At 43.5% G+C, this 70,224-nt stretch overlaps 4 protein-coding genes across 6 annotated transcripts; 3 read left to right on the top strand and 1 right to left on the bottom strand.

Moving 5' to 3' along the window:
* Positions 1–10,406: 10,406 nt before the first annotated feature.
* On the top strand, positions 10,407–17,758 carry TMEM72 (transmembrane protein 72). Its single transcript, XM_066190608.1, has 5 exons — positions 10,407–10,574; positions 14,466–14,532; positions 14,939–15,010; positions 15,689–15,828; positions 16,011–17,758. The coding sequence occupies exons 1-5, from the start codon at positions 10,505–10,507 to the stop codon at positions 16,469–16,471; spliced, it is 810 nt and encodes a 269-aa protein (XP_066046705.1). The 5' UTR covers positions 10,407–10,504; the 3' UTR covers positions 16,472–17,758.
* A 14,905-nt stretch (positions 17,759–32,663) lies between these two features.
* Positions 32,664–43,150, top strand: LOC136293994 (lipase member M-like). Of its 2 annotated transcripts, XM_066191253.1 has the most exons (10): positions 32,664–32,900; positions 34,316–34,427; positions 35,536–35,653; positions 36,323–36,521; positions 37,000–37,109; positions 37,830–37,966; positions 38,470–38,616; positions 39,625–39,696; positions 41,231–41,302; positions 42,454–43,150. In XM_066191253.1, the coding sequence occupies exons 1-10, from the start codon at positions 32,884–32,886 to the stop codon at positions 42,685–42,687; spliced, it is 1,218 nt and encodes a 405-aa protein (XP_066047350.1). In that variant the 5' UTR covers positions 32,664–32,883; the 3' UTR covers positions 42,688–43,150. The 2 variants fall into 2 exon arrangements, with proteins under 2 accessions (XP_066047350.1, XP_066047351.1); XM_066191254.1 differs by lacking the exons at positions 32,664–32,900; positions 35,536–35,653 and having other exon boundaries at positions 34,339–34,427.
* A 2,466-nt stretch (positions 43,151–45,616) lies between these two features.
* Positions 45,617–58,364, top strand: LOC136293673 (lysosomal acid lipase/cholesteryl ester hydrolase-like). The gene is made up of 10 exons (XM_066190607.1): positions 45,617–45,689; positions 49,111–49,249; positions 50,465–50,579; positions 51,614–51,812; positions 52,412–52,521; positions 54,022–54,158; positions 54,740–54,880; positions 55,999–56,070; positions 57,012–57,080; positions 58,067–58,364. The coding sequence occupies exons 2-10, from the start codon at positions 49,118–49,120 to the stop codon at positions 58,298–58,300; spliced, it is 1,209 nt and encodes a 402-aa protein (XP_066046704.1). The 5' UTR covers positions 45,617–45,689; positions 49,111–49,117; the 3' UTR covers positions 58,301–58,364.
* Positions 58,365–60,275: 1,911 nt separating this feature from the next.
* Positions 60,276–69,868, bottom strand: ANKRD22 (ankyrin repeat domain 22). Of its 2 annotated transcripts, XM_066190605.1 has the most exons (6): positions 69,677–69,868; positions 63,701–63,892; positions 62,809–62,916; positions 62,427–62,504; positions 61,478–61,576; positions 60,276–60,737 (listed from the first exon to the last, which is right to left on the bottom strand). In XM_066190605.1, the coding sequence occupies exons 1-6, from the start codon at positions 69,695–69,697 to the stop codon at positions 60,660–60,662; spliced, it is 576 nt and encodes a 191-aa protein (XP_066046702.1). In that variant the 5' UTR covers positions 69,698–69,868; the 3' UTR covers positions 60,276–60,659. The 2 variants fall into 2 exon arrangements, with proteins under 2 accessions (XP_066046702.1, XP_066046701.1); XM_066190604.1 differs by lacking the exon at positions 69,677–69,868 and having other exon boundaries at positions 63,701–63,958.
* Positions 69,869–70,224: the final 356 nt, after the last annotated feature.

The following is a 70,224-nucleotide window of genomic DNA, read 5'->3' as shown; positions in this document are numbered from 1 at the left end:
TTCCAAATCAAGATAAATATAGACAGATATATAGATGTCTTATAGTCCATAAGACTGGGTTGGTTTTGAAATTTCAAGTTGTATTCAAGTAAGAATGTTTGAAGAAGGGCCTGAATATGATCCGGGTTCATATCCAAACGTGACCTCGACTTCTGGTCCTTTTTCTCACAGCAGGAGGCTCCAGCATTCATGGTCCCACAGCCAAGCAAGCCCTGGAGTTACCTCCAGCCTCCTCAGTTTTCACTCATATCCCCCACCCTTAACTTCCATACATTATATTCCATCCTCATTTTTAGCTTTCTAATTCCATGGTGGCCTCTCAAACATACTAAATATAAATGTGTGGACCCAGCTATGTAAATAAAGTGGCGCATGTAGTGAGCACACATGGGGGCAGGGGGCCTTTCCCATCGATGGGAGGGCTGATTGCCAAGCAAATCCCAAGCTCTGCACTCCTGCACAGGGAAAGAGAGCCTAAGATTTAGGAGCAATCACAACTTTTCTTGAAACAGCTGATAGTTTTTTCTGCCTAGGGTGGAAAGTGACAGGCACTGGCACACCAAGATCTGCCTCCATCACCGGGAGACAGAGCCATGGAGGAGAGACAGTCAGGGACAGGGAGATATGTAGGGAGGATTTTTATGGTTAAGTGGCATGCAACCAAAAGGGATTACCAGTCTTACTCTTGTGTTGCTGATGTACGTGCACATCAGTGTTCATTGGGGTGCACACCTTATAGGGACACTTGGGTATAATTTCAGTGACTCCTTTGATCCTTCCTGAAACAGAAACAACTCAGACTTGAAAAATACATGGTGAGGCAATTCAGGCTGCCAGACAGCTGTGCCTCCATTTCCTGTGCAATATCCCATGGTGGTGAGGATCTGCCCCTCTGTCAGGTGAAGGGATATGTCAGGGTGTGGGACTGGTTGTGAGGACTGCGAGTTCTCCCTGGTGCACACCCTCCGACAGATCATGGGTGATATTGCTGTCTGGCCCAGAGTGGGTCTCTTCTGACTCAAGAGGTTTTTGTCAAGCTGCCCACTCTGACAGTCCTCTGTGCCACCCCATGAGGGCAAAGGAGCAGGAAGGAGGTGGTTCAGGGCACACAACTTCCTCAGATTGTGAGTTCTCAGGGTGGGACAGCAGTGAAACACACACAGGCTCTGGCTCACTGTCACACTAACACAGCACTGAGCCTGCTCCTAACCTCCAGCAGGCAAAAATGAGCCCATGCCAGGTTCAGGGACTGGATCTCAGTGCAAAGGGAATGCTACATATCCAGTGGGACACAGGATTCCAGCGGATGTCCAAGCCAGGCAAATATAATACACAGCAGAAACTAATTTCTATTACCACAGACTCACCTGATGTGATGGACAAATTCAAATTTACATCCCAGATTTCCAGCTAAGGCCAGGACTGTCTCCTCTTCTCCCTTCAAATCACACTAGCCATGGCAGGATTGTGAGGTTTTCAGAGGTAAGCACCCATTTTTCAGAGGTAAGCACCCAGTGCCTGGTGCCTAGGCTGGGAGACCAAATTGGCATCTGGGGTCTCTCCAGGGACTTTTTTGACCTCACCCAACCTCCATCTCCAGGAGGTCTGCCTCCTTTGCTCCTGCTTCTCCTTGCTCTCAGCCTTTTCCTCTTTTCAGCCCCAACTAGGGTTGATGTGACCAAACTTCTGGTTTTAAAGCTATATGCTTAAAACTCATTCAGACAACATAGTAAAAGAGGTGATGGATCCTGCTATGCTTGTTTGCTCTGCAGCCTCTTGGAAGCAATGCCAAGTAAAATGAAGCCCCAGAATAAATCCTACTAACAGGAACACTTTTATAAATAATCTCAGCTACACAGCTTCTAAGTCCTTGAGCATTTCTACATCACTGCAGCCAAAAACATATGTTTTGTATTGTTCCACATAAATCTTCCTGGTTATTTATCTACATATACCCTTCTATAAATTTCTCACTGGGACTCAAAATGCAGCAAGCAGGCTCTTTGATGTGTCTCAACTCCCAGATGCATCAATCACTGCTGTGCACACCTTGTTTGCTCCCATGCACGGAGAAGTTACTGGTCCCCTTTGCCAGAAAAGAGGGCAAAGAGTCAAATGGTTTTGATGGATGGATGAATGTCTGTGGGATAAAGCTCATGCACAGAGCTTCAGTTTATACTGACTTACTAGCACTCCCTACTCCCACTTACTAATAAAACATGGCTCCACCAGCCTTCCTTAGGAAATATCCTCCACATCAAGAGCCTGCACATGAATATTTGATCTCTTTGTGAGCTCCTTTTACACTACTGCATTTCCTCCCGTGGTGGCAATGTCTCTGTCTCCAGGAATAAGTAAAACAACAGCCTTATTTTGTGGTGTTAAGGTGGTATTTTAGTCTTGTTACAGACCTGTTCCACACAGAGGTGGATCTCACCCTTCATCATTATAGCACAACTTTTAGTTCAGGGAATGAGTAATGGGGTTAGGTTGGAGTTTAACTAAGTTCCTCCATTGAGAGTTAGCATTGTATGTCACAAGGGAAGTGTAGACTTACAGACAGGCAGGCAAGATTCATCATCCTTGAGTAAGCTGTGCTGCTGACAATGCAGTGTGATACTATCTGGATGGAGGCATCACCCCGCCTCAGTTTCCCCACTCAAAATTAAAATGAAGTGGTGCAATAGCAAAACTGAGAATATTTACTTTATATTGACACAGCACTCCTGCTGGCCTCATTGTTGGGTCTCAGTGATGAGAGTCAGCCTGCAGATACAGAACACTGTAACATGTCACACTGCTCCAGGGAAAGCAGCCCCTTGTGAACACCCTCTCACACCTGCATGTGGCTCCTGCACTGCTGCTGCAAGTTGCTGTCTCCCAGGGTGATGGCAGTTTATAGAGTATTTTTTTGTGGAGTGCAAGCTGAAAGGACGGAGAAGTCAGAAGGGGGGAGATGGAACCTTAGAGCAGCTTGGCCAGCAGTACAAACACGTACTGTGATTGACCAAACCTCATATCCACTGACAGCTACTGAGGAAGGAATTGGCTGGCTTTGGGAGCTAGATACAGTCTTTATTCAGGGGTCCCAGCAGCAGCTGAATGGCAAATTCAGACAGAAGATGTGTGATTGATTTAATCTCTTCTTCAGCTCCATAAAAATAGACTGAGGCTACTCTGGACTATCTCATGGGTAATTTTTTTGCCTCTAAACTGCTGTTGTGCCCCCTGGACTCTGCTTTTTTGTAACCTGTGACGTGGGGCTGGACTTCTTTTACCATGGCCCGCTGCCGCAAACAACACACTGTTATTATTAAAGGTGGGGATGGTCTTTCAATCATCAATTACCTCCCTATTTGATTACTCCAGTCCCATGGGACTTCTTGTGGGGTGAGGAATTTTTCAGTGTCAGTGGGAAAAGTGGACATATGCTTACTGGATCCATGTGAGGTGACATCCACGGCCTTCACATCCAGATCCCAAGCCATGCCCATATTGCAGTAGGTGATCCTAAGCATAGCCTTTTCCATCTGCTCTGCCTGCCTATGTGTGCCTTACTGATCACTTCCAGTTGCTTCTTAGACAAGGCTAACCAACATACCCACCTGCTAAAGGACTTCCATCAAACTCAGACTCTGGGTATGATTAAACTTCAGCCCAGACATGGAAAAAGGAGATGGATCTATTTTTAGTGTGATAGTCCATTGAGAGGCACTGATGCCAATTTCAGCATGATGAGTCTCTCCCAAGTTCTGCAGCTGACTGATTCATGGTAGGGGGTTCCTGTATGTGTGAGCAACATGGTCTTTGTGACATGTCAACTTTGAACACGTCTGGAGTTCCCACGGTTTGCATGGGAGCAGTTCACAGCAAGCGAGTCTGACAAAGCCTGTAAGGAAGAACTGGGCGGCAGCAGGCATAGAGGACATGCAGGGAATAGTGCAGGGTGTAGCCATGCTGTAAGATCACATAAGTGATCCCTTCATCTTTCCCTTCCCTCTTTACATGCAAGTTGAGATCTCCATTCATCCACCTGAGAGCCAAGATCAGTTTCACAAAGACCAGAGATTTCTAAGGAAGTCCTGACTGCCAAGGCCAGCACAGAGCTGTGCTCCCTTTGCCCTGGGCATACCACAGCAACCTCATCAGGCTGAGGGTCCCCCCTTGCCCACTCCCTGTCAGAGGAGCTGACAACCAGCTCTGAGGCTGTGTTGCCTCACAGTGGAGTGGAGACAGTCCCATGGAGAGTGCTCGGACCTGCATCATGGAGCAGCCCCTCTGTGTACCAGGCACATCCCTAATGAGCTCCCCAACAGCTCCCCAGACAGAAGGCTCATCATCTCACTGGCTGGCATCCCCTGCCCCTGGTTAATTTGGGAGAGCACCCCTATCCCTGTCAGGCTTCTGCTGCCTTCATGGTATTTTGCAGCTCCCAGCCCCACTCCTGTCTCAGTCCTCATAACCACTCACACTGCTGTCAGCAAAGAAACTTCACAGGCAGCTGAGAAGTGCTGAGATCTAAGGTATTTCTTGCCTTTGGGTTTAGATTTGAAATTACTGCCTTGACCTTAATCTCAGCTCTCCTGGTGTCCCCTCTCCCTAGTTCCACTGTGACATTCCTTGTTTAGCTTTAGTGTAATCCCCCAAAGACCATGCATTTCAATCAAACAATTAGAAATAATACTATTAGTAATAGGAAACAAAGATTTAACTTGAGAGCTTTCTTTCCTCTGGATTCTGAGTCTGTTTCTGCAGTTTTTCTCTGCAGTTTTCTGAGCTAGAAATGTGTTTTCATGGAAAGTCTTGCATAATCATGTGGCTCTGGGAGTTGGACACCAATCTCTGGGAGTCCTGCTGTGGAACTGGAGATCAAATGCATAATAAATAAATGTAATTTTGGTAGTTCTTGTTATTACAGCTTAGTTTAAGAAAAGCACATGGGTTTTCAACACAGATATACATACACTTGCCTCTGTATGCATATATCCTGATCACATATCTCTCTGCCAAATTCTATGTAAAATGTCACAAGTTCAGCACACATTGCTCCGCCTATGCCCTTGGAGAGCAGAGCAGCACTGGGATGGGGATTGATCCCAGCTGTGCCCCACTCCTGGGAGATGGCCTGCCAGGAGCCCCTCACACATGCTGCCACAGGGAACTGGTATTATTCCACATTTGGAAAGCTTCTAAGGTTGGTATCAAACAGGTGATCAAATAATAAGGGAAGTTCATGTTGACATGCTGGGAGGTCACTTTCCTGAGGCCCAGGTGAGGAGGCTTGCAGGTTTCACAGGGAAAGCAGAAATCACCAGAAAGTCAGAGTGGGAGAGAGGCTGCAGAGGTCTGTGAGATCCCCACAAGTACATCAGGTGTGTTTCTGCATCCATTTTCTGCTTAAGATTGCCTTTGCCACAGAGGTATCTACCTCAGCCCCCTTCCCCGGTGTCATCCCCATGTCATCCCACACCACCCACACCACCGTGTGTGTGAGTTTTATTAACCCTGGATGCCTGGATGAGAGCTCAGCCCCAGCCAGTGCCAGGCACAAGGCACACCCTGGGCAAACGCCAGGCTGGGCCCCAGGATAAATTGTTTCTCTCCAATTGTGCCGGCAGTGAGAGGGTCCGCAGGAGGGGCTGTGAGCACAAAGCTCTTCACCAGCCCCTGCAGCTCACCCTGTCTGCTGGTTCAGCCTGCAGCACTGGAGCTGTGCACCAAAGCCTTCTGGGGCTGGCTGCTCTGATGTGGGACAGTCGGGGCAGCGTGCTGCTGAGCCTTGGCATTTCTGCTGGGGTGGGAAATTCCCGGAGGAGCAGACGAGTGCTCAGCAGCGTGTTGATCCCTTTGATCGCAGAGCATAAAGCAAAACAGGCCAGCTGTTGATTTGTGTTCACTGCAGCTCTGGGCTCTCCCCGGTCCCCTTCAGATCCATGTTGTAGCTATCACGCTTTTCTTGTTCAAACAGTAAAAGTTAATGATGCCCTTTCATCCCCACCTTGCAGGGGGCTGGCTGCAGCCTGCCTTGCGCAGGGAGCACTTGTCTGTGCAGTGGTGGGCTCCTGCTGTCCCCTGCCGGGCATCCCCAGCACGGCTTGCACCGCTGCCCCGGGTTTGGAGACTGCAGAGGGCATGATTTCCTGGTACAGAAAAGGAAGAGGCGGCACAATCAAGATTTTCTCTTTAGCTCTGCTGGCTATGTGATTTTAGGCAGCCCTCTGCCATGTTTTTCCCTGACTCAGGAGCGGAGGGAGGTCTGCCAAGCTTGCCTCAAGATGGTGTCAGTACATCCAGACTGGTTTGGAAAGCAGTGGACCTCTGGGGATACAAGGCAGAGTGAAACTCTTGCTGACTGCAGAGAGATATCCATACCCAGTGAACCCACAGCTGCAGTTCATTGGTGTTTCCAATCGACAGGGTCCATGTGCCATCAGCCTGCTCTTGTGACAGTCCATTCTCCCTCCATGGCAGGTGACCTGGTGGAAGGAGGGCGCAGGGAGGTGGCACCTGGCACCACTGCAAAGGCTCTGGCAGCTGCTTGCTGGCTCCCTGTCCTCTGGTGGACAAGGGAGAGCATTGGTGTCTGTCTTTGCTGGACACTCTGATGGGAGCACCTCAGTGGCTGCAGCTCAGAGAGGGGACCGAGGCTGCTGAGCAAAGCTACCTGAAATGGTGGTTATAGCTGAGGCCTGAGGAGAGAAGAGGAGGTGAAATATCAGAAATAGGTGTCAAGAACATTGTCCAAGGCAGTTTGGGAACAGTTTTTATACTTTGGGCAAGCTAAGTTAAGCATGTTCCCATAGGTTTCTTCCAGAGCATGGTTTGTGGTACCCTATAGGTACCCAGGATAGGATCTCCACTATCTGCAGCACTCTTGCAGCATCACCATTTTGCAGAGACAAACATGAGGCAAGTGTGCTGCTCCCCTACATCCTCACTGGGGCAGACAATCCAGATGCTGCCCTGTGTCCTTGGTTACAGAAGAATGGCCACGATGGTCGTGCCACTGCAAAACTGACTTGAGCAAAGTGTGAGTAGGGAGAGATGAAGACAGAGACAAACACGACCATGAAGCCATAAACCTGAGATAAAATCCTCTCAAATCAACCCATACATCATGGGAAGCAGACTCTAAATGTGAATCCTGGCTGGCAGCCAAAACGCAAATGGTAAGCCTCTGTGCAAGAGAAGTGGTTTAATGTGCTGTGGGGACCACTGCTGTTACGTGTCCCAGAACAGCCTGTGCGGGTGCATAGGTTTTGCAATGTTGGTTACAGGCTATTAAACCCCTCTAAGCTCTGAAGTTGTCAGTCCTCTTCTGGCTGCATAAACTCATTCCTAAAAACCTCACTAAAACACACCTTCATTAAGGGTATCATCTCCCCACTTGAACAGAGGCAGAAGGAGAAAGGACCCTTCTACAAAGAAAAATCAAGCTCATGTGAGGTTGCTTTGTAGGAACACTAGCCAAAAAAAAAAAAAAAACCAACCTAAATGGAAGGAAGGAGCTGGTAAATGGGTGTCGATACAAATGAAGTCTGAGGATACCAGCTCACTCCACGCTACCCTGCTGGGCACTGGAGTGAGAGAAACACCTGGTGCACTCAGGAAGAGCAAGTGAAGGCCTTGTGCTGCCCCAGGCTAAGGATCTCCCCACATGGGGGACAAAGACCCTCAGGAAAGCTAACATAGGCCCACTCAGAGGTTGGAGGCTGGGCAGTAGCCGAAGGAACATGGGGAGGAGGTGGAAGGTTTAAATTGTTAATGTATTAATCTGCTTTTTCCAAATAGATTCTGTTCCTCCATGACCACCACCACTGGCACCCATACATTTACATTTATTTCAAACCCTGGGGCATGTTGCTTTCCAGAAAGGAAACATTGGTGTCAAGGGCACTTAGACAAAGTTATTTACTTTCTGGGTGAGAGCTCAGTGAAGTTTCTTAAGAGTGCCCAGCATGCTGCACTGCCTATGTTGGCAAAGGGGACCTCCACCTTAGGAGGAGGCAGCAGCTTACTGCCTTGAGCAGTGCTGGGTGCTGCTGAAGGGTGGTCATAGCTAAGGGCTGCTTTGTTTACTGCATCTCTTCAAGCCTAGGCTTATGGCCCTAAGTGATTCTGAAAAACTCTTATGTCTTCCTTTCCTCTATTTTCTTTTAAACTACTTTTCTACCTTTCCCATTTGTAACGAGACACCTTCAATTCAATACATCAATGTTAAAAAAAGAACATGACAGCAAGGAAAGAACAATCCAGACTGTTTGCACAGCCTGAAAGAACCTGCACAACCTGTACAGCCTGGGAATCCCTGAGATTTGCTCAATTGGTTAGAGCATGGTGCTAGTAACACTAAGATTGTGGGCTCAATCCACATGTGGGCCATTTACCTAAGAGTTGGACTCAATGACCCTTGTGGATCCCTTCCAATTCAGAATATTCTGTGAATCTGTATTTTGTAAACTCCAGGGCCTTTAAGCTGTTTTGGTGATTACTGGAGGCAGAGGGTTCTTCTGGAGCCTGCAGCAAAGCACCTTTAGAGGGCATGGGCATCACCCAGGCAATGCCCAGCCATAGCAGGCAGGGCAGCAGGTACCCCAGTTGGGCTTTTCCTCAGCCTTCGTGTGACCTTCCCTGTTGGCTGCCTCTGATTTCCACTCTCTTGAAAAGGAAGGCTCACCAGTTGTGGAAAAACAGGTAGCTCCATCAAACACCCGAGGCAGTGCAGGAGGGCAAGAGGAAATGGGAGCACTCAAAGTGTGACAGTGCTACAAAGCAAAGACATGAGTTGGGATTGCACCATTCAGCATTGCCCCTCAAGATGCTCTGGAAACCCTTCTCCTCTGGGCCTTCCCATTTTTCACGTGGAAAACGTGCACTGTGCCAAAACCTTGTCAGGATTGCCTGCTGCAAAATCTCTGCCACTCACAACCTTGTGAATGTTCAAAGAACTAGTATCAGCAGTTATTTACAAGAATCATGACCCCATTTCATAAGCTCAGGCATTTGGCTGCCCTGGGAAAATACCAGTTTGAAATACAGACCAAGAACCCATGGAAGAGAAGCCGTCACTGTCCTTGGGACTGTCACTGTCTACCCCTAGCACAAGTCAGTACAACTCATACTGGCCAGTCTCAACTTTGTGGTGTCAGGCAGGTGAGAAGGGTTCACAGGGGAACAGGTTCAGCTGGTTGCTCCCTCCCTCTGGGGCTGTCTGTGTGTGAGTTGAGCGGGATTCACCCAGTCCCTTGCCCACAGCAGCTTCCCAGGCAGTGCAGCAAGGGGCAGAGGCTGCAGTGACTCTCCAGATGCTGGCTGCAGCACAAGGTGAGCTCAATGACCTGTGAACGCAGAGCCCTGCAGGCACCACACATCCGTGCTGCCCACTGGGACTGTGCTGTGCTCACATGACCCTGCTGCTGGGACTGCCATGCCAGGGCTGCCCTGCTGCTGCCCACACCACCTCTTCCCTGAGTGGCAGCAGGTGGGGATCGATGGTGACCTCCAGTGAGGTGTACCCTGTTCAAGCACAAAGGAGTGTGGGGCTGGGGTCCAGGACAGCGTTTTCTTGTCTTGCCCTTCAGACATAAACAGGGCTGTCCCTCTCCTGAGGCATTGTGTCCTGCAGGGACAAGCCAAGGACCCTCAGGCTGTCTACCAAATCCAAGGAAAAGAGGTCAGAGTACCTGTGCAGCTCATTCCATATGTTATGACACTTGTGAGACCCTGGTTCTGTTCAAATGGCTCTGGTAGCTACAAAACAAGAATGCATTTCACTAGGGTTCCCAGAAGAAGAAAATCAGATCTCCCTTGCTATGGCTGTCCCAAGTCTGTGGGACCCCTCTGAAAACATGTGATCTTGTTCCTGTGATTGTGCATCAGCACAGACACTTCCCAAGCCATACTGCTTGGAACCTGGATGTGAGCAGCAGCCATGGCTGGGGGCTCAGCTGCAGGAGGCAGTGGGCCTGGGGTGCCCCTCGTGACTTGCCAGAAACGTGCTGCTCTCTTGTCAAGAGCAAACATCGTCATCCTCACAAATGGTTAACCTGCCGGGAGCTGCACAGCACTAATGACTTCACATCCATTTAATCAGCTTGGGCTTCCAGAGCCTCCACCTCAGGAGCAGGGAAGGCCGTGTACCCATGCACTTGGGGTACAAATGCTCCCAAAGCTGCACCCCTACCTTAGCAATCATTAATCACCCCGGGCCGAGAAGCAGCAAGCGGCAAGCAGGAAAAGGCCGGGTGTCCACAGCCCCTTGGGAGCAGCAGGAAGCAGCGCTGACCGGTTCCCTGGGGTGGCAGCTCATTCTCCGACCACCCTCCCCTGGGAGGCCCTGTGGAGGTGGCCAGTCCTGCAGGCGCTGCCCTTTCCTTCAGGAAGGTCACTCAGTCCAGGGAGCGAGAGGCTCTGCCTGTTTCTGGGAGCTGCTGGGCTACGCGTGAGGTGGGGGCTCTGAAGAGGAGTTTCTGCTCGGCTGTACCGCAGCCTTCACCTCTCCACCATGCAGCACAAGGCACTCTGGAGTGCCCTGGAGTACACCTGCCGATTTCTGGGCATCTCCACCGCAGCAGGTAAGAGCCAGTTCTCTTTGTCTGTGGCACTAAAAGACACCGAGTAGGTGCTGGGGGCTCCAGGCTGCCTGCCTGCCTTGGGCCAGCTGCAGCCACGGCCCCATCCTATGAGAGGGGACAAGGAAACTTACCTTTGCTTTGGGACCCAGGGTGGGAGAGTGCTGGGTGCCTGGCCAGGCACTTTCCAAATGCTGTGGGAGGCACAGTGAGACATCAGAAAGAGCCAACATTCAGAGGGCAAGCTAAAGCACACACACACACACACACACACACAAAAGAAAAAAAAAAAAAAGAAGAAAACTACACTATATTCTTCTAAAATAGACATAGGCATAGGCAAGATGCGAATGAGACTGAAAAGCAAAATACTCATGCCTGTGCAAAATTGCCAGGCTGCACTGTGGGATGTGAAGATGAAGGAAGAGCTCCTTGTATTGTGCACAGTGAGATGTCCTGTGCCAGGCAGAATGGAGAGGTTCCGTCCCAGTCATCATGGCATAGTTACTATAAAAACACTCCTCTGCCTCTCCAGCAGCCTGTTGGGGAGCAGCTCAGAACAGTTCAGGTTATAGCTACAATACAAACACCATAAATTCACCCACCTCGTACCTGGTGAGTTGCATCCTCTCACCTGCTGCCCGAATCGGCTTTGGGCCAGGGTGTTCTGGGTTGGGTGACACACCCAAGTGCTTGGTTTCAGTTGGAATGCAGGTGTTTTGAGCCAGGTGTCAGATACAGTCTCACTCAGGAGGATGCAACACTGTCTCTCATGAAGCATCTCCAGATGGGAATCAGCTAAAGCAGAAGGCTCAGGGGTTGACTCCGGCACTGCTGCTGACTAGCTGTTATGGGACAGGACAGGCAGCACTCTCTGCCTCAGTTTCCCCAACAGTAAAGCAGAGATCAAAGGGTCTGATTTGTCTAAAGGCTGGAGGGGTGAACCAGAGGTTACTGGTGAGAGGTGACTTGAGGTGGTGCCTGTGGTTCCTGTTTCAGAACCCCAGAGATTTCAGAGTCAGACACTGCAGAGTAAGTCACTGCAGGCCCTCCTACCACTGCAGGTCTTGATTTCCTTTATCAGCTGCAGACAGTCATGAAGAGACACTTTGCTCAAACCAGGGACAAAGTAGAAAGCACACAGGTCAGCTGAAGCATGCACAGGTTCCCAAGGACACAGCTGGGGTGATGGAGGCTCTGGAATGTGCTTTAAAGGACTGATACTGATAACAGGCAGAGATCTGAGTCTCTGAGTTTATGCAAACTCCCAGTAGATAAGTGCATGTCAAGATGATAGTACAACAGTGGGAGATGGGACACAGCTTTAACCAGAAAATGCAGATCTCTTCATCTCTTCATCCCCATCCCCTTGGACCCCCATGACCCTCACACTGGTCATACTCTCACTTAAAACTCCAAGGAAACTCATAGAGACCTTCCTGGGAGAAAATGTGAGCTTGTTGTCATGAGAAAACTAAAGCCAAAACAACAAAATTGAAAGTAGTTTACAATGTAGAAATGTGTTAGTGGAATATCATCTTTCTCTCCTGCGTGTTTTCTTTTCATCATTTTGCAGCATCTGCACATCTTTAATTTTTCTTGAAATGAGTGCTGCAGTTATCTGCCTGCTTAGCATCACAGAGCATAGAGAGCTGCACTACAACTTGCTGTGCTTTTTCATAACTCTGGTGCATTCCCAGTATCACCTGATTTTCCCAAAAGGCCCGTGAAGAATGGGATGTACCTGTGTTTTATTCCTCTGTGTGTTTCAATGGGGTAAGAAATCAGCTTGATGCATTGTTTAGTGCCTGATGAGGTGTGTGAAGCTTTTGAATGAAATGGAAACCATGCAGAAGAAATCCCCATGGATTTTGTTTGAAAAAACCCCATGAAATGGAGAGTGCATCAGCCTCACTAATTGATGCAGAGAAGGCCTGGCCAGCTCCTTTTGCTGCTAGTAAATACAAGTTACCCACATTGTGTAAACCTCCCCTTCCCCCAGGATCTTGGAGTGTAATGGCTCTCTGCAATGGTGAGGCTACAGGGCTTCCTTTGTATCACAAAATGGCTAACTTGTCTTATCGCAAGTTAGCAAAGAGTCGTCAAACAGCCCTGTGATTTGCTGCAATGTTTGCAGCATCTCTAGTTCAGTGATTCTAGCCTTGTGATTTTTGCATCTAGGAAAGAGTTCTTACTTATTTCTTAATTCTCATGCTTTCAACCATTTAATTCCTAATCATGTGCCTCTAGCCACATGGTTTGGACAAGATCCAAATCAAGGCAGTGACTAGTCCAAACAAACACCTCGAAACAGCTCTTTTCTTCCTGCAGATTCTTCATCCAAACAGCTTTGTGGATAAAACAGAAGCTGTGTAAAAGAAGGAAATCTCCCCATCCAGAGCAGAGGCTTATCAGCCAAGCTGTAGAATTCTGCATTCATCCACAGGGAATGAATGAATGAATGAGTGAATGAATGAGAATGAATGAGAATGAATGAACTCCACTTTTGTAGGGAAGATTATAAAGAATGGTCCTCAGTCACAAGATAGTAAAAGACAGTACTTTGCATGTAGGATTACATAGCTCTTGTAGCTTCACAGCCCTTTGGTGAGACTGATTTCCCTGTGCTCTGCTCAGGGCTGGAAAGGCAGTGTAGAAGGGTGGTGCATGGGCCCCGTGTGTTCCCTTGGCTGACAGGGGCCAGCAGCTGCAGGAGACACAGAGAAAACACAGAGGGATTTCTTTCAGCCCAGATGGGAAAGCCGACCCTTGGCACTGACCTACACTGCAGTCTCGATGGACGCTGATCTGTGTCCTTGTTTGGGAGCCTGGTGACCTCCTCCAGGTGGGACAAACCACAGCTCAGAAAAATGGATCCAGCCTGCACCTCAAACCTTGGCCAGTGTGCATGGGACAGGACCAATGGTGAACTTCCTGAGCACCAGTGGATGGGTGGAGACATCAGGTGCAGACAGTATCCTGCCCAAGGCAGTGCTGTGGCTATGAAACCTGGGCTTCATTCAGCTCCACACTGCTGACACTTGAACCCTGGGAACTGGCATGTACTGACCAACTTGCTGCAGCTGGTGTGAGACATTACATTTCTGCTCCGTTTTAGAAATAATCTTGAAGGGAACTAAAAGATGTTGAGGGAAATTTTCCATCCCCTGAAGCTATTGGCCAATCCATCAAAGATTTCAGCCTTGCTAATACTCTTAATCCCCCTAAAACTGACTCCCTGGTGTTCTGTACTGGCTGAGGCACTGAGAGAAAGTTCATTCCCTGTTTTTAATCTGCCTGCTCCCATTATATGTTTTTCTGTTTGGCTAGCAAGGGATCCTGATGCTATGGCTACAGCCCTTCATGAAGGCAGCTGGCACAGTTCCCCTGCTCTGCCACCACGTGTTGGGCACAGCAGGCCTGGGCAAGCAGGGAGGGCCAGGGAGTGGGGCTGACAGGCACTGGGGGGACCTGGGCAGAGAAGGGTGGGGCAGTGGGCAGTGGGGCCTGTGGCAGCTGAGATGTGGCAGTATGGCAGAAGGTGGAAGGGTCACAGGACACTGCTGCTCACCTCCTTCAGTTGTCCAAGGCCAGCTGGTATTCCCAGAGCACCTTTCCCCAGCCCACGCAGTGACAAGGTTGCCGTAATAGGAGTGCAGATGGGTTGAATTTCAGGGCTGTGTGTCAAGGGCAGCACTCAGCTCTGACTCTTCGGGACTGGTATGTCAGCATCAATCACTGGTGCTGGCAGTACTAACATGCTGCCCTACATGGGAGAAGCTGCCTTGCTAGCCCCTAGGGAAATGGGGACACCTATCCTGGGAACTGGGAACTAACCCAAGGGAACTGGGAATGAACCCTACAGTCAGCATCTTTCCTACCTTGTCTTTCTAGTGCTGATCGGTGTGGGCATAGAAACTCTGCAGCGAGGACAGTTCAAAAGTCTGGCTTTCTATCTGCTGTGAGTATTTTTACGCTTGAAATCAGAGCTGGCAGGGGTGACAAGGTCAACCCCTCCACAATATGTAGCACCAAACTAGACTGCAACAGCAGCAGGGGATGGTGTCCACGGCTTTGGGTATTTCAGACCACCATACTGAAGTTTCAGAAAAGTAAGCTATTTCTGTTAGAAAAAGAGATGCTACTGCAGACTCAGGCAGGCCAGAGGTGAGACTGGCTGCAAGATGGCTCCCCAAGGACAGAAGGGCCATGAATTTTCCTTCACAAATGAGCAGAGGACGTTCAGACCCCAGCGCAGAGACTGTGTTGAGAACTGGATAGTAAATTCTGGTCCCCTGTGCCCTTTTTGCTCATCTGGAGAACGTACTCAAACACAGCCCTTCTCCCCTGACAGCTCCACCTTTCAGTTTTTCAGGGGTTGCAGTTACTGTCTGTGAAGGCTTCTTCTTTATCAGTTTGTTCCTGGAGGTGTGCTTCACGTGAGTAGACCCTGCCCACTACTCTGCAGCCACAGTGGGACCTCCCAAAGGCACTTTGTCCCTTAGAGGCAACACCAGATCTGGGGGAGCCGCAAGTGCCAGACCAAAGGTCCTGCCCCTAATGCCAAGGCAAGGGCACTCAGACAGGGGGGTGGTAAATGGGTCCATGTGCACAACCATTCAAACCTGTGTTTTAACCCAGGCTTGTGCCCCAATTTTCCGAGCATCAGCACAACAACCCTGGTCTTCAGCATCTGCTTAATGCAGTGTGTAGGCACAAGGTACCAGGGTTGAAGGAAGAGCCAGATTCCCAGGTGAGCTTCTGCTCCCTCCAGAGACAGCACAGAAGTTAAAATGTAGACAATCCTTATGTCCTTTTCAGAGGCTGAGCACTGCTGCTGTCTTCTAGCATGAAGTCAAAAGTTCTCACAGCTTAAAGGCGACACCTTACTCCAAATAATAGGCAATTGATTAGTGAGACACTGAGATGCTGGCCTCTGGCAAATGCTCTTCTCCCAACAGATGTTCAGGCTTTGCTTACCTTCCCTGAAAAATACACCTATCTCCTGCCAAACCAGAGTGAGGATCTGCACACCTAGATGGGTCATGGTTGGGACCAAATCTTCTAGGCATATGGTTGGTGCCTCATCCCACAAGGACCTCTCCTTCTCTCCCCAGTCACAAGCCTGAATCCCAGGCACAGGCCTGCTGGAAGCGAGCTAGATGCCCAGGGAGCTTCCAGAAATTCCTGGGGTACACGCTGCTCTCAGTGGCTTGCTTCCTACATCCCGTCCTCGTCTGGCATGTCACCATCCCTGGTGAGAAGCTTGGGTGGGGAGTAATGCAGATGGAAGAGGAGCATAGTCTGTCAAGGGGTGGAGGTGGGGATGTGCAGGGAGCTGGCCTGGTGGCCAATGGCACTGGGCTAGCCAGACCAAGCACTGCTTGGCAAGGTCTTACCACTTGCCAGAGCCCTCAGCTAAAAAAATCTTGTCCCCAGGGTCCATGCTGGTGCTCACTGCCCTGGCCTACTTCCTGCTGAGCAAGAGGAGGAAGAGCCCAGGGCATAAAGAGACACATCCCCAAGCAGGTCAGTACGTGGATCCTTCAGCCACCGAGGCAACTCCGACCATCATTGGTGACACTGAGCAGACCTACACCTTCCACGGGGCCCAGAGGGAGCAGCACCGCTCGCTTCTGGGCCATATGAAGAGCATCCTGAAGGGCAGCAAGGACAGGAGCTCAGCCCCAGAAACCCCTGTCCAACCAGCAGCCGTGCCAGTCCCTCGCAAGCAGGTGCACTTTCAGGAGAAGGTGGTGCAGATCATCCCCTCTGTCAGTGAGAGCTTGGAGGACGTGGAGAGTGAGGCTGAGGAGACCACATCAGACACAACACCTATCCTCACCCCGCCTGATGCCCCCATCATCATCGCCCCTCTCAGCCCTGCCGGCCTCTTCTGAGCCCTCAGCAGGAATGGGGACAGGACAGACCTGCTACCCTGGAACAGACGCTCCAGCAGCCAAAGGGCCCCAGGAGATGACCCTTTTTACCTTCCGTATTTTTGGGATGACAGCTGTGTCACCCCCTTTTCCAGGGGCTGCCTGCACTCCCTGGTCCCAGGCACTGTGGGGGCCCAGGGGACAGGCCGTGGTTCAGCCAGGGTAGTGCTGACACAATGAAGTTTCTGCTGCCATGACCTCACTCGTGTCACCCCCTGCTCAGCAGGACACACCACTGCAGTGCTCCCGCCTGACATCCCAGCCGTGCTGTGTGCCTCCCTGCTGGCAGCAACAGGCAGCAGGACAGGAGACCTCCGTGCCCTGGGGCAGCCTCTGCGGGGGCACTCGTGTCCCTCTGACCCTCAGTGCACATTGCAGAGCTCAGGGCTGGGCTGCATTCAGCATGGGACTGCGGTCTGCAGGTTCCCTCACAGCACCTGCACCCTCTGCAGCAGCTAGAGACATGGAAAACTACTTCAGAGATGGGCAGAGACCAAGCACACCTCTACCATTAGCACCTGCTTAGTGCCTCCCCAGACACTCTCTGAACCCAGCAGGGAAATCATCTCTGGCCTTGGGGACACCTAAGCAGGAGCAGAGGCCTTCCAGATGTCCCCTGCTTGGACAGCCCCCTTGAATTAGGAGAACTTTGGGATGATATGGCAACCCAGGTCCTGAGGTTCAGCCCCATGCTGGCACAGCAGACTGTGTTTAACTCCAGTGTGTGTAATTATGGCCCTCAGATGGCAAAGGCAATAATAAAATTTCCATACCGTCCCACCAGTTTCTTCCATGCCAGCTCTTCCCTGAACCCCTTAAGCCTGGCTTAATCCTGGCATAATTTCTGCCTTTTGAGGACCGTTCAGTCGTAATCAAGCATCTCCCTCTTATTCAGCTCTCACCTGAGGACATGTAGGAAGAGCTCAGGTGAGTTCCTTGGACATGGACAAGAAGCCACACAGTCACTGCTGTCGAGATGAAAAGCTATAACTGCTCTGAGCCCAGACACACAGCACTGGGGGGAAGTGATGGTAATTAGAGAAGGTTCCTGGGACTTGCTAGACTATTTATAAGGTAGAAGCCAGTTAGCTGGCTGTTTTTTTTCTTGTAAATACATTATTTCTTCTATTTAAGATCTCAGGTCTCCAAGAGGCAATTACCATGTTCTTTTAGGAAAGCAGTGTAGATCAAAGTGCAATCAGAAGGCAATTGAGATAAGAAACCAGTGCCACTTTTTAATAAATTCTTTATAAGTGACTTCTAATTTGTGGTATGGATGAGGAAGATGATGAAAGATATTACCTCACAATATTTGACTGCCTGTGCTTAGTAATGAAACTGTTGACAAGAGCAATTTATGAAGGGTTACACACACTGTCAGTCCTACATTGAGACATAGATCAAAATGTTCTGTTGCATCACCAACGCTTCAAATAGTAGCTGGTATTAATCTGCTCTAAACATGATACATGGAATAGAGACCTCCTGTTTCTGGCTGCAGAAATTAACCTTCCACCCTGTCATGGTGTGCTGGGGAAGAGTCACATACACATGTATCTTTAGGGTGGATTTGCACCTGTAAAAATATCTTCAGAAAATTGCACCCAGTTAACACTGCACAGCTGATAGCAGCAAGCCCAGGATCCAACCACAGCTTCACCCTCAACCTGGTGTATTCATCACATTAGGAGATAAAAAAATAAAGCTATTTTCCTCTAAAGCTGGTGACAAACACCCGCACCAACCAAGGTCCCAACCCAGCCATGCTAACAGGATACCCACCCTGGCCTACTCTGCCCAAAAAGGCAGAGCTGGCTTCCAAGCTTGACCACACATCTGCTCTGCAGTTAGAGCCACTTACATTAGCAAAGTCAGCCTTCTGCATCATCCAAGGCTCTTCTCTGAACATTCCATAATTAATTGCACACCAGGAGGTAAACTTCATTGAAAATGCACTGCTCCCGATATCTCGAGCAATCTGCTGACAAGAGAAAGACTGTATTACTCTGGACTCTTTTCTAGCACTCAGCAAAGCTCCTGGGTGGGAACAGATGCTCTGGTACAAATTTCATCCTTCAACCCTCACTTGATCAGCCAGCCCCATGATTTGTACCTGTGGGGCAGCAGGGCCAGCTGACAAGGGGCAAAACAACAGGGTGACAGCACCTTTGACACTTTGAAGTGTGTAGGGAGCTAATTTCATTGGTCCATGTTAGTTTGCACTATTAGGTTTCCATTTTTAGGCTCATCTTTTACAATTCTGTTGGAACTTTCCCTTCAGAACCAAGGCTGGAGGAAGCTACAAGTGAGGTGTTTTTTCAGGCTTCGTGGAGCCAGCACTGGACCTGGTTGCTTTTCTTGTATGCTCCCTTGTGTTGGCCTGGTTCTTCTCCAACCCCACAACTAGTTGGCTCAGGAGATAAAGGTTGGGGGGGAAAAAAGCTTCTTGTCTTTTCTGTGGTATTAAATTGCCTTTTCAGGGAAGGTCCATGGCTGGCTCGCCCGGAAGTCTGCCAAGAGCCTGCATCCATGTTGGGAAAGTGGCTGCTCCTTCAGAGGCAGAGAAGTTGCACCTCAAACAACACCTGAGCTGCTTCCCAGGTTCTCCCTGCCAAGGAGCCCATTTGTACATCCCCCTCTCTGCTCCTCACCACCCATCCCGCCCCTGGTGCCACCTTCCAGCGCCATCGCCAGACCTGCTAGCCCAGAGGAACAATAATTAGGAAAAAGAAAGCAGGTGGCTATCTTCTTGGGTAATCAGCCAAATAAGTTCAGGGAGGGGCAGCCACAAATGGAGGGGATGTGGGATAAAAGGACTTCATTCAGAGTCAGCAGGCTGTTAGAGCTGCTCAACTGCTTAAAGAAACAAAGCCTCAGGCTTTCTTTAAAACTCAGTGCAGAGGAAATGTTCAGTCTCAGGGGGTGTCAGATGACTTTGCAGAGGCCTCAGAGATAATTCACTCAAGCGTGCACTTCTCTGTTGGCCGACTCCCTACGTCTAGTTGTGAGAGCCATTCCAGGGGCTACTGAAAGCACCAGAGATGCTGCAGAGGGCTGTGGGGGATCTGTGTGAGAAGAGCTCTCATATATGCATGGTAATTTCAGAGAAAGTAAAACAGGGAGAACTTGATGCTATTAACTTTTAACTTTGCAGTGCACTGTATCCGAATATGAGCTGCCTGAACTGTAAGTCCACACACCACTACGTGAACTCTGCTATGTAATTTTTGCCTGCATTGCAAAAATTCATTACTTGGCTGGTCCATTGAGATTAATCCATGGAGTTAGAGTGCATAAAGCTATAAACTCCTGTGGATTCACATACTGAAAGGAAATGAGATGAATCATCCAAAAGAAATACATGTGTAAGGTAAAACTCTGTGAGGTAATCCTGGCAGAAATTGTTTCCTTCAACATTTCCATCAAAGATTCCCCTGCATCAGGAAAAACTTGCCTGCTTTACATGTGAATTGGAAACACTCTACGATGCTACTTGACAGCCCCCATCAAAACGTAGTGAGCTGGTATGTTACAAGCAGTTACTCCATTTTAAGTTTCATGTGCGGGAAAAACAGATTTCGGTGCAAGCTTCACTTAAAATTCCTCTTTTCTTCCAACTCACAAGTGGTTGTTGCAGACCCCGGGAGAAAGGCACATACCTGCCCCACCACAGTGCTCCCACCACACAGCAGGGACAGGGATAGTCGCCCTCCTAACTCCCTAAATCCCCACAGGGACTCTGGTCCCCCGTTTCTCTGAGTACTTCTCCATCTTTGAAACATGGAAATTAATGTTTTACCCAAACAACAGCAGTGTTAGGAAAATAAGGCACACTTGGAGAGAAAAGTTTTCAGTTTCTGCAGTGTCATTAATTAAAATCAAAAATGCCCTGTTAGAGCCTGTAACCACAACACTCGCGTCACCAAACACCAGTATCGGCATGAGTGGCATTGGTGGCTTCAGATTAAGTATTGAGTCATTTCCACATGCAGGAGAGGACCTGTCTCCACTTGATTCCAAATGCTGCATACTAACACAACTGCAACCCTACCACTCTTCAGCCCTGCACCTTCTCCTGCCCTGGTCAGGAGCTTTCCCCACGTGCTGGGACAGACATGCAGTTTCTGTTTCGGCTAGCCTCCCATTTTGTGTTGTGAGGGAAGTTACAGAAACTGAAACTAGATCCCAAACCTGCCTGGGATAGCTTGGAGCTGTCAGCTCCCTGGTCTGCTTGGCATGATGCAAAAGCAGGAATATGATTTCTAGCCACCATGTATCAGCTGACATACCACTAGTGAAATTACTGCTTAGGTAATGAATCCTAATGAATGTTTGAGGTACCTCTTGGATTCTAATTCTCAATTATTCACTCAGCATGTGACTTTACTGAGTCCTGTTTTGAGTCTCTAGGCAAACACCGGGAACCAACCCAGGTCTTTGGATCATAGACTAAAGAGGGAATCCATATGTCAGACAGGAAAAAAAAAAAGTAAGTAAAAAGTTAAAAAATGGGAAGACTAATGTTTATTGGCAGATCTTCCTCATCACATCCCAGACTTCCTACGGCTCAGAAGGAAGCTGTGAACGGCATTTTAACACTAATCCCTATCCCACTCTCATCTCTTCCTTCTTCCCAGCCACTTCTTCACCCCAAACTTTTCCCCTCCAGAGCACTGTTTAAAAGGAAGTATTGTCTTGATTAAGTCACACTAAACAAAATTACATGCACTGTGACATAATTGCAGAGTTCCCTCCTGCCCCTCCCTCTCCAAAACTCCTCTGTAAGAGCAGCTGTGTTTGGTACTCACCCAGAGGCCCAACCTTGCTTGTCAGCCCCCAGCCGGCACCCAGCTCCCCGACTGCCCCACACCCCCTGCAGAGACACGCTGGCAGCTGCAGTTTTGGATGAGGCTTTCAGCACTGCAGAGGGGGCTCACATCTTCCAAACTGTGCCTAGAAGGAAAGAAGGAAGCAGACCCTGGGAATGTGCCTAGAAAAGAGAGACTATGGCATCCCTAGCTAACTTGTTATGTTTTTCCAGGGTTTTTTTTGCAAACCTCATCTTCCAACTCTTGACGCCTGCTGTTGCAGTACGTGTAAAAAAAAAAAAAAAAAAAAAAGGCATTTGTGCCATTAAGAAAAAAAGCAATTTGGTTTTTTTCAGTGATGTTTTTGCTGGACTGCATTACTTCCTTCAATATCACGAGAACGCAGAAGAACACCAAAAGGTTTTACTGTTTGCAAAACTGAGAAGAAACTCTTCTACACTGGCTACTCTCTAGCCACACTCAAGTAAAATTCTCTGGGGGAATTTGGTACAATGATAGGACTTTTGAATTTGATATAGTAGCACTCCATTTCTCCCTTTCAAGGTGGGGAAACTTGCTCTGGGTTCTTTATTATTTCTTTTACTTTTGTGCCTCTTGAGGAGGCAGTCCCCAGCCCTTCCTTTGCAGTAGCGTGGCAAGGAAGCTTGATCTGAGAAGTTCTTGGGGGATTGGGCTTGAGAGGGAAATTGCACCCTTTAGCAGCACCTTTTCCTCAAAAACCCAGGCCCAGCAGAAAAGTGAACTCCATCTTATTCATCTCTAATTAATTATTATTCCATCTCAGCATCAGTTTCTTATGCAAGCATCTGCAAACTCAGAAGAAATCATCAGCTGCAGAAATGGAAATTCAGTGTCTTCTCCAGCACAGACATGTTATGTGTTTCACATTGGGACTACATGTTGTGACAGTGCAAAAAAATATGACAACCTTACTGTCAACATCTCTCATGGAAGTACCCTAAGAAGGAAATTGCAAACAAATTCTTGCTGACTGGTATGGAAATGGAGAAGATTCTGCTTTTGTCATTAATTTTCCTGGCTCTTCTCCGGTACTAAAATACTGCATTTCTGCTATAATCATTTTATCAAGCGCGTTGTTTCATGTTTTCTTCAGTTCCAACTGGTAATCACAGACACAAACATTTCCTTATTCAAGTGGATTCCTTCTAAATCAAAATTCCACATCTTTTGTTTTCTACTTACACAGCACTTTCAACCACAGAAAAGCTGGCACAAAGTGGCAAAATATTTTTTGCTCTATGTCCCACAGCTGCAATTAAGAATGCCCTAAATCTATTAGTTTCAGTGCTGCTCATCCTGAAACCATGCCACAGATATGAATTACTCCATCAATACTGTGTATCTAGACAGGGTACCATGACAGATCATGTGAAACAAAATACCAGACAAGGTAAAGTAAAAAATACCAAATTAATTATACTGCCATGGAAATGCTATTGCAGCCACTCCGCTGGGTCTGCTCCAAAGCAATGTCTTGTATGCCATTCTGGACAGACTCTTCTTTCTTGCTACTTGCTTATACCTGTGAAAACTCTTGTGTCACCTGTGAAATGCTCATGCAGCCACTCTGGACTTCACAGAACTTCCATGCCCAAGCTGAGCTTTGTTACTCAATACTTATACTGAAAAGTAATTATTCGAATAACTGCCCTACAACCAGCTAAGTCTGTAAAACAATTTAAAACAGAAGTGTAAGAAAAATCAAGTTGAGCAATTTCTTAAACCTTTTTTATAGGATTGTAACCCACATGTTACTGGCATTCAGATCAGCCATTCAGATGAGTGTTTTTTCTTATTAATAAGATTTTACATCTCAGGCAAGCACAGTCAAAATTACAAGTTGAATGAAATTCAAAGCTAACCGCAAGTAGAAAATCCGCAATGATAATTTTTGATCACTTTCATTTAACAGTAATTTGAAATTACAAGTCAAATCACATTTCTGAAAACATTCATCTGTTTTACAGTGATTTTAATGCTGTAGTTACTAAGATGAAAGATAATTTTATTAATAGAATTTTGCCTTTGTTCTATCCTTTTAAGGAAAATTTGACATCTATGAAAAGCTTTCTTGTGAAGCTGAGTAGGTGTGTATGTGGCTCAATACCTGTGCAGAACAGCTGCTAAGAACTGAAGCCAAGTAGAATTTCTGTTTTAATATACTGTGGTTTATAATTCATTTGATCTATTTAATCATGTTTTAAATCTGATTTATTCAAAGTAGTCATGAGAAACTTTACAGACCTCTGAGTTCACAAGTCTATAACTTACTCTGCCCTGGATGAATCACTCATAAATGGCTGTGTATGAAAAGCAGGAGTGGGCAAATGGAGATTTTTTTTTTCCCCTGAGCAGAAGTATGATAACATAAAGTTGCATTTGGAACTGAAATTGCTACATGCATTAGGAAATTTCTGTCTCTTTCCCCTTCAAAGACCAGAAGGCAGACTCAGAAAAATGCAAATATACAGCAAACAGAAGCAAACATGGATTCATGATGATTAGTTGCCCTGTATAACTTTTCCATCAGCTTTTTAACTCTGAGATGGCTTGAACACTGTGCAATACTCTGCTGTTGCAGCACTGCTGTGTGGTTTTGTGGCAGGAGCAGCAGGACAGTGTGTCTCACCTCCCCATGCAGAGGAAGGTCAGTGCCTGGGACAGTGTCCCCTGGCATGCCAGGGTGTGTGTGGGAATGGCTTGTCCTTGTAACGCCACTACTGGACCTAACCAGGCTTTCCTCATCTCATCTAGGATCTATCACACCTTTCCATGCTATGATTGTATTTAGCAAACCAAGTCCATCTTAAATGACTCCCCCTATCTATTACTAATAAACAAGACAATGTGCATTGCATAGTAAGAGCCTGCCATTTCATTTTGTGTCACTTTGGTAAATCCATATTGCTTTGATGGGAAATATCAGGGTGATTGTTTCCAATTAGGTGCAGTGACACTATTTCTGACTGTGATTTTTCAGACAGAACTGCATGTGTGCACACTGGGTAGCTGATGCATCGTGCATTTGTCGTTTCAAAGGCAGCAAACCCTCTGGGGTTCCAATGCTAACAGAGCTAACCTCTGCAGCATGATTATACACACACCCTGTGTTGGACAGATCTCTGCAAGCCAAAGTCTGTTGCAGGTAAGAAAATATACCATGGCTAGAAAAGTCATAATGGTGTAAAGTAGCCTCACCACCCGGCTAAATACCAAAACCAAATACATCAGTAATAGAAAAAAACAAAGAAAAAAACCCAAACAAAAAAGCAAACAAACAAAACCCCTCTAATCTCCACAACATCAAAGAACTGGATAAAATACTGTGAGATTATCTATCAAGTATTCTGAAGTCCAAGGATAACATCAAACCAGGTATAATCATGCTAATAATTCCCAGGCTTATCACAGTCATGAAAAACCACAATTTAAATTATAATGATGTTATAAATGAATGCATTTACTAAGATTTTATTGAAAGGTTGGTTGGCATGTCCATAAAGATTGCTACTCCTGGAGTTGCAGGAGGATATCAGACACTGATCCTATTCAAAGGGATGCCTCTGCCACAGAGAAAAATCCTGAAATCTGGGAGCACCTGCTGATCCTGGAGAGTTTGTGGTTTTGAATGTACAGAACTGACTAGTCTGCATCACCTGGGAAAGGGAAAATGTTTAGAATTCCTCTCATAAACGACCACTTCTTTCATCCTCTTTCCCCCCTATAATGTTCAGCTACATACAGGGTAAATTTTGCAGACCACCGCTGTTCAGGATTTTAAACAGCTTGTGCCCATCAGTCATCACAAATGGAAAATTTCTTCTACACCTGAAATTCTGGCTGTTGCTTTGCATATACCAAGTGAAGTTTACCTGAAAATCCAGTCTTCATTATTTACTTATAGTTTTGTAAATAAAACAATCTTTTGCAGATTAAGATAAAACACAGCTCAGATATGATCGAGCAAGAAACTGGTTCTGCCAAAATGAATACATGCAAAGTCTGAGTCAAATCCCAGAGGCAGGCAAAGTTCTCAAGGGCATCTGAAATGGCACTAAAGCCCACTAGTTACTTGCTGATGGACCCAGGTTCTGATTACTGGTGTGTTGAGTAAACCATTCTTTTGCTACTCTCCACTCTTTGTTCAGTGTCCCACAGGTATCAGTGAACAAGGATTAAAGAAAAAGGAAAAAAAGCAGAGAGATTAGTGTCTGAAATTCTGTGATTCTGCAAAAAATGTGCTCCCCAAAATTCCCTCTGAGGTGAACTGCCATGTGAGGGAAAAAGTAGCCATTGTGAGCAGAGGGTTGAATGAGCACACCCTGTGTGCATGTACACCCTGTATTTATGATTTTACCCACTGGTAGCTGACGGCTGGCGTACCACGTAGAGAAGTCAGTTCGCTGTAAGCAATTATCTAGCCCTGACTTTGATTCTCTAATAAATAAAGTCCAAGGCTGTAATTCTTTGCAGTCCAAAGTGAAAATTACAAACCAGTGGTCAGAGAAGCCATCTCAGAGCTGACCTGCCCCTCGTGCTGCTCCCCCTCCCTGGCGCCAGCGGCAGTGTTGCATGTGGAAGGCATCATGTGTGGGGAAGGCATCATTTGGAACATCTGATTTTAGCAATCCTGCAGTGGGGAAGGTAAGGCTGTCTACTTCCACAGAGCATTCCAGTGCCCCTCCTCAATGTCCCTTGCTAGAACTTGATATGGAGATGTGGTTCACTTCTGCGCAATCTGGAACAACTTCCAGGGTGCTGAGCCTGCCAGGTGAGAATTCACAGCACAAAAAATGGCACTGATTCTTTCCACACACATGCCAAGATCCTTGGAGACTGGGAATTCCATTTTTGGGTGGATCCATTTTCTCTGAACTGGTCTAAATTTAGTTCCTCACTTGTTAGAAGTGAACCATGCATAGCCATGCAGAAAGCAGTGGCACTAACTTCAGGGTGCCTCCTAAGCCAATGCCTTCTGTGGAAAAAAATGCTTTCTTATGAAACTAAAAAGGCAGGTATGCAGTGTATGTATCACATACAAATTTGGCACTGTACATTGCCCACAAGTTTAGGGGTGAGCCTGATTGCAGAGGGTCCATAATATCAGAATAACTCATTTATTAAAAGTACTTGGGCATGTCTTCATCATTTGAAAATCATACTAGTCAAAAAAAAAATCTATTTTTCAATGGCACAATCCATTTTCAAAATGTGGAGATGAGCAATCCAGTAGGAATGTAGAAGCATACAGTGATTTTATTCAAAGGCTTAAGGGGGAATGGTTCAGGTGCCTTCCTGAGGGAACAATGTTCAGGGGTTTTCTGTCTGTATGTTTGTCTGCATGTTCCCTGGTTTTCACCACAGTCCTCCACAAAATAATTAAGGCTTTGTTGTTTGATAACAAAAATTTGACGAACTAGAAGAGAAGGATTGCAAGTGTCCTGACCAGTAAACACTGCAGCATGATTAGGAAATTAGAAGAGGAAGAAGAAGAGCCAGATAAATACCCTAAATATTTGACTGGAGCCTGCAATCAACTGTAAAGTACAAACTGACAGGAAAACGGGGTGACTTCATCTAGTGCTTAGGGAACCATTTATTAAACAAAAAAGAATTCTGAGAGGATCGAATTTAAATTTTTATAGCATTGCAAGAATTTACCTGCCTGTTAAAATTTTGTTTAAATGTTTCTTTCAGATATTTTCTTATTCTCAAGGCAAAAAAAGGTGATGTTTTTATCTCCAGTAATCCATTTTCTAAAGTGTCTTTCAGTACACTTTGTAATTAGGACATGATTTCTGATTTACATGAAAAAAATTTGGCATCCCTTAGGGCACAAAGGGGAGGATTTCAGCCACAATTCTCATATACCTATTTGAATATTCATTCAGATTAACAAGATTACAGTTTACAAGCTGTTCAGACAAGTAGCAGGGACAGTTTGTGCACAAAATCCTCCTAATTGGAGGTGCCAGCTGAAGCACAGGAAGGAAACAAAAGCCCTGGAGATCAGAATTACTTGAGAAGATCTAATAACAGCAATGAGTGGCCCAATGTCCCAGTTGCTAGACACGGACACCAGACACTTATTTCAAGGTGTCAGGATGACCTGAGCAAGAGTGTGGATACAGCCAGTGCTGACTGATTTGTTTGGGCATTGCTGCAGCAGGGAGATGTCAGCCCAGCCTTGCTAGCTGAGGGACAGGGCGCAGTGCAAGGGGTGTAGACCCTAAAAGTGATGCTGCCAGGGCCAGGTCTTAGCTGGTAGCCCTGTGTGCTGCTCCATAGGGCTGCTGCCAGCTCAGACCAGAATCAGCCTGAGGATAACCACACCACAACTTTTTGGACAGTGAAGACCTGACTAGTTGTCCTGTTGGTTTTTAAAAGGAAAATACAAATTACCAGTTTTTCAGACCTGTTCTCCTCTAATATTGGAGCCTCTTCCCTCCAGAATGACAGTCCCACTAGCAGAGGGGCACACAGTGTCCTCATACATATACCGTGGGAACTGACTGCTTTTCAGATGGCCACTACTGTCTGCTCCACGGCAGAGAAATAGCCATGAGACCCCTCTGCAAAGGGATCCTCCTGCCTCAAGACCCTTCACAAAATGCTTCCAAAGCAAAGAGGTCATCCTGATCATCAAAAAGACATGCTTTTATTTTGGGATGGTAAGAATTATGCCCTTTTCTGCTATTGTTTGTCTTAATGAAAGAAAACTCCCTTGTTTACTGAAAACTTTTGGTGCTTAGTGCAACATTCAGTGGAGCAGAGCTTGGAAGAGGTCTGTAAGTTTCATTTGTCCTCTGTGCAATGTTGTGGAACTATGTGTGGGCACTAACATTTTAGAAGTTAACTTCACGTAGCAGGAGTATGAAACATTTTGTTGACATAAGTAAAATAGAACATGTAGGTTCTTCGTTTGGTTTGGAAAGTACCACTTTGGGGTCAGCAGGCAAATTTTGTCTTTATAAGGGAAAGCTTCCATTGAAAACACAGACTATATTTGATAAGGTGCTTTGCTATTTAAAGTGCATTTCTATAGCTAAGGTTAAAATACTTTGATCATGTTCCTTTTTCCTTATGAAAGATCAAAACAATATTCTACATCCTAAGCACAAAGTAATCATCTTAATTTTATAATTACTGTATATTTCATTTTTCATTGTTTACTGTATATTATTTCATGTGGTAAAATTAATGTTGATACTCAGTAAAAACTATTAGTTTGTATTGGTAACTGTACCTTCACTTTTTAAAGGAAAAGGATCAGATCTTTGAGTCAGCAAAACCTTTGCTGTTTCAAAAGAAATTCCTACTGTGTATAAAGTACAGATGAAAAAATAAGTGCTTTGCAATTTGGAAAGACAGGTCTATTACTGTCTAACCTGCTGTCACAGCAGCAGTTAGGGGGAAGTTAGTTTTAACGTGTGAAAAGAATGAACAAACCATGATGGAGATGATTATTAATGGAATTCATATTTGATGAGAATTTTCCAGCAGAAAGAAGGCAAGGAGAAAGGTGTTAATGGGAAGAGAGGTGGGGGTGCCAGCCCACTCTGGAATGCTGCTAACTCAACCCCCACTCAACCCAGTTACAGGTGTGCAAAAATCCCAGTTTGAATGGAGGACAGAGGTTTTGTGATGCTGTCTCTAACCTCCCCAGCACCGTCTGTCTTTCCCAGAGCAAACACCTTACTTTAATTCTAAGAATTAAGAAAAACTGAAGTCCCTCTACCCAAAGTCCCTTTGACCCTAAAAATAGCTGGGTAGGTCCTGCTGATGGCAGCACGAAGTTGACCAGAGCCTTTTTCAGTCTGAGCTTACCAGTGCTCAATGGCCCACGCTGACCAGGAGAGTGCTGCATGCTGAGTGCAAGGCCTGCACAGTGCTCGTACTGGTCCCAGCTCTTCCGCCAGAGGATTGCAATTCACACACAATTCATTTAGTAACAAGTGCAAGACAAGCATATGCAATTTTCAGCTTTCCACACGTGTAGGCAGATGTGTAAATTCCTTTCTTCTCTAATTATAGTCAATATAATTAATACCTTGTCACCATGGAGGTGATAAGATACTGTTCTATACATTACTACAAAATTAGCAGAAGGTTAAAATAAATTGTCTTCAGATTGCCAGGCAAAACAATTTGAACAATGTGAAGCTCATAAATTGCAACACAGACTTCATCTCCATCCACCCTCGGAGGTGAAGAAATCCTGGCTTGCATGTGTGTCACAAACTTCAGCATCAGCCAGAAAGTATTGTGGAAATAATTGCTCTTTTCACAGGTTGTATTTCCCTTGGATAAGTTAACAGGCAGGCTGGTGCTGAGCTTTTCATGTGCAAGCTGCCCCTTCCATGGGTGACTGGCACTTGAGCATGAGGGCAACACTGCCTGGGACATTTCCAGAAAAGGCATCAGCAGTGTGAGCAGCAGAGCCAGGCATGCAGCCCTCTCTGTCCCTCACGAGCCCTTCCTTTTGACACCTCTTACTTTACCTTTGTCACACGAAAGATGCATAATTATCTAAGTGCCAGCGCAGAACTACCTCACTCATAACTTACAAATACCATGTTGGTAATCCCCAAGCAAGCCCATTGACCTTGATGATGACCACCAGAAATATTTTTGCAGGCCTGACAGAACTGAGAAGAATCTCTCACCCAAGCAGTGCCTGTTCTCACTAATGCTTTATGCTTCTGCACTTCTGCCTGTGTGTATGGACTCCACTGAGAGCAGTACCTTTGCTGTTTGGAGGTGTAGGGTCCTTTACTGAATAGGGAGGGTCTGCCTTCACCCCCAAAACATGTCTGTGCTGGGGGCCAACAGCACTCCAGCTGTGGCAACAGCATGGGCTGGGTGGCTGAGGGCAGTAGTTGCATGCTGCTGGGAACCAGGTATTATCCCAGGCACTCAGTGGAGAGCACACTATTAGACCCTGTGCTTGGTTCTCAGTGTTTTTCTCACTCTCAGGAAGCAACTGTTTACACCATCATGAGATGAAATGTTTTTTAAAGCCATGTGAGTGCACAAGGGGATCCTTCTGTTTTTGCTGCTATGTGTTCCCTTGGAGACTCCTGGACGGCAACTTCCACAAAAACAAGTCTGTCTCTCACTAAAGCATGCCTCCCCTTAAAGGTCCTCCTTAACATACCTAAAATAGCCAAACGTTTCTGATAACTAAGTTCACTAGCTGCATGAAGAAGCCAAAAGGACATATTTGATCCATGATGAACTGCTATATTCAGCTGTATAAAAATATCTTCCATTCCTAAGTCATTTCCAGAGCCAGGTCCAATTCCTGCAGCAGAAGAGAATGGGAAGAGCAAAGAGTTTACAGAAAACATGAGAATTCTGGGGATTATATTCTGTACATTGATAGGAGTTTTATCCATAAAAAGCAGTGGAAAGAGTTGGGCCTTCATGAACTGAGCATGTAGTGAACAATTTATATAAAGGCACTTATATAAATAAGGGCACCTAGACTGGCCATTTTAAAGTTCATTTACATATGACCAAACTTGTGAAGATGCAGCCACAACTCTGAGAGCAACGTCTCAACCTTTAAGCATTTCCAGTGAATTCCACATGTGATTATAGTGTAACTTCTACTGAAACCTGAAAATTTACAACAAAGTGTGCACGTCTGGTTTTTAAAAAAATCTGCCCAACACTCACCTTAGCTCACCTTCTTTACTCATCTCAAATATTCACTTCAAACACATACTGCCTGCAATGACTTTATCCAGTCATTTGCTATTTATGGTATTATGCCATGTTATGCAATATTTTAGTGAGGTTTTTTTTTTTGTTATAGGAGCATTGTTTTGCACTAAAGAATGAAGCTGGCTTTGTTCACCGCGTGTTAATAACACATGTCAATGACTTGGAATAGCATGAGATACTCAAAGGCAAGTACACATTTAAACAGTTCACTCATGAAATTCTTGTTGAGCTGCAAAGGACACAGATTTTAAAAGATGGAAACTGGCTTTTCTTACAGGAAGGATGAAAGAACTTGGAGTATATAGAGGAAATAATGAGAAGATTCAAAAAAACATCCCATCCCGTGTGTAGAATCAATATTTGAAAACACTCCATGTTCCAAACCAGATCTTTGAAAATCATTTCCTCTCCTAATTTGCTGCCAGAAACTGAACTCAGATGTTTCTATTTCTCTTTGAAGGCCTGATAACAAGTCTTGTAGGAGCAGGTCTTCTCCTGAGATTTTCTTTCATATTTCTTTCTGATCTGTAAATATTAAAGAAAATAACTTCTGAGGATATATTCAATATTTCTGATCCTAACCACAGGCAGTACTGCAAGAAGAAAGCATGCAAGCTATAATATAAATAGAAACCCCAAATTCTGCTCAAAACCTTGGTGAATGTTCATCTCAGTGTTTAAGCTGATCTATTCTTTGTGGATGAACAATATTTGTGAGACAGAGAGAGCATTTGAAGGAATAAAAATTGGGAACCGAACAAGAAAGAATAATTAGTTTCAAGATTTAAAAGTACCTGTAACATGCACAATGAAAAACCCACCAGCTTAATACACAAGTGACAAAAATCCAAGAAGATCCTCACTGATACTGCTGCAAAACTTGTATTGCTGTAGTGAGGACACCACTCATGGTGGAACACAGCTGCACTGAGCTTGTCCTCCACAAAAAGAGGAGACTTAAAAGGTCACTGTCCTGAATGCCTTGAAGAGGACCTGTCTGGACTCTATTCGGGCCTACCTAATTTCCACTGCTGAGCAATTCTGACCCACTCAGAGTATGCTTGAGACCACTGACACATGTGTGCCCATCTCAGCAGTGTTTTCTGAGTCCATGCAGATTCCAGAAAAGCCTTCAAGTTTCATAACTTTTCATTTAGGGAATATCCATTAAATTCTATGGCCATTTAAGAGCTGAAATATAAATGGAGGAAAATCTCCTGAAACCACTCCAGCAACAACATAGAATTATGAAACAGCAACAAAAACATTAAAAAACAAAAGAAAATTATGTGCAGTAACATCTGTGGAGTTACCAGAGTTCCTTCTTTCCTTTCCAGTTAACATGCGAAGCTGGAATTGGTAGGTTGATAGTAAAAGAGAAAATTGTTGCAGGTCTATTGACAATTTCATTACGTATGATAAGGTATATCTATGAATATATTTGTTTTCAAAATTCCTGATCCTTCTCTGCCACTCTACAGAGGCTGGTATTCTCCTTAAAAATCCAGCCATCTGTGATAGTAAAAGAGCCTTGTTATAGCTGTGGTGGCTGAGGAGCTGAAAAGCATGAGGTTTGAGAATAAAAGCCACCCCTCTCTGGTGCTGCAACGGGGAAAAGCTGAAGTGATAGGAGAAAGATTGACTAGTGGGAAGGAAACAGAGGCTTATTGTCAAGTTGCTGCATGATGGGGGAAAAAAACAGTGCATGACCATCCTTTCACTGCCAGCACCGCTTCCAAACAGCCAGGAATTGAGTTTTCATTCTTCTGCAGCCGCAGCTGCCCAGTCAAACACATGACTTGGGGCACAAGGTCAGTATTGCTTTGATTTATTTATGATCCAAAACTGGTGAAGTCTTCATGGGAGCTGCAAAAGATGGTATGAAACCTGAGCTTGAGCAGTTGCTTTACTATTTGGGAACAAATGTATTTCCTTGTGTTGTTTTGCTTGTAAGTAGATGAAAGCATGGCTATTTCTTGCAAGATTCCTTTTGACTAAAGAGATTTAGGCCTGGCTCACCTATCCTGAATTTAGGTAACTCTGGGATAGCTGAAGACGTATGGGAAGATGGCAAGTGGGAGAATCAGAAAGTGGTGATTTTAACCAAAAGAAAGGGTGCTAGCTCAGTAACACAAAGATTTCTAAATGTCCCTTTTTCTATAAAAGGAGCTAAGTATTTCCAACACAGAGATTGTACTAGAATGTAGAACTAGGAAATTAGTGTATAAATTTTTGTTCTGTGAGAAGAAAAAAAGATGCTATTCATATTATTTGGGGGAAAAATAGTTCAAAAGTCTTCTTGGTTAGGAAAACAGAAAATGCGATAGATTTTTTGACTGAAAGATCTATCATGGGACAAGTTCAGGTGTGACCTCTGTGGGGTTACACAGTGTAGAGAAGATACTAATACAAACACTGCATTTTCTTTGAGCCAAGAGTGTGTAGGTCTTCACACACAGTGGAGCTGCTATGTGTGCATCTAAGCAGGACAGCTACCTCCCAGATTTTTATTGTTCCTTTTCTGCCTAGCAAAACTGGATGTCCCTACACTCAGTCTCTACCTAGCATTAAATTTAACAAAGTGTTATTTTCCTTTATCCATTCTCATTCCATGAAGTGGATAAATTTTGTCATTAGGCAGGTTTGTATAAATTTTGCAGCTATAAAGAACTTCTTTATTTAGGTTCCAAAGTTTTTAATTAAATGACAAATATTTAAATTTTTTATTTGCAATTGTTTTTCCTTGTTCCCACTTACTATCCCACAATTTGGTTATCTCCACTTTGGAAGCTTCAATGTGACAGTGATTAATTTTCTTACAAGTTACCCAATAACTCTGTGTTTCACAGAGTTGGCCAGAAATGTTTCCAAAATCACCTACACGTTAAATACATGGTGTGGTAATGCAAGTGACCTACTTCTCAGACAAATAAATGAAATTCATTGCTCCAGAAGCTTTGCTCCTTTTCTTGGATTCATTGATACTTTTTCCTTGATCAAGAGCAACATCCTAGTCCAAATCTTAGCAGAGAGCCCAGGTTGCTGCCCAACACCCTCAGATAGGTGTTTGAAGTCAGCTTTGTTCCATTTAATTAACAAGTAGGGAGTACCAAGCTGGCCCTGTTCATTATTGGACAGCACTTTCCTCATCAGAAAAGTACAGAACCTGTCTGAATTGCAAGGGCAGAGGAGAACTACTGACAGATGAATATATTGGATTTTGCAGAGAGAAGATATGGCTGTTTGTTGCTGTGACATATTTGTTTCAGGGAGTTACTTATTCAGAAGAACTGAGAAGAATGAAGAGAGCTGTGGATCCTGAAGCCTTTATGAGTATTGTAAGTTGGTTGATGGAGTGACCTGAGGGTGGATATTATGCATGACTCAGAGCAGAGGGGTTACTAAGAGTTAGAAATAACAGGATAGATAAGCTGCCTTTATTTAACCTATCCTCTCTAGTCATCGCACGCACTACTGCTTTCTCTTCTATTCTCTTCTACCTGCATGTGTAACAGCCCATCTTCTCTCTGACAGAAATTAAAGTAAATAGTAAATCTCCAGACTTAATTTCCTTTTAAATATCAGTTACCAGCGTGTTGTTGCTGGCACTACCTGCCTATCTGAAAGAATGACTATCTGGAATGTTAGCATTTCATCAGCAATGAAGTCTATAAACGACTAGTGGTGACCAGCAGAGACCAGAAAAGTCCAGCTTTCCAGAAAAACACCTCTTACCAAGCAAGCTTGCTCGGGTCTTTTCTCGTTTTTTAAAATCTTGGGGGTTCCATCCTTCATGGCAAAATATATTGAGTAATTCTCTGAGTACAAGTTATAAAAACCAATCCTCTTTTGTAACAAAACAGATGGAATGTTACAGGTCAAAAGTAGTATTTACTTCAGAGCTTAAGATGGGCTATGCTAGGGATTTCCCTTGCCACTACGCAAATGACTGTTCTTTTGTTTCCCATAATGTAGTCAGTTTTCAGCAGTGCTCACTGCATCTGTGCTGTTCACCAAACCATGGTTGTGAAGATGTCTGGATTTCTCTGAATGTGGTTTAAATAAGCTGTATCGAAGCAAATCAGAAGCATTGCACCCAGACAGCTCCTTGTGTCAGCCACACACCTCATCTCAGCTCATAAAGTCCTGCCATGAGCTTATAGGGACTCTTATATCACCAGAATGCAAGGGCTTGAGATGACTGTATGGCAGGAGTGTAACACAGGTTTTATATGACATATTTGAACTGGGTAGTAAACCTCTAGAAACAATAAAAAAGAAAAAAGGAAATTTGTTGTTGCTTTAGGGTTACATACATTCAGATGCTTAATGTATGTAGGTTAAATCCCCAGCTGTACCTGCTTTCTAACATCTCTTCATTGTGACCATCTTATAATGCATGAACTGAATTTGTGCAAGCAAATGCATTTGTACCTTCTCTCCTAGAGCGAGCTCATTACTTACAAAGGGTACCCCAGTGAGGAGTATGAAGTGATGACAGAAGATGGTTATACCATTACCATTAACAGAATCCCTTATGGTACTCAGAATCAAGGAAGCCCAGGTACAGTTGTTTAATATGACACAACACCAACCTAGATAGGGTATAATCTCAAAAGAGATAACTTGCATTTTTTAAACATCCACCAAAGCTTGTACATGAGTGAAATTTTAGTGGAGAGTTCTGGCTGCCCTGAACAACCTGCAAGATCTATGGAATTAATGTAGAGCACACCTATTTAGAATAAAAATCCACCATAATATGAAGCATATACTTCCTAGTAAGAGTTGATGAGTAAAACTTAAAAAAAAATAAAAATAGCATAAGGGTTGCCTAATCAGCCTGTCTTGCAAAAGCTTTTTCAGCTTCTAATTTTGCTTTGCTTTTGCTTACACCTGGTTAATATAAGTGTCTGATTCATATTTTGGGTAAAGGAAACCTCTGAAAACAATCCCACACCTTCATCTCTGTATCAATGTTGAGAGTCTCAAGCTGATGTGACTGAGCTGTACAAATAATGACCAGAGGGCGCCAAGTTAGTTTGCGCTGGTGTCAGGCAGATCTTTCCATAAATTCTTTCAGAAGCTTAGAAGTTGTCTCTTACAGAAGGAGGGGTTTTGTTCTTATGATTTGTTGATTCAGGAAAAAATCCCAGTATTGAACATGAGACAAAAAAGTCTCTGAAAAACCAGGAAATGAAAAGATAAAAACTGTAACTGTTTTATTTTTCAGCTTCAAGGCCTGCTGTGTTTCTCCAGCATGGATTATTGGGAGATGCTAGTAACTGGGTCACAAACTTGCCCAACAACAGCTTGGGCTTCCTGCTAGCTGACGCTGGATTTGACGTTTGGATGGGAAATAGCAGAGGGAATCGCTGGTCAAGAAAACATCAAAAATATTCCATTGATCAAGATGAATTCTGGGCTTTCAGGTAGACAGAATCACTGAAAAGGATATCCATATCCCATCCTTGCATATTTATTTCAGCTGGATAAATTAGGGATTTACATATGCTACTTTTTAATGAGCATTCTTTACATTCACCTTTGCTGAGGTGCCCCTAAAAAAGCATGTGAACTGTAATAGTAATAGAGATGACCTGAATTACTGCTTGAACAGGTTCTTCAAACTAGAGGCAATGCAGCAGAACGACTCACAGGAACCTGCACAGGCCATCTCCAAGCCATTCCTCAGCCCAGGAGCCAGTTTTGTCTGTGTAATACAATAACCCAAAAAATCTTGAGTAGTATCTTCCATATCCAGTGCCAGAAAAACAAAGACTTAGAAAAATTGAATGGTTCACTAAATCAGTCAGACTGTTTCTTTGCTAACAAGCTATTAATAAAAAGGGGAATTCAAAGTCTGGTTTTTAATTTATGCATGCCTCTCTTTCAATCTCCTGCCTGCAGTTTTGATGAGATGGCAAAGTTTGATCTTCCAGCAGCGATAAATTTCATTTTGGAGAAAACAGGACAGGAGAATTTGTACTATATTGGCTATTCACAAGGTACTACTATTGGTAAGTTACACACAAGAGAGGAATTCTTCCGGAAAACAGGAATAAAATGTGATTTAAGATACTGAGTAACTGAATGTACCTGAAGTTTTCATTAACTCTTTGTAGCTATAAAATACTGCGTTAGTATAGGAATTTTCAACATGTAGGCATTTAAAATTAATTATAAAAGTAATTAAGCATAATGGATCAAATGAACTGCTGCTGGAAATGTGTCAACTAAGAATTTTACTGGAAATTGTTATGTGTGGTCCATGTTTGTATCCAAGATGCAAATGTGTGCCCAACAGCAGGTGGTCAGTTCACCAAAATAAACAAAACAAGAAGATGAGAGTACAGAGAGAGAAGTTGGCCAGTTTGGACCAGATGTACACATGAAAAAAAAAATAAAAAATTGGATTGACCAGAAGAAAAATTACTTTTCCTCCCATTAGTATAAGAAATGCATGAATGTACATCAGAAGTGCGCATCTATGTTTAATCAAGTCTGGAAGAAAGCTGCAAAATAGAGAAAGAAATTTCTCTGAATAGGGAAAAAGCCCTACAAGCTGGTAACTTATGGAGAAGAGGGATTTCATATAAATCTAGGCTGTATCAGTCTCTGAACAAGTCACAAGGTTGCTTATAAATTGACAGTGCAGAATATCATATATTAATACTGAAAACAGGCTAATGTAAAAATCATGGGGTTTTAACTCCTTTTTTTTTTTTTTTTTTTTTCAGGTTTCATTGCATTTTCAACAATGCCAGAGCTGGCTCAAAAAATCAAACTCTACTTTGCATTGGCACCTGTCACTGCTATTAAGTATGCTAAAGGCCCAGCAACAAAACTCCTCTACCTTCCTGAGAAAATGCTGAGGGTGTGTGATATCTTGGTTTCCACTATTTAACCATATACTTGTTTGTTCAGCTCTTATAATGGATAAATAGAAAGTATAGGGCCTTGTGAAACCCTGTCTGCTTGTGGGCAGGTTTACCTTGTGGTGAGGCGTTTCAAAGTTCAGACAGGGCAATAAGAAAAGCTTTCAGTCCAAGGCAACAGCACAGCATGGAGACAGGTCACCCAAAGAGGTACAAAGATGCAGATCCTCAAAGATTTCCAAGATTCCTCCAGGCCAAGCCACAACAGATATAAAAGCTTAAACTCTGAATTGGAGTTAGCATTTAACATATCTCTTCATTACAAGTCACGCAACCCAGATTGAGTAATGCCCAAGCAGGCTGATGCAATGGAAAACCAAGTAAATTCTCACTTGTTTGTGGGAACATCATCTAAAAAATGGGGAAAAGACAAGTAAGAATCACTGATATTGCTGGAGAAGTGTTTACATTGCTAAATCAATGTTACCTTTGTATTTCACAGGGTATGCTTGGCAACAGAGAATTCCTTCCCCAAGCTGAGTGTCTAACAAGGATAATAGCCCCTGTCTGCAGCCATCGAACTTTTGCCAAGCTTTGTAGAAGTGTCTTCTTCAATCTAGGTGGCTGTAACCTGAAAAACATTGATGTGGTAGGTATAACTTTTACCAGCTCTGCTGGGAGTTTAAGCTTATGCTCCCCAAATTCACCTTCTATCCTGTAGTGTGAATCCTGAATTTCCATTAGTATCACATTGCAGGAAACAGTCCCCACTGCTGGACAGCAGTCTCTGCTGTTTGCCCTGTCTCTAGCAGGGAGCCACTGCCTCTCCCCTCAGAAGAGCGTTGACACAGTTCTACAGCTGACAGCTGCTCAGAGCCCCCCAGAATTCTGCATTTACTTTCTGACAGACCTCATCCAGGGCACCATATCATGGGCCGTACTGGCTACTGATCTCGTCAGAGATATTTCACATGCTGGCACACTGAAAAAGAACAAATAAAAAGCCAACCTGCTTCATGTTTTCTGTTTGCAACACAGAAAGGAGCACACATATCCCTCCTTGTCCTTGTTCTCCAAGCCTCGGACCATCAGGGTAGGAGAGTATTAGGACATAGCTGGGGACATCATGCTGTGTCCAGCAGTAGGCCAGATCACCTGGGAGTCAAAATTTTGCTCCAGTATTTTTCAAAAAATACCTCAGAAAGTGTTCACTGAGGAAGGATCCCACAGCAGCTTGTTAAGAAACCCCTGCACTGCTAGGGTGTGTTTTATTTAAAATACTTGTGCATTCATCAGGAAATTGCATTTCCTTTTGCGGTCCTGTCCAACAGTGATCCTCTCTCACACAGAATCTGATAAAGAATTCTGAAAACATCACACAGATTGGGTTCTAAATTTCTGGCTTTCTTCATTCCTTCTCACTAGCAGATTCTTTTACATTCTCAGTCATCTTGAAAAATGTTTTTGTTAGGGATTGCTCTTTCAGTGCTACACCTAATCTGACACACTGCCACATGTGAAGTAAATCTGAAGGAGTCTCCAATCTTGCCACTCCAAATCCTGTTGATTTTATTGATACATGACACTACTGGAGGATAAGTTTTGATGTACATCTGCATAGAAGGGAAGAGAATGCTCACTGAATATTCTCTTTCAGAACCGAATCAACGTGTATATTGCCCAAACCTCTGCTGGAACTTCTGTGCAGAACATTGTCCACTGGAGTCAGGTATAATCAAACCCCTGAAAGATAAAATAGGTACTCACCTCAAGCTGAATGGAGAGGTACAGAGATAACCAACTGTGAAGCCATTGCCAGCCCCTTGGAAACACATGCAACTTGTGGATTGCAACTGAAACCTCAGTTCAGAAGACTATTTTTCATTTCTCCTTCTTTTGCCAGGAGGATAGAAATGTCCTGTGTGATATAGGTACATTTGAAGCCAACAATGAACTGCTGCATTTGAGTAAAAATACATAGGCTGGAAGCCATGTTTGCAGGTGTACACATCACTCTTTTTATCGTGTATTCAGTACATTTTATAAACTATGTCCACAGTTCTTTAGGGAGTTTACCTTAAGAAATTAGTCATGTTTCCAATGTAGTGTCAAGAAATGTGCAGGATTTAGGCTGCCACATAAGTTGTCACATTTTACTATTACAGCTCTTGTAGTTTTTCTCTCACTTTCAAGTCTGTCAGTGTCTGGACAGCAATAGCACCATAAATAATAAATACTTTATTTAGTAGAATGTTTAAATCCCTTACCTACAAGGTACTGCCATAGTACCTTTTCAGCAGCAGTGCTGATGGGAGGTGCCTTTCTGTCTTTGGGCTCACACTCTGAGGATCCAAAGAGCTCCCTTGGAGGAGGCTCTGCAGCCAAGCATGTTTCCTGCAGCACCACGGGCTCTGGAGTGACGCAGGAAGCAGCTGCAAGCACACAGATTTTGCAGGAGTGTTTGTGCCCTTTTCAGCAAAGCAAAGACACAGATATGTTTGAGTGACTTCTGTACAGACACTGAAAATAAAATTTTATTTTTCGTCGTAAGTTTGTGTTAGATATTAGGCTAGAATAAGCTGCTTTTGTAACCATGACCTAGATCTGTAATGAAAAAGGGTTACAAAAGCAGAGTGGGGGGAGTTCTGCAAATTGACTCAGATGTAATTCAGCATCTAACCACAGACTGCAAGCACAAACATGCAGAAGTAATACTCCTAAATCTTTGTTGTCCGTACTGTTATTACAACTAAAGGAGCTAACTGAATTTCAATACTAAGCTTCTGGTGAGTGTGTCCTTCAGAGTAGTAACAACCCATGCTGTAGGTAAAGCCAAGAAGGAGAAGAACTAAAAATGGTAATTTCTGTATTCAAAATAGAGTGGGAAGAGAAAACATAAGATGAAGCCACTCACAGAGCTGAGTGTTGGCAACACAGCTGTAAGAATAGGACAAGGCAGCAGCACTGAGATGAACTTGCTGATAGCAGTCACTGACAGCAGTTTTTCAAACTTGAACAAATTGCCTGCGAGGACATTCTTGCGTCTGCCTGCAGACAATGTGAATTTCTTTCAATAAGACGAAAACATTTGACTCCTTTTCACTTTTTGACACTTCTGATTAATTTCCTATTGGCCCTTTCATAGCTCTTAGAAGGACTTCTGTTGGGGCTTTAGATTAGAGTCAGAGACTCATCAGGGAAAGAACACACAACCTTCCCAAATTATGGCTTTATAACTACTCTTCTCTTGTTCATCTTCTTAGGAAACTCGCTCAGGGAAGTTCCAAGCTTATGACTGGGGCAGTTCAAAGAAGAACATGGAAAAATACCAACAGGTATGTTTTGGTGAAGCAAGATTGGAAAGCACAGAAACAGATAGGAAGAGAGCAAGGATCTAGTGGGAGACACATTTTCAGAATATAGATAAATGAAAATATTATTGCTTTTCAGTTTGGAAGTCAACAGAGAAAGCATGCAAGCACTAGTGGCAATAATAAATTTATACATTTTAAAAGAGAGAGAGAGAGGAAGAGAAATACTTTTCAATTAAATGATCAATAGGAATAAGAGGAAGTAAGGGCAAAAAAATAGAAAATTAATTTTGAAAAAGAAGAGTACACAGAAAATAACAAAAACATCTTGCCTACTAGTGTAACTGAAACAGACGACAACATCAGGAATAGGAAAACTGGAAAACTAACAGCCACCCTTAGATCCTGGCAGCCAGAGACAAAAGGACTTTGCCCTCAAGCAGACCCTGAGGAACGTATTTTCTATTCAAGACTCTAGTCCCATCCTTGACCCTCCCACCCTTTAGGTTTCTACAACAGCCTGTCATTACAAGTTACATGTTTTAATGATGACTTGCATGAAACACAGCTTCCTTTGGTTTGCCTTGAATTCGCTTGCTCCTGGAAAGTCACAGGATGCCTTCTAGGTTTTGTGTTTGGGATTATTACTTCCAGTGCTCTTTCTTCATACCATTTGTGGTTGTATAAACCTGTCTCCTGTCTTTGCTCTCACGTCTCTTTTCCAAACTCAGGAGTCCTGAGCTGCTTTTCCTCTCCCTACAGAAGCCATTCCATGATCCTTTTGATCCTTGTCACATGTTGTGTTTTCTCTCTAGCTCATGTCTTCTGGGGCTGACCAGTACCTCACAAAGGCCCTGATGGGGCTTTATCCAGAGTCATCCTGACATCTCTGTCTAGTTTCAGGCTCCTGCCCTAAGATTCCCACTTGAGAGGGCACAGACCCAACAATAAATCTTTGTCAGCTCAGGTGGTGTTTTACTTTTGGCTGTGCTATCAAAGTAATTGCCATTAACTGCTATTGAGTAATCCCTGTGAGCACAAACAGAAAAGGCAAACAAGGGAACTTCCTCTTTGGTTTAGACACCTCTACTTTGAGCAGTGACAGAAGAAAGCCCCAAATGAATGTTGAATGTTGCTGTGCTCTCCTGGACATTCATTCCTGTACTGTTTTCCAGACTATTCCTCCTCTCTACAACGTAGAAGAGATGACTGTACCAACTGCAGTATGGACTGGGGGACAAGACCTGCTCGCAGATCCCAAAGATGCAGCCATTTTATTGTCTAAAATTAAGAAGCTTATCTATCACAAGAAGATTCCTGAATGGGCACACCTGGATTTCATCTGGGGATTGGATGCACCTTTGCATGTGTACAATGAAATTATTGACCTGATGCAGAAGTATCCTTAACACACGACCAAAAGTTTTACCTGACTCATTCAACAACACTTAGATTCACTGGGTACAAAAACCCCCTTCTGTTGCCTCTGGAGTCAGGGAAAGGGTTCCTCATGTACACTACATGTCACTCCATTGCCTTCTGCATCCTAATAGCACACTTCATGTTTTCTGGCAACCTTGTGGGTCTGTAATACTTTTTCAATTGATACATCTTCAATTCTGCAATAACTATACTTGCTAGCAGAGGACAGGGTTTGCTTCCAGCCTCCTCTCTTCTCTATACTATAACAGTAATGAAAGCACTTCCTTTGTCTGGATGCATTCTGTGATCTCTAGAGGTTTTCCATTCTTCATATTATTGCTCAGTTTATTGGGCTGGCAGTTATTTAAAGGCATAGTGTAATCAAAATCTTATTCCAACAATTGTGATATTGTATAATTTTATTATTAAACAAGACTATTAAACAAGAAAGTGAGTTAATAACAAAAGACCTCCTCACTCCTGAAAAGAAAATGGTTTGTCTTTCTTTGAAACAGGAGTGCTCCCTGTTTTCATGAGGAAGAGCAAGGTACACAGGGTAGACCCAACAGAAAATAGTAACCAGTATCATGGTTCAAGCATGCACCTGGAAGTTGGGAAACTTGGCTTCAAGATCCACCCTGAGAAAGAGAAATTCTTGCTGATTCAATCTTAATAATTTTGGCAATGGCAGCACTTCCATGGAACCATTTATTTTCAAAGTTACACTCTGAACCCAGCAGAAACCTCACACCTCCTGCTGTTTCACATGTAAGCTGCTGGCTATCACAGAGCTGAGATGATCTAACCTTTGTCAAGGCTCTGAGCGGCCTCTTTGGAGTTTAAGCACTAAAATGAAAAGTACCCAAACATTGCCAGAAAGAATCCATTATCTTCATCCCAGGTACATTTAGAGCACTTTGACCACTACTAGAAAGAGCTGCTTTCAAGACAGTGCTAAAGAATTATTCATCTTATTAATTTCCTGAGGTAATTATGACTCTACCAATCTTGTTTCAAATTGGTAGTTACTGCACAAAACCCTTCAGTTCAAGAGTAACCTTTGTGATTATTAGGTTACAGCACTATAGGTCACCATTCCTCCAAAACAAAGCGCCATTAGCTTCACTGTGAAAAGAAACACAGTGCATTTAGGGGTTTCCTTTCAGCCTGACACCTTCATTCTCCTTTTCAATGAAATGTTAACGTGGGCCAAGTCTGGGATGCTAGCCAGCACAGTGCAGCTGTTGCACTGGGACAGTTCACTGGTGACACTGTATGACCAAAGGACCAGTGTCTCACTCTGAGTAATGGTTCATTAGCCGAACAAATTAACCACGGCTGTTACCGCTTCTGCACCTTTCCCTTCCAAGAGAAACAGCAGCCCATTTTTGTCTCCAGAGCCCACTGCTGAAGGCTGTCCTGTTTCCTTCTGTTTCACAGATGTAACTGGAGTTTGATCCAAACAAAACAGTTCCCATCCAGACAAGACATACCTTCCATCAAATACAAATTTCTGGAGACAAGTATACTTCATAGAGTCAATCTTCCAACTTACTCACTGCTTGTAGGGAAAATGTATGAGGATGTGAGACCTACTTTATAATTTTTCAATGCTTTCCATGCTAAATGCAACAGCGTCATACCTGAGAGTAGGCAGAACATTCTATAAAGTCACCTCGAAAAGAGATTGCAATTGTGCAGTATCTTGCAACTTGGGACACCATAGAGGAGGCAGGGAGTTGAATTTTCTGGAAAATCAGGAAAAGCAGGTTGAGCAAACAACATTGGACACATCATGGGGACTGTTGATCTGACCTTGGGACATGAGATGGGATGAGATATGTTGCAGAAGTCCTTCTGAGTGATCAGTTTATGGTTTGATGATAGTTATTGTCACTTACAGATATCAGAGAAGTCAATGTTCTTTACTTTGTATGTAAAGCAGAACTGTTACTGTGCCTGTCACCAACATCCTGTTGTTTCACTCCTTTCCCTCCTCCCATAGTCGAAGGCATCATACTATTTTGCCATGGTGTTCCCAAGAAAACATCCCCCTTATCTGGTGTTCTTCTAAATGCTCATCAGTCCATGATGAAACTCAAGTTCTTCTGGAGACACTTGTGAGTTAATTGGCTGAACAGGCTGATCCTCATGTAGGAGGATTCTACTTAGTTTATAGTCCAGCTACCCAAGGACACGGAACAAGTCCTTCTGCCCATGGTCATTGAGCCAATCTCACTGAGGACTGATCCCTCGGGCTGAATACAGCTAATTCAGCCATTAAGCAAAGATCTCCAGATAGTGTGTTTTCAGAGGTGATGAAAATGGCTTAGGATAAACAAGAACCCATATTTGTTCCCTCACTGGGAAAAAGGTTACATGTAGCATTCAGGCCTCCTTTGGCACTGGAGTGTGATTAATGCAGAATAAGGTAGGTTTCATGAGTTGTGCTGCTCGCTGGAAAACAGATTTAGGTCAGTCTGCAATGTTAAAGTTGACATAAACCAAATGAAAAGCAATAGCAGAGACAGTGTTCTTGAGACACTATGTTGAGAAAAGCTGGACACTTCCTCCTTTTCATCTTAAAAGATTACTTTTGAAGCAGCCCCTCAGTTGGGCAACAGTGCAGATCAAGATCAGCCACAGCCCCAGTGAAATGCAACACCCAGGTCCCAGTCAAACCTACTAACCACTGAGTTATAGGTAGTCTCCACACTCTCCTGCTCCATGGTGAATTTTGGGGTGGTGAATTAAACCAGATCATCTTTTTCATCACAAAGATTTCCTCACTCCTGAAATACTGCCAAATCAGCACTCAAACACGCTCTGCAATACGTGCTGCCAACTCATGTCACTCACAGCTGCTTCCCTGAAGTGCTCATTCTGTTTTGACTTCCTTTTATCGGCGCAGGTTTCTGCCAGTGAATCAGTCTGCTGCTGGAGACGAACCAGTGCCCGTGGCAGAGGACAGAAGCAAGGCAAAGCAGAGGTAAGTTACTTACATGCTCACGGTCTCTTTCTCTGTTTCCTGTCTCCATAAATATGAGCTGCATTGCTTTTGTGCAGATGGTTGTAAAAATAAGCAGTGTTTTCCTTTCTCGTGTGTAAGCCTATTACTATGCACAGAAGTGCTTCTCTGCTTAAACTAGAAGAAAAAGAAGTTTGACCTGCACAAAAGAGAGAAAAAGAGCAACTACTTGATCTTTTTCCTACTTGTTTTCTTCCCTCTGAGAACAAGGCAATTAATGTGCAAGTATTGCGACAATGTGTAATGTGGACCTCCCATTCCTTCCGTATAATGCATGTGTATGTTTTATTAGTGAGTAAAGCAGCAAGGTCTCACACATGTTTAGTCACAGTTGCTCTTCTGGTTGGTGTGCCTATGCCTTACAGCTTCTATGAAGCAAATTTTAGACTCCCTAGGGATAGAAAGACAAATTTCAGAATGGTTTGCATCTTAGCTTCACTAAATCTTAGAATTGCATAGAGGAACTTTCAAGGGCATTTCACTCTCTGATTTTTTTTTTCCATTTAAGCATATTTTTTATGATAGTTTACCATGTCCAATAGTTACTTATGACTTCATCTCACTAGATGAAAACAGCTCTTTTCTTCTCCTGTCTTTATTCCTAGAGTTTAAGGGAGCAGTGGCCTGCCAAGATTAATGCTACTTGGCTCCCTACATCCAAGTAAAAGGTGCATAACTGGAAGTCCGTAAGCCATGCCAGCTAAGCCAGATGATTACAGAGTGCATTGAGAAAAGTTTACCTCAACAAAAGGAATAATTAGGCCTCTGCATTGCCTCAGCTAATCTTGTTAGTGATTTGAAAACAAGCTGAGATATTAGCAGAACTTTTTCTTGTCAAATTGAGATTCCCAGTGTAGGGAGAGGCAGGCATATACATGCTCCAGAACAGAGTAAAACAGCAGAAAGCAAAAGAGTGTTGCATTTCCTGGATATATAGTTGTGAGGCTTCCTGGTTTGACAAAAAAAAAAAAAAAACCTGACCTATTTGATACACAAAGGGAATCTAATGAAGTGTGTTTTGATGACAAATTTAAAGTTTTGGGTGTTTCCAAATGCTGCCTCATTTCAACTGCTTGATGACTCATGAGGTTTGACTTCTTTAAATTTATTCAGTCAGATTTAAAGGTTAAATTGAAGATCATTAAAAGTCTAAACATATTTTCCTTGCTTACCTCCTTCTCATCCCACAAATTCTGTTCTTCTTCCCCATTACTTCATGGGGAATACTTCCTTATTTTCTCTTGGTCTTCATATTGAACATTCCTGAGTACAAATAAACTTGACAGAGCACCATATCTCATCATAGCAGATGCCTTATGCTAGAAGCAGACTCAAGAAATGTGTGGCTACATGAGAACCTCTGTTCATCATTAAAAATTGTATTCTCCATGTCTAATGCCTCGTTCCTAAAAGACTCATCTCCCGAGCCTGCTTAACTTCCTAACAGAACCTGTAAGACAGGCAGGTCTCCTATGAAATTCCCTCACAAAACCTATGGCTACTGTGAAGATACATGGACTCTGAAATGCTGACAACCTCTCTCCTGCTGGCTGCTGCTGAGCATAACAGCGGCTGCCTTTGCCTGCCTTTCCCCAGCAAGGCTGAGACCTCTGGAGTAGTCCTGCCCTAACACAGAGTCCTCAGGAACTGCTGCAACCCCAGCACTGTAGAGGCTTGTGTCTAGTGCTGGACTTGGCAGGTATTTAACAATTACATCGAAAGTCAATTACAGGATGGACAGGAGGCTGAACTAACACAAACACACCACGGTCAGAGAAGTGTGTCCTCTTCTTCTGAGGAAGTCCAGCCTGCAGGAGCAGTGGTGTCCCCAGCCACTGCTGGTGAGACACTCTTCCTGAACACTGTGATGAGCTGAAGCCTTACACTGCATTAAGTCCCATGGATTCTACTGCTGAACATTTGTGTCTCCTGCCTGATCTTTATGGTCTTTATACATGTGCAGAATGACTACTACTCTTCTCTACACAGGCATCATTCTCCTCCTCACACATTAAAGCACAGCATAAAACAAAAATTTGATATGTGGTGTGGCTTTTCCTGAATATGTAAGCACAGCACTGAACTTTATGGATCAATCGTTTTTTATGCATTTCTTCAGAGAGAAGAAGCAAGGAGCACTGAATTTATGACCTCTTGCTCTCCACGCAGTTTTAGCCTATAATCCCACACTTAGTACCTATCTGGGTCACAGAATCTGTTCTTCTCTTTTCTAAGGGATGTTTGTGTCAAAATTAACTTGTTTAAAAAGAAGTCTGGGAAGCTGAGTGTTCCTGCACTCATTGGCCTGGGTTCTAGAAAATAAAGACTTAAACCTGGAAGCATATCTATTTTACTTGGAGTAGGTATAAAGTGGTACTAGATCAACTGCACTCTGCGATTTCTATTCAGAAATGCTCTTCTGGAAATTATCCCAGGAAATCATCCTAGGAAAGGGCAAGGTCTCACTTCCCCATGACCAATACAAGATTTGCAGTATGGACAACCATATCTAAGAGGTAATGGAGACAGGTCCTTGGCAGCACAAAGGCAGTCTAAGGATCTATTACTCACTTCTCATGGCTGCTTGCCTGGTGGCCCAAAGGTAAGGCTGACTAGAAACTGACTCATGGGGATTTTGGGGACCCACACATGGTCAGCTGGTTTGCTCCATTTTCTCAGAGGAACTGATTTCAAACAGAACCTGATCGTGTCCTGGGGCACATCACCCTATGAGGAAAGCACAAACTGGCATTGAATGTGCAAGCATGCTGCCCAAGGTGGATTAAATCTCCTCACAGAGTGCCTGAATCACTCCTGGCCCCTTCATGAGCCTCATTATCTGGTCCCTCACCCAAGCACACCACTGACAGGCACAAGAATAGCATTCAGTCCCAGAGGAAGAGATGATGGGTTTAAAGAGAGCCCATCATGAACATCTTTCACCTCATTCCTGAGGAGACAGGAAACAAACAGTGCTTTCTTCTCCCTTCACCTCTCCTGCTGGCAGAAGGGTGGAGACAGATAAAAGCATACAAGCTGGGTGTTGGTCATTTTGGGCACTCACGCTTCTTTGTCAAGCTTCTGCTAGGCTCATGCAAAGACCTGGCCCTGTCTATCAACCCCAGTTCCCTTGTTAATCTGCAAAGAACTCAGGCATATTCTTGCATGGTATCCCCAGGTGCTTTCCTCTCCTGTTCTGCAACCCTACATGTTAAATGAGGTGAGCTGTAGACAGCCTGTCCTCACACAGGTTCTTTTCTGGCAGCCCTTAGGGAACAGACCTTGGGCAACCTTCAGGACACTTTCCTCTTGGCTCTTCCTGTGGAATTCCACACCACTCTCTTCCTAACACAAACACCCCTGCATGTGCTCTTCCACACAGCCCCAAGATGTGGTGCCTCCTCGTGCTGCTCTGCTCCCAAGGAATTGCCTTTTCAGCTGGGTTCACAGCAGTCTCCACTCCAGGTTCTGACACAAGCCGCTGCAAGAAGAGTCGCGACCCCGAATGCTTCATGAATGTTGTAAGTTGGCTCACCTTCTTCCCCTCTGTGAAACTTCTCTTCCAGTTGCATAACTAACAGTCCTTGTCAGGAAAGCCAAGAAGAGCTCCTTCTGCATCTCCTGTTTTCCCTTTCCCACAATGAGGGCTGGCTCTGAACATGCCAGGGATAGATGTGTCTCTTGCACAAGCATGAGGACAGACACGCAGCACTGGAGTGGGGACTGCAGGCTGCTATCTTTGTTTCCAAGGCTAGTCAACTCTCCAGAACCTCCTAAGGGGCACTGGAGATCCAGACTATGTAATTTTGATCCCAGTGGCCAGACTCAGCCCAGGCCTGTGGACAGAGCACAGACTACATGCTCCAGACCATACCAAAGTGTACAACAGACTTTGCTGCCTTCATTTAGGGTAAAGTCCAACAGATATATGATAAATGTGGAGCTGCATCATGGCTCATAATACCTGCTTGCAGTCATCTTTCTCAACACAGGTTGGTATTTCAGGCTACTGCATAAGGAGAGGAGTGCAAACCTAGCAAGATAACAAAGAACATTTCAGCACTAGCCCGAAAAAAACTTGATTCTCCTGCCCAAACAATCTGGGCTGCCACAGAGAAGAATTCTTTTTTAGTGGAGGTAAAGGCTGGTTTCTAATCTCAAGTGAAGCAAAGCCCTGCCCTTCCATAACAAACTGCTCGGAACAGTGGTTCAGATTCCCACAATGCAAACTAATCAAAGATGCCTTGCCCTGAGTCACCAAAGATTTCCTCGGAGTATATGCAAAAACAGGTGGTCCCATTAGTTCTTTTGACAATGTCTCCACCCTTGTTTGCTTTGCCTGCATGGCTTGCCTAACCACACTTTGGCAAGAAAGGATTTGTTATGGACCATCCCCACAGCTATTGGGATTCTCTTATACAGATATGGCTGCATATTTAATCTGTAAAAAGGTAAAATCTGCATAAGCCTTGCATAACATGATGAGCTATCTCTCAGAAGGGTGTTGGTTCCATAATAGGGGGCTAAATACCAGACAACCACCATCTAAGCAGGTCTGAAGAGGACTTTGTTTCATGTTTTTACAGGACCTGCAATGTTTATTCTCAGCCGTGGTCTCTGTGGCCGGGGCCTCGCACTACCATCGCAGCACATCCCACATCTGCACTGCTCATCTTGGTTAGGCTCCAGAGCAGGACAACTGGCACATTAACAAACTCTCCTTTGGCTTTCCACAGAGTGAAATTATCAGATATCATGGATACCCCAGTGAAGAATATGAAGTTACAACAGAGGATGGATACATTCTTGCTGTCTACAGAATTCCTGCTGGGAGGAATGACCAAAATACAGGTGGGACACAGTTACAAGACACAAGGAAGGTCTGAGAACCAACTCTTACACAGATTCCTCATCTTTCTCCTTTTCACCTGCAATGACACGTTCAATACCTTTCCATCACAAGAGCACCTAGTCAGAAGTGTGACTTGAATACTGAATCCATCTGAAGTCCACATATTCAGTGTCCCTCTCCTTTTTTCAGACTTTCCTAATAATTTTGTTACATCCAAGGGTTGGAGGGTTTCTCTCTCAAATGGCAGGTAGGCTGGTAAACAGGATTTGGGGAGGTTTCCCCTTAACAACCTAAATAATATATATATAAAATAGTAGCCTGAAAACAAAGCCTCTGAGGTTAGGCATATAAATAATTCCCAGGCCTCTGAAGGACAGAGATATACTTAAAGAAAGAGGAAGGAAATCATGTTGTCAGTGAAAAGCAAATGCATTTTATCAGTTTCAGCACATTTTCTGAGTTGAATAAAAATTTCTAGCTGGAAATTGAGGAACCCTGTGTACTGCTACTTTGATTATTAGTCCTCGCTAGTATTAGAGAATGATATATTTAGATTCCTTCCCCTAACTGGATCTCCTTTGGAGATCATTTGGGCCAGCCTGACTCTGAAAGTAAGGCTAGCCAAGTTAGATCAGGGGCCTCTCAGCCCTGCTCAGTGGTTACCGAAGCGTGGATTTCCTTCTTTGGATTATTTTTTCTTTTTCTTTCATACACTGTTATGCCTTCAGCAGTTTTCAGCTTTGAGTTTCAGCACAGGGCCTGTGAGCTGGCTTTTCAGTGCAAGAGGAGATAGGACTGGTCTCCTTAGTAAATTCTTATTTGCCAGACTTGTCATAAAATGGTTATGAAATGTCATTAAATGGTTCCTGCTTGCATAGAAATAAATTTTTCAGGTTTCTCAAACCAAGATCTATGTATAGTTCCCCTGGGAGCTTCTAGAAGAAGGAAATCTCTCACAAACTGAACTCTGCACTCCAGTATTAAATACATACTAATTGCTGTTCCAATAAAAGAATATTCTAATCTTTTTCAGGGCAAAAGCCTGCAGTGTTCCTACAACATGCTTTTCTAGGAGATGCTACTCACTGGATTTCCAACCTGCCCAACAACAGCTTGGGCTTCATCCTTGCAGATGCTGGCTATGATGTCTGGCTGGGAAACAGCAGAGGGAACACCTGGTCCTTAAAACACAAGACCCTTAAGCCATGCCAGAAGGAGTTCTGGCAGTTCAGGTACTCAGTAGAGACAGAAAGACTCAACATAGAACTTCAATGGGACTAGATAGCTTCATCCTGATGGCTTTTACCTAAATCAGCATCAGACCAGCATCTACACCAACCCAGGAGAGTAAAGAACCATACAAAGATGGATACTCAATACTACTCAGAGTTGGGAGCATTGGCTGGGGGAGAGATTTCAGAGACTGGGAAATGGAACGGGATGCTGAGGAAAAGGGAGTCTGTATCGTGAGAGGGAGAGCAAGAACCTCAGCTGGAACATGCTGAGCAGCCTTGTTTAGAAATCTGATCTCTCACAGTTGAATTCAACCAAGAAAAAAATGTGTTTTGTAACCCTTGCAGGTGAAAACTCTGATTAAATCCAGTTCCCCAAGGGCTGCAGCTGTCAGGTGAAACTGGCACCATCCACACAGAGCCCAAGCTGCACAGCTGCACCCCTCTGCCCACTTCCCCAGCTCAAGCAAGGATGCAGACACAGTGTGCAACCTCCTCCTTCAATGGGTCCTGCTTGGTGCAATGAACAAAACTGACAGTCAGTAACTCGCACTGTGATAGTCAAATTGTCTGCCAGCTTCTTGTGTTTCTCCCCTCAGCTTTGATGAAATGGGCAAATATGATATTCCGGCAGAGCTGAACTTCATCATGAATAAAACTGGACAGAAGAATGTTTACTATATTGGTCACTCTGAAGGGTCAGCTGCAGGTAATGTCAGGAGAATTATTAACAATGATTTATGTTCCTATTTGATCAGTAGATGACTCTCGCCACTTATTCTGTTGTTTTTCTTGTTTGTAGAGAGTTAGAAAAACATAGAGATTTTTCTATCTTGAGATTTGGTAAATGCGCAAAACTTTTCTAAAATCATCTTTAGTTACCCTTAAGGAGCAAATAAACTTAATGGAAGATACAGTGATAGTTCAACTTTTTAAATAATTACAGACATACTACTGGTCATTTACTGGGTACTTCTTTCTGGTACTGCTATAGGGTTTTTTTGCCCTCAGCAATGGGAATTTACATGAAGTTCTTTTGTGTTAAGACAGACAATTAGAGTCATAGAATCATAGAATATCCTGAGTTGGAATGGACATAGGCTCATTGAATTCCAACTCCTGGCCCTACCCAGGCCAGCCCCAAAATTCACTATGTGCCTGAGAGTATTGTTCAAACACCTCTTGAACTCTGGCAGAATTGGTGCTGTGACCACTGCCCTGGGGACCCTGTTCTTATGAACAGGATGGAAAAACTAAAAGGATAACACAGCCAACATAATACATAAGTTAAAACAAATACAATTATTTAAATTAAATTTCTTGAAGGCAAGGAAAAATAACCTCAGCATTACTAAGTCATGACTTAGTGTCAATCTTACAATGTAAATTGTAGTTTTTGAACTGGCTATAACTGCCCACATTGCAGTTTAAAAACATAGTCTGGAAAGCAAAAATATTAATAGTTTATTTTCTCTTAGGTCCAGCCTTTGTCATTACTCATTTCATGGCCTCTAAATGCAGCTAACTTGCTTTTAGCATCAGTTGAAAGTTCTTGATTATGGTTTGTGTGTAAGATCCATGAATGGAAATTTATTAGAAAGGGCCACTGCCAGTTAATAGTGCAAACAATCCAGAAAAAAGAAGGAAGTGTGGAAAAATCAAATATTGTCACAAATTCTGACCTTTTCGTACCTTGCCTCTCACAAGAGCATTTAAAGATCCTCATGGCAAAACAAAGTAAGCAACCAGGCTTTCTTCTTCTGCCTGTGATGCAAGCAATCAGCTGAAAACACTCAAAGCTCCCAGCATTCAGCTATTTATTCTATAGTCTCATGAAAGCATAAACATTCATAGATCTTTAGAGACTCTAATTTGAAAAACTCATTTTTTATGAGAGTTTTATGAGCTTTAGAAGGAATTGATGTTCCTTCAAAACCTCACTGACATATTGCCTACAAAAATGGTTCTGATAAAGACAGTACTCAGACATGCTTTAATCCTTAAAATGAACTTTGCCTCCCAATTAAAATTAGTTTCAGGACTTCACTTCAACACTTCCCTTAAGTAAAACATGCAGCACAAACACGAACAACAGACAATGGGCTGCAAATCTACTGTGGTGTCTTGTTTGCTATCTGCTGTTTATGTATTTAATTTGTCTGTGGAGGATATCTTTCACTAACTCAGGCTGTTGCTTCTGTGTTTGCAGGCTTTGTAGCATTTTATACATACCCTGAGCTGGCTAAACGGGTGAAAGTGTTCTTTGCTCTGAGCCCAGTAACTGTATGCCCACATGCCACAAGCCCTCTGGTTAAGACGTTGCGACTTCCTGTACCACTGCTCAGGGTACGTCATTTTTCCTTCTAAGAAGTCCAGTGCCTGCTAATCTTCCCAGGATTCCCTCAGCCTGGGATCAAGTGTTCCCAAACAAGTGACATGCTAACACTGAGCTTGGGATAAACTGAGTGCTCTCAACAAAACTGTTCCTAAACCCTGTGGTGAAAATGGCTGGGATACAGAGCCTGTGGCAGCAACTCCCAGTGAAGTAGGAGACTTGTGAAACTGTGTCCTGTTTTAGGGTTCCTGCTGTTTAACTACAATTTTGCTGGTCTCGTGCAGGAAGAGCTAAACCAGAACCGCAATAATAGACATTACAATCTCTAGGACTTCAAAAATGAGTAGGCATTAAGGTCAGCACACTAGAAACGGAAGGATAGCTTCTTTGAGGATTACTGATAGTAATATGAAGGAGGAAGAATAAATTATGTGCTGTGGGGAAGAGGGTGTTTTAAGGGGAGTGTGAGGGTAAGCTCTTCCAGCACTCCTTGAATACTGTGTTGTGAAGGCTAGGCTATTAGCAACAATTTTCTGCATAAAATTCTTCTGTAACAAGAAAAAAAAGGTGTTGCACTTTTCCTTTCCCTCAGTTAGTATTTGGCTGCAAAGGAGTTGCGCACCAGATCAAATTTCTGAAAGGACCCGTGACACAGCTCTGCACAAGCCTGGATAAGTTCTGTGCCCACATTCTCTGTTACATAGCAGGAGGCAGTGTAAAAAATATCAACACGGTAAGTATGTGCAAGAACTCCTCCTCGGAGCAGAACTAAAGGGATTTGGGCAGTTGCACTTGTGCACTAAATCCTTGCCGATTACCGTCACGCGTGTCGGCATCCATAAACTACAACGTGTCTCTCAGCAGACTGAGGGAGTGCCAGGACATTGTGTACGGTCTACAGTGGCAGCATGGCTAGGGCTACTGATGGGTGACACCAACGGCTAGGCACATTCCAATGCCAGAAAGAAAGAACTGAGTTCAAACAAGAGATCGCACATGTCAGGATGTACCCTCCCTTGGGGGCACCAGATTTTTGTCACGCACAGATGTTCTTTAAAAAGAGACAATGAGTGATGGAGACAGACTTCTTGGCAATACAGTTGCCAGTTTCCTTCCTTAACATATAGACACTGGGGTCCTATGAACACTGAAATAGCTAAAAGACAGAAGTAAAACCTCTTCTTTCCAATTTTCAGACTATTTGCACCAAAACTTGGTCCCAAAGAACTACTAAAAGAGGCATTTTCCTGCTTTTGTTGACCTTAGAACTGAGCCCAACAGCTCAATCCACAATGTGTAGAGCTACAGAAAGGCCTTCCACTGTGCTGAGGAGTGCAGCACACCTACAGTGGGATTCACAAACACTTGTGCATCAGTCAGAGGGGACAGGAGAGACAGCAGAGTTTTCTCTCTGCTTGCAAATACATGGATGCTGTGGCGCCAACTCCCTTTACAGTGGCCAAGGTATGCAGAAGCTGGCCTGTATAATGTTTATTACTGCAGTGTCTGTAACAACTGGGCCCATTTTTTCATCTATAATCCTTTTTAAAAGCACATATGGGAAAGCAGTTAGACCCTGAGGCTCAATGCAAAATCAATTGCAGCTTTTGAATTGCAGAGCTAAACCATTAAGGATATCTTCTGCCTTGCTTGAGTCACTAATGTGGTTCTCAGGGCAAGATAACAGCTGAGGAAAAATCCAGGGCAATAGAATGGGAACATCTCCTTAACAGAACTATAAAAATATTTTGTAAGCTGGCTTCTTATATATTAGAAACTCACTTTCGTCACAGTTTTATTCTGTCACAGCACTGGATCTCTGTCTTTATAAAATTTCTGCTTTCTCCCCAGAGTCGAGTAGATGTGTACGTAGGACATTCCCCGGCCGGAACATCGGCACAGAACATTTTTCATTGGCGACAGGTATAACTGTGCACTGACATGTAAACCATCCCTTACTACTGCTTTTTATGGAACTGACAGCCTCCAGGGAAATCCAGAGGCTTTGGATTTGGGAAACTGACCATCATACCTTCTCACCTACTGCCGTGAGCACCTGCACATTTAATATAGTCTAGAATATAGATGTGCTCCTGAAGACGGGGTCCTACAGTCAGTCCCACAGGATGCAACTAGCCAGGAGACGGACACAAACCAGGAACAGCTAGTGACTCTATGGTCTATTTTGCCACCCTCAATGGTCTATTTTGCCACCCTCAAACAAAATCAAGTGGATCCAAAGCAAACACAGATACAGGAAGATAGAACAGCAAAGACAATGGACCAGGCAGATTTTTAGCTCATACCCAGCTCCTGAAATTCTGGAGGAAGCAAAGGTTTTCTAAACTCACAGACACTGGGTTTCTCTCACCCTTTTTTTCACACTCCTCACAAGTTGTCATGTTTTTGCAAAAAATTAAATTACCAAAACAAATAACTCCAGCTATTCACTCACCAGTCCTGCAAGGCATATTACACAAGACTTGTAACATGACCTGACCTGACACATTATAGACATTCAGGTTCTCTTTCCATGTGACAGCTGAACCCAACTCGGCATGACAAACAGGGACCCCGAGTTCAGTTACCTAAGGTAGTAAAACAAAATTTTAAGTAACAAAACACACTGAGGGTGGAAGATAAGGATCAGGACAGAAAGTTAGCAAGAGAAAAGCCAAGGATACCACTTACCCTGTGATCTATCCTGAGCACCCTGGAAGTCTGCAACCAGTGGAAGGTGTGGGAGGTGTGGGAGAAACTACAGTCCGCTCCCTGGGCCTTGACTTAGCTCACAGGCAGGAATATGACTCCTGCACTCTACTCCTCCATCTCTCATCTCTTTAGTTTTTCTGTTCTTTTAACAGCTAGCACATACAGACCAATTTCAAGCTTATGACTATGGCTCTAAGGAAAACCTGAAGAAATACAACCAGGTGAGGCAAAATGGCTTCCTTCAGAACTTATCCTTGGGTCTTGGTAAAACTAGTAATAGAAAAATTCAAATTTAGCACCTGTGAGTACTAACAAGGGGGAGAGTGCCCTCAGATAATGTTTCTGCTGAATCACATGCAAGTGTAAAAGTCTATTCACAAACAAGGCAGAGATAGACCCTTTTAGACAATTAACAGAAGTTAATTTTGCCTCCCCTACTGATGCTGGGATGTGTTCAATGATATGTCAACTTACCTGTCATTCCAAAAATGAATAAGAACCACACTGAAGTCCTAGGGCTGTGTGGGTACAGAGCTCTTCACTTGCCCAAAAATCCTCAAAGCCTACCTTTTGTTTAAGAGAGGATATGGATCTCACAGCTACAGTGACCTCTCCAGTGGACTGGCAACCACGTCACTTTTAACCAGCACATTTGACTTGCAGTGTCCTGTGCTGTACCAAAATGCTGTTCTTCTCGAACAGAAAGGCTCCAGAACAACAATTAGTCACTTCTTTCTCACACACTCAGAAATTTTCTAGGGTGAAAGCATAAATGACCAAATTATTTCGTTTCCTCTTCCGTTCCAAGCATGAAAACCAAGAACAAAAGCTGTACTCTGTGCACCCCTAAAAACTTACACGTCTTCTCCCCTTGAATACACACGGGAAAAAATCTCCACAGTCCTTGACTGATGAATACTGATGCTGTTCCTTCCATGCCCACACCTCTGAAGGCCACAAGCAGGGGCCAAACTGCAAAACAACTCTTAGCCATGCTATGTAGAAAGAACAGGTATAGGATGGGTCACTCCAGAGACAGGGAATGGGGTTAGGGCAATGAACAATAAAAAGGTGACCTTCATCCTCATGGTTTTACTGTAGGCAGCGCAGAAGCAAAAGACAAAGAGAGGTGCTTGCACAGAAACCTTGCTCTAAACACCGCTTCTGATCCACCAGCATTCACTCAGGTCTCCTCCCTGTCTTACAGACTGCTCCTCCTGTGTACAAGATAGAGGAGATAAAGACACCAGTTGCTGTTTGGAGTGGTGGACAGGACACATTTGCAGATCCAAAGGACATGGCAAAGCTACTTCCTCGGATCACCAATCTCATTTACCATGAGCATTTTCCTACGTGGGGACATCTTGATTTCATTTGGGGCCTTGATGCAACTGAGAAAATGTATCTGAAAATCATTGAACTACTAAAAAAATATTTTTGAAACCATAAGCAGAGTGTTGATTGTAAAAACCTCCAAAATTTCTGTTTGGCAATAAGGGTGCTATCTGTGGAAGAGGTAAACACACAGGCACACATAATAGATATTTCTATACATATTTATTTGTTCTTATTTATTTCTTGCTTCCCTCAAAATTTGCATTTTTCCATGTTGTTAAAGTGACTTCTATCTTCCTTGGAAGTCTGAGTTATATAAGAATGAAAGCTGAAAACATGGATATATTTGAATACATGCTGCAGGGATCACTGAATTTCAACAGTTTTAATTTCTACAAGACTAATTTTCCTAAGCCTAATTTCTATTGTTCTCAGATAGATCTTATTTGCCCAATTAAGGCATTCTCATGCGCATTTTTTCTCTTCCTATGAAGACCCAAAAGTGTGATTTGATAATTTCTCTACTGAAATCAACAATTTTGTTTCAAATAATTTATTGATCCCCTTGACAGAGAATCTGTCTTTCTTCCCTCCTCAAATTACCTTTAATGTCAACACAAGCAAGATATTTTCCAGCACAAGGAACTGAGCAGATAATAGATGACTAAAAAACAACAAGGAATCCAACCTCAAAAAAACTCATAGAAGTCTTCCTCTGCCCTCCATGCCTACAAATCACCCAAATGTTTGTTCACACACCCTGAACCCCTCAAAGTTTCAAAGACCACGGGTGGCAGCTGTGGAACAAAGTGATGTAGACCCATCCAGCAAGCTGCACTCCAGGCAATACAGCTTCCACCCGATGAATTATTCTTCACACTGGCAATGAAGCTGTCACAAGCACTCTGAGCTGTCAGCATTCACTTTTACACAGCTCTGTGTCTGGGCCATTCTTCATTCAAGCAGTTCCTAAAACATGGGAAAGAAGTTGGATGTTTTCCGTTTCTGGCCATTAGCCCTAAGAGAGGGTGTCTTCAAAATCCACGCAAGTGCCTCCCCTCTTCTCACCTACGAGCTGATCTGGAGCGTCTATCCCCAGACTGCACATAAAATGTTGACTATTACAGGGTCCAACAAGGAGCTTTGTTTCATGGGGTGTTTCTGGCTGCAGCCTCAAGCTCATCTTGTCCAGCCAAGACCCTTTGCAGTCAGAGTGGACATCCAATACAATAGCACACTGAAAAATATATCTGTCTTTGCAACACAGGAAAAGTACACTAGCTTGTTTAAGCAGTTACTGTAGCACCCATTAGGAAAGTTGTACTGCAGCTCTGACAGCTTACAGGAAAAGGCCGAAAATATCAACAAAAATAAAGTTCCATTAGACCAAGGAGGCACAACACAGCAGCTTAGGAAAGAAATTTCCCTTTTATTTGTTTTATTAAATAAATTAAATTAAGTTTTCCCTTTTATTTATTATTAAATCACGAAGCACTGGGCCGCTTTAATACATTGCTTATTACTGCAGATTTATTTCTGCCTTCACCTATGCAAGAGAAGACTCGTGGATATATTATTATTATGATTGGTTTTATCCCCTGCTGCATGCACCACTCTGTACAGCACGCTATCCTATCCAGTCCAATGGGAATGATTCATCTGGTTTCCATCAACAGCATTTCATTTATTGACTCTTTCTTTTCTTAGTACACTGTTTATATTGGAAAGGTAGTCAAGAGACCTGTTTCTCTACTGAGCCAAACATATTTTCTTTACTATTTCTTAATGCATTAAAAAGATCTGGGAATTGACTTTCTTTATGGTCTCTAGCAAGGCATTGAATCTCTTTTCACTGTTTCTTAGATGAAAAAATAGAGGATAGTCCTACCCTTGTAGCAACACAGTGAGAATTAACGTGTGTGAAAATTGTAGGAAGGATGGAAGGAGGAAGGACTCAACTGAGATGTTCTCCTAGCCCATCCCACTGTAGGAAGAGAAATACTAAGAAGAAGGGTACCAGACCTTTTATAATGGCTGTAGCATGTTGTTTAGTTCCCCTATGGAACAAATAACACACACTCTAAAGGATATTTTTATTTTTGAATTGGCTGCAAACCATCATATACAATGTTTAGGCTTCCAGATATTTTATAGTTAGCTTTCAAAATCCACAGTCTGCAGAAGTCAAGTAATGAAACTGATGAAGCAGATGGGAAGGGCAATATTTTGAACACTATTGTAGTAATTCATGTCTTAGTAAAAGAAAATGAACTTCCTTCAGCCCATTCATGGCCTTGAGATACTGACAAATCTCACACAAAATTGTCCAAGTCTGCAGCAAGGAATGGTGGATGTAGGCTGAGTTTTTTTCAAGTATCACTCTCATCCTCTGCAGGACTTCTGCTGTTGTGAAAGGCGGATTGCCAGATGAGGTAATTTTCTGCATGTTTGAGAGTCCTTGATGGCTAAGAATCTCTTCTTATCATGCTTTCAATGTTGTGGAACTGTAATCTTCTTGCTATATCTAAAGGAGTCTCTCCATCCTGAAAGAAACACATGAAATACATTGCAATATGAGGCAATTACAAAAAGATTTCCTAACTTTGCCACCTGTGTAAGGTCTCCTGTCACTTCTTCTCTAAAAAAAAGGTTTCATACCGGGCCTAATACTGGCTAAGGAAAGGAACAGAGACCTCCTCCGCAGTAGGGAAAGCCTTTCCACTGTTTCCTGGGAGTAATATCCAAATGTATGGAGGTCAGCTAAGATTTGATTTCAAGAACAACACAGATAATACACTGCTCATCTCAACTCACTAGTGTGGATACTCCCAGGTCAATATTGATTTGGGCAACACTCGAGCTGTTCTGGTGACAGAAGTAGCTTGACATAGCCTCTCAAAAGAAGGGTGCTCAACAGCACAAAAAGCACCTAGGAAGACTTTTACCACTGCCCTGCAGCCTACACCTTAGGAATAACTATAGAGTAGCTCTGAGCTACTAAGAAGAGGCAATAATAAAGATAGCAAAGGGATGTGCTAAACCAGGGGACATGCAGGCAGCGTTTACTGGTAGAAATCCAGCAGTGAAGGATTCATACTTTGCTACTTTCTCTTGTCAACAAGGGCAATGGAGCAAATGTTTCATCCCAAACAGGAAATAAATTGGCTGCCAGGAAGCTGTGCACCCTTTTCTTTAAACTGCTGTGCACCAGCTGAGGCCTACTATGTACTTACTGGCTGACCACTAAGATAAGCAAATACATTTTTCAACTTCACCTTCTTACCTGATTCTTTACAGAAGTGTCTGCCTGAGCTTCAAGCAGTAGAGGAATGACTGCTTGGTTTTTCATTTCACAAGCATAGTGAAGGGCTGTGCTGCCAGACTGAAGGGAAACAGAAGCAGATTAATTTTATTTCTAAGACTTCTTTAGTAGACCTTAGGTAAATAGGACTACCTGTAGCCTTATCAGCTTCCCTCTAACAGCTGGATGCAAAACATACATATCATTTCCTGCCACAATACACTACACAGTAAAACAAATACACTACCATGAGAAAAACAGGAACAAAAAAATTAATTTCTTCCCTGGAATGCAACTTCTAAAACAGGTTTGAGACATCAGCAGGAAGCCAATAATTTCAGAGGATCACAGAGGATCATTCTTGATCTCCAAAACTGCATCTTAAACAATACTGTTTGCTTGCATTTCAGTATTTTAGAATTTCATTGATAAAATTGGTGTTTCTCCTTTTCTGCCTTAGAGGAGAGGAAGTCTTCACCTTACCCAAGTAGGCTAGTGGATACATAACTCTGTATATGGCAGATCAGCACACTCTGAAGACCAAGAGAAGACACAGGACCTTGTCCTGTAGCCCAAAAATCTGTTCCAGTTCAAAATTTATAAATGCTGGTAAACTCAGATGCTTATATCACTGGAATCTTTACAGAATTGGGTATTTAATACATAAGTACCTCAGCCCAGCTTGCCTGGATTCTGTTATGAGGGCATTGTTCAGAAAGGGAGGATTAGTTGATCAGTGGGGAATTATTTCTGTATACACTATAAATCTATTGCCTAAGTGTCAAGCAGAAACACTAAATCCTCCTGGTACATTAATCAGTTCAGTCCCTGATGCTCCTACTCCAACTATGTTGCTATAAGGTCCTGTAGTCTGTTTTTGGTGCTGTTTCCTGCATGTGAGCCACATTTGCTTCTGTATAAACCCACTTACAGAGTCTGTAGCATTCACATCAACTCCAGCTCTAAGCAACATCTTGACCAGGTGTTCATTCTGTTTTGTCTTTGAAACCTGTTTGGTTCAAGGGAAAGAGTAACACAGTAAAACAGTTTGTCTTAGGTATATTTGTACTTAATACCATGTTTTTTTCAAAAAGAAGCATGGTTTCAAGAAATGTCAGACTGATGCAGCAATGCAAATCTGCTCTTTCACCAGCTACAGTCACAGCAAAATCCCTGCTCCTTCTGTTGTACGCATTCAGTTTTGTTTTAAGAAAGCAGCTATATTCTGTAGAGGTTCCTGGCCTGAAACACTGCCATGAAAAATGTGTTGAAGGGAAAGATACAGGGTCATTCTTGCTTCCATCCAGACTCACCATGAGAAGGTAACCAATGAGCATAACTGGCATGAGGATTATGATGAGCACATAGTCAAGGAAGGTAAATCGTTTTCTCACAGCGTAATGGAGACACGTGCGGTCCTTCTAAACACAAAGTAACTCCAATTAGTTCCAAATCCAGTGATCTCATTTTGTTTAATATTGACAAGAGCAGACCATTTTAAATTCCACAAGCTTTCTTTTAGACTATCTCACAGAAAATCTCCTGTGATTTTCAAGCAGAAATAGACACATGCATCTTGCTTCCTTCAAGTAGAAGCACATTTAACACATAGAGGGTCATGGAAATCAGATTACACAAAGCAAGGAGGAGGTGGGATCCAGAGGATTCCATGTATATATTAGCAAACTTGGACCTGGCTGCAGAAATTCAAAGGAGGGAGTGAGTATCTCATGTGGCTATTGCTGCCACACAGCAAGGTAAGTCAGCAGGAGGAATCACCACAGCCTCCCTTCTTGTGGAGGAGCTGGCTACTGAAGCAAGGACTTGTGAGACATCTACACATAATTTAGGACATCTCTTTGGGTACATCAGAGAAAAACAGGAAAGTAGCAATAACCACCACAGACTCCTATTGAGAACAGAGTTTTTTTTTAAAAAAATCTTTGAATTCTGAATATACCAAACAACTGAAAGGCAGGTCTGTAAAGTTTTGTGCTACAGTGTTAAACTTGTTAGAGGTTGTCAAAATAGAGCTGAACACAGGGCCCCAAAATAAGCAGAGAAGCCCTTTTTTTTCCATCTGTTTCTCCACATATCCTCAGTAGGAAACAAACTTGAGGTTCATCTGTGCTTGCCAGTGACCCCATTGACACTCCAAGAATCTGAAAGAACAGTCCCACAAAAGAAGAGTCAGTGGCCACTTACCTTATTTCTGAGGTTGACATCAGCACGTTTTCTAAGAAGATAGTTAACTATCCTGTTGTTTCCTTGTCTACATGCACAAATTAAGGGGGTGTCTCCACTGAAGATGTCCTGGACGTTCAAATAGTTGCTGTTGCGCTCCAGAAGGAGATGGACTTTGTTGAAATCGTTGTTATAAGCTGCCTGACAGATGGGCTGAAGTGAGAAGACAATATTCATCAGCACGTGTTTCACTGAGACGTCCATACTTCCCGTTCTGGCTTACTATTCACACACCCTGAAGTATTGACAGAGGCTGTAGTTCTTGGTGCCTTCCAGAAGATGGTGGTAGGAGACACTCCTGCAGCTGCTACACAGCTCTCAGCCCCAAAGTCACACCCTTTGCACAGTGAAGTGGATTTTCTGTTCGCTTTGGATGCTTTATCTATAATCCAGGAAATAAATCCTGTTTATTTACAGCCATTAGGAAAAAAGAAAATCTACAAAACCGGCTTCCATTCTCACAGGAGTTGGTCACTGTGTTAAGCAGCAAGCAGGGACAAGTCCAGGAGCCCGAGTTTACATCAGTCAGGCTTTCCCCTTGGCTGAGCAGTGCTGAACAGAAGGAACTACTCCTGACTCATCCCTTCCCAGAAGAGAACCACAGTTCAGGTGAAAGGTGAAAAAACCAAGCCCCACCAATTTTTCTTTTTCTAGACCTTAAAATACCTAAAAAAATACATGCCGGTGTGCCCACAGGTCAGATCCTACTTGGCTTTTGAGAACTGCTTGCTGGTCAGCTTTTGAGTCAGTATTTCTACACATCCTTGGCCTAAACTGCAATTTCTTCCCTCTCCAGTAGTAAGAATTCAGACTGAGAATGGATACTACCAGTTTCTAACACCCTAATACAGGCAGAAACTAACATTTAGAGGTGGGGCAGACTGGTAGCATTTGAGTTCTCCAGTAAAAATCAGAAAAAAGTCTTTCTTTTCTTTGATACTGAGGATTTTACCCAACATTTTCCAAAATAGAAATTTTCTTTAAATATTAGATGTACTTTTTCCTCTCCGCTCTCCTTTTTTTTCACATACTAAATACTCTACATGAAAAATATCTAGTCCTGAACTCTGAGGTCTTTCCTCGCTCTTCCACTTAGTTCCCTCTCATCTGTCCTCCCCTCTTCCCCCATGCCTTCCTGCCTTAAAAAATATTCACCCTATTTACACTTTTTCAGCCAAACTTTGATCTACAACACAGGTTTATCTCCAGCATAATTACTGCTTAGTTTTCTGGACAGCTGCATGAGAGAAGTGATTTGTTTCTAGAGAAAGTATTTACATGCTTACCAGACCTTGCACCACTTCTTGTTTTGTTATTATGTCAGACAAAAATCTACAAAGAACACATGCTACATTTTAAATTTGCACATCTGTCTGTAGTTGTACAGAAGCCTACATTTGGTGTTTTGCATTTCACCAGAAGCAGAACCGTTTTAATGATTTTGAGGAGAAAAGCCTCTTTTAAACCCCTTTTGCTGTGACTTGCACACAGGTGCCGTCTAAAAGATCAGTTTTCTCTAGAACCTTGCTCTCTGTCATGTTGGTGTCTAGTACTGTATCTTCATGTCCAGGAAAGAGAAGATCCTGTGGAGTCTGTCTGCGCCTCTGATTTCCCTACTTGTTTGTAGGTATTGCTTTGCTTATTTAAAGATGCAGGAGATCTGCTCTTTGGTTGAATACCTGCTCAAATCCCAGTCATTTACCATAAAAATTTGCTCCTTTCTAGGCTGGTTTTGCTCATTCAGCAGCCCAAGGATATGCTTTTTTGCTTTTCTTTCTGTACTGCCTCCAAGACTTTCACTTGCTAGGCAGTTAAACCCAAGGCATTTCTGACTGATACTCTCGTTGATCCGTGGGATCTTTTTCTAAACCTTACACTACTGCTGGGCTCAGTTCTAGAGCCATGAACAATGGTGGCACAAAGACCACTCCCTGAGACACCACATGATTTGGGGCTGAAGTCATGCACAGAGACCAGCACACACAAGTCACACATGGTCTTTCACCTACTGAAACCAGCTGTCCTCAGAAAACTTTCAGGGCACAGGGAATGTAAGGAAGTAGTTCTCATCCATTCCAACAGCTAACACCTGGGTAACTGATGTATTTAAAGTATCTTTTGAATCATAATTATTCTCCTGGAGTGGGGGTTCTATGTAGAAATTATACTCTCTGCATTAACATGTTCCATTCATGTTTAAAGAAAAAAACAAAGTAGCACAAACTTTTTTCCACAGGCCAAACTTGTAATATACCTCCCAAATTAGCAAACGTGACTCCATGGCTGGAAGAGAAAACATACTAGCAGAATATTTAAGTAAAGGAACAAAGCAGTACCAGCATCTATAAGTTCATGATATTAATATAAACAACAATAAGGATTCACAAAAAATGTGTTAGGAAAGTATAAATATAAGAAAAATTACAAGTAGATGCCAATCACTCACTTGTCCAAGAAAGGCAAATGCTGTATTAGTGTCTCTCAGAGAAAGAGATTCTATAGACAGCCCTTTACTGGGATTGTGTATAGAATAGAATTCTTGTCATTTGGGTCCTAAAATGAGATCAGATCATGGCAGGAGCATGAAACGTATCAACAACTGAGGAATATGAAGAGCCTGAAGAAAGGTTGATTTGCTTAACTGGGCTAGGGAGAGACAGCACTATTGGTGTTCCAAAATAAATTAAAGGGTCAGTTTTAAAGAAGAGCAATTAATTTCAAGGAACTCAGTAAAAAAGGTGACACAAAAAAATTAGCATGAAAATTAGAAAGAGATTTGTATTCATAAGCAGAATAAAGTAACTAAACAGGCTTCCAGTAGCAACAGATTGGACACAAAACCTGCCCAACCCCAGGCTGGGGCTTGAGCATGTGCCAGGATTTCTGTGGTTGTGAAGCCTCAGCCACAAATCTCTTTTCCACCTCTCATTGTTTTTAGGGTTGTCACTCTAGCAACCCTATCTAAAGGAGGACTAACTGTGCTTAAGACTGTTTAAAACTATTCTCCAAAGTTTGCTTGTAAGACAATAATAGAATTTCTTACAGATAGACAGCATGTATCTGGAGTATCAGCAGGGAGGCCAAGTATGGAGTTAGAGCAGTGTTAGGTACAAACAGTAGGTCCCATGCAAAACCCAAGAAAATATATTTCCTTTGAGTCTCTAGAAAAGCCTGGAGGATAAGAGACTGGAAAATCTCACTCAGTTTTCTACAGTGTTAGAAGATTGTCTCAGTAGTGACACAGCTGAACAATCAGCTTCATACTTGTGTTATGGTTATTACTGTTGGCTATGTTGTTTTTATCCACCCATCATACACAAGAGAGAAATTAACCTATGGGATAGTACTCAGAATACCTCAGCATCACTGCAAGGCGCAAGCCATACCCAAACAATCCAAAGTTCATGTCCTGGGCTCGTGCTCAGCTGTGGTGAGGAGCAGGACTACAAGAGCAGAAGTCTGATGGCAGTGGAGGACAGGCAGGAGAGCCCTTGCACCTTCCCCTGTTCCCAGAGAAGCACTGGCAACTGGAGCACGGACACGTCTATGGAATTTCCTTCAGGGATGTGTGAGAAGAAAAGTGTTCCCACAACAACAAATTCTAAAGCAAGCACCAGTGGGAACTGAGTTCTCAGCTTCTGGAGGAGTGGTTTGCAATCCAAGACACAGAGTGGCTACTCTTGCCCACACACATCATTTATAAATCTCAGTGTCCTGACTGCCCCAGAGAACTCACAACAGTGAGTTGACCCACTTCCATAAGGCAGCAGGGCAGAGCCAGCACTGCCACAACAAACACTGCACCCAGAACAGACACAGTCTGAAGGGAGGAGGGCAGGATCCACAATTCCAGTTTAGGCAAAGAGGAAGAGAGGGTCTCTCTGAAGTATCTGGCAGCAAAGCCCTACACTTCTGCTCTCATTCACATTTCTGCAGCACCACCCAGCATTCAGACAAGGTGCATGGGACAAACCTGACAGTGTGACTTTGTATAAAATGTACAGTGGAAGGGAGGGAAAAAAAAAAGAATCACAACACCAAACGCTCCTTTAACCCTCACCAGAGGTGCCTTTTTCCGCCCTTAGTGTCAGGGCTAATCATGAACTAGAGCACAGTCTGCCCAACTGAAAAAACAGCAGTGGGCACACACTGGAGAATGGAAAGTAGGGTTTGAAGATTAGATATGCCAATGACTGAGTGCTTAAAATCTCTCTTTCTTCAATACTTTTTCTTCTGCAAGCCTATCAGGCTAGAATTTAATTGTTCAGTATATAAGGCTCCAGGAAAGGTGAGAAGTACCCACAGGACATGCAAGGGTTTTCATGGCTGAGAGCACTCAGTACAAGATCGCCAAATAAGGGGTGCAAGGAAAGCAATAAGATTTTGCTATCAGGAAGGACAATTAAAAAACGATTTTTTTAAATCAATTGTGGGTCATGATTGATGTCAGGTCCTAGTAGTTTACTCATATCCAGATGAACTGCCACATCTGAAGCTGTCTGATGTTTCCAGAGTTTCTTGCGTAACTCTCTGCTTAGTTTTGCTGAGCTAGTGATAATCCTCCAGCTATTTAGCAGGTTCTGCCACACATGAAGTAAAGGTTAAAGGCACAGTATGAAGGACAAAGCATCCAACCAATAGAGAGGAGGTGAAGGCAAAACCTGTCTTGCAACTTGGAAAGCAATTTCAGTGTATAATTGCTTCCTCCTTTAGAACTCCAGGACATTGCCTAAATTACATCAACTCATTGCAGTTGTTTAGAAAAAAGGAAGACACTTTGTAATGTCAAAATATTCTGAACCAATCTTCCTTTGCACTGAAATTATTCCAAAAGCGTTTTATGAACTTAACAGGAGTCTAAATTATGTTTAGGATGTTGAGGAATACACTAATATCCAATACATACTTCTCAGAAAAGGCAACTTACAATTCTTTGGTTTTAGTTCCCTAGCTTTCTATCCTGTATAAATGAACTGCAATTTACCCAGAAAACTGCATGTCAAAATGTGTAAAGAGAGAAAATTTATATGTATGAAAATATTAATTAATAAGCATGAAAAACATGGACAGTATTTGAACATTCTTGAGACATCTGTGTAATTAAGCTAGTTGACCCTGGTTTCCACTGCAATACAATCTCAGAGTAGTAGATCTGGAGAGAGGCAAGAGACCCTCTCAGAGTAAGCTACAGTCTATTCCGCCGATCACCTTATGAATGCACAGATTCAAGATCCTGGTAATACTGAAAGAGGAGAAGATACTTGATTTCATTGAATAGCTTTTTAAAAATAAAAGGGTGGCTTTCAGCATAGAAATGTAACCTTTAAAAGCAACGGCTGTTTAATGCTATCTCCAGAAAAAGAAACACAGTGCAGCGCACTCTTTTCACAGTCACAAAGGGCCAAAATCCTCACTTGTTTCCACACGTACAAATGGGAAATTTATAACCAAATACGTTTAGGTAGCATTTATGCTAAGGTACAGAAAAATGTTAAACGAACCGTAGTTTGGGGACAAACCCATAAGAATAAGATTTTAAAAAAATTACCTTCCTAAAACAATATGGGTGAGCAGAAGGTTTTCTTAAGCATTAGCTTTATTATCTATATTTGGTGTAATCCAAGGAGTTGTCTGCTTTTTGCAAAGTTGTTCGTTGCTCACACCATGTACAGAATCATTCTGATCTCAACACAGCACAGAAAATGTTGAATGAATACTTTGTGAAGCCACGATAATTATGCCGGTTATTGCATTTTCTTTGCTTCTATAAACAACGTTACTGACAGCGTGTAATAGAAAAACGAAAACATTTTGAGAGGGAAAAAACTTCCAGATCTCTATAAGCCTCTGTCTGGGAGGCTGCAAAGGGAACAAACCAAGCCCAGGGAATATCCATACCCTCAGTAGCGTCAGTAACTGCAGAAAATGGTCACGTACCTCCGAATAGAGTATCCCCATGCCTATTCTTCACTCTGCAGCTCCTTCTTGTTCAACAGCCCAACAAGTTACCCTCACTCGAAATGCGCTCCAGCCTGTTTGAATCTGGTTAATAGTTAACTTAAAAGTATCACTTTCTCTCAAGGTACATTTCCTCTCAGTGCTTTCTACTTGGTGGCATAAAACAATTGTCTTCAGAAACCCAACCCAGGGAGGTGAATGTGAGAACAGCAGCTTATGGGAGACTGACGGAACAAGTTACAACACAGAAGCATTTTCCTTTGTCATTTTTGCAATAACATCCTTCAGTTGCCTAAAAAGGAAAGTAGCAAAACAGGTCGAGGAGTGGAGGGACAGAGAAGGGAAGAAAGTTTCACAATTAAAGAAATGGAGGAGTGGAAAGAATAAACAGCACGAAATCTAAAACTTAAAATAATGAAGAATTGTACCTAGCTTGCCACCCAAACCACTGTTGACTAAAACACGTTCCAAACCTTCTGCAAGAACATCTCAAATGCCTGTCAGGAAAATGGAAGCAACTAAATCCC

The sequence above is a fragment of the Chamaea fasciata genome, unplaced genomic scaffold (assembly GCF_029207755.1).
Source record: "Chamaea fasciata isolate MVZ Bird 193981 ecotype frontalis unplaced genomic scaffold, bChaFas1.0.hap1 SCAF_9, whole genome shotgun sequence".
Lineage (NCBI taxonomy): Eukaryota > Metazoa > Chordata > Aves > Passeriformes > Sylviidae > Chamaea > Chamaea fasciata.
This window is presented reverse-complemented; position numbering and strand designations above follow the sequence as displayed.

Excerpts from the sequence above, each read along its gene's own strand:
- TMEM72 (XM_066190608.1), top strand. The coding sequence starts at position 10,505 with ATGCAGCACAAGGCACTCTGGAGTGCCCTGGAGTACACCTGCCGATTT. Across the intron at positions 10,575-14,465 it reads GGGCATCTCCACCGCAGCAG|TGCTGATCGGTGTGGGCATA; the intron begins GTAAGAGCCAGT and ends TTGTCTTTCTAG. Across the intron at positions 15,829-16,010 it reads CTGGCATGTCACCATCCCTG|GGTCCATGCTGGTGCTCACT; the intron begins GTGAGAAGCTTG and ends TCTTGTCCCCAG.
- LOC136293673 (XM_066190607.1), top strand. The coding sequence starts at position 49,118 with ATGTGGTGCCTCCTCGTGCTGCTCTGCTCCCAAGGAATTGCCTTTTCA. Across the intron at positions 54,159-54,739 it reads TTCCTGTACCACTGCTCAGG|TTAGTATTTGGCTGCAAAGG; the intron begins GTACGTCATTTT and ends CCTTTCCCTCAG. Across the intron at positions 54,881-55,998 it reads GTGTAAAAAATATCAACACG|AGTCGAGTAGATGTGTACGT; the intron begins GTAAGTATGTGC and ends CTTTCTCCCCAG.
- ANKRD22 (XM_066190604.1), bottom strand. The coding sequence starts at position 63,943 with ATGGACGTCTCAGTGAAACACGTGCTGATGAATATTGTCTTCTCACTT. Across the intron at positions 62,917-63,700 it reads ATGTCAACCTCAGAAATAAG|AAGGACCGCACGTGTCTCCA; the intron begins GTAAGTGGCCAC and ends CTTTGTGTTTAG. Across the intron at positions 61,577-62,426 it reads ATGTGAATGCTACAGACTCT|TCTGGCAGCACAGCCCTTCA; the intron begins GTAAGTGGGTTT and ends GTTTCCCTTCAG.
- LOC136293994 (XM_066191253.1), top strand. Across the intron at positions 34,428-35,535 it reads CTGAAGCCTTTATGAGTATT|AGCGAGCTCATTACTTACAA; the intron begins GTAAGTTGGTTG and ends CTTCTCTCCTAG. Across the intron at positions 38,617-39,624 it reads ACCTGAAAAACATTGATGTG|AACCGAATCAACGTGTATAT; the intron begins GTAGGTATAACT and ends ATTCTCTTTCAG.